At 42.9% G+C, this 72089-nt stretch overlaps 2 protein-coding genes across 2 annotated transcripts in view; one reads left to right on the top strand and one right to left on the bottom strand.

Moving 5' to 3' along the window:
* The window catches only part of LOC310872451 (ADP-ribosylation factor-like protein 15), a 175650-nt gene extending 153270 nt beyond the window's left edge, over positions 1-22380 (bottom strand). The window contains exon 1 of the mRNA XM_083784346.1: positions 22026-22380. Coding sequence (XP_083640472.1) covers positions 22026-22037 — 12 coding nt within the window. The 5' untranslated portion in view covers positions 22038-22380. The remainder of the gene's footprint in view (positions 1-22025) is intronic.
* A 13235-nt stretch (positions 22381-35615) lies between these two features.
* snx18a (sorting nexin 18a) lies at positions 35616-52095 on the top strand. The gene is made up of 2 exons (XM_083785028.1): positions 35616-37430; positions 50632-52095. The coding sequence occupies exons 1-2, from the start codon at positions 35918-35920 to the stop codon at positions 50883-50885; spliced, it is 1767 nt and encodes a 588-aa protein (XP_083641154.1). The 5' UTR covers positions 35616-35917; the 3' UTR covers positions 50886-52095.
* Positions 52096-72089: the final 19994 nt, after the last annotated feature.

The following is a 72089-nucleotide window of genomic DNA, read 5'->3' as shown; positions in this document are numbered from 1 at the left end:
TGTATTTCTGGCCTCTGATATTTCATGTTTTCAACAGGAAACAAATATTTGGGTTAACAAATTGAATTGGAAAATCACAGGGAACACATCAATGTAGGCCCACATCATTGCTAGATTGTGTGCACCACTCTCCATATCAAAGGACAATATTAATTCAACAAGAAATCTCTGTGTCGACAAGCCAATCACGTCTTCCAGAATCCCTACAGCAGCCTTACATTGTATTTGTAATCACTCAATATAAGCCTCTGCAAATATTTGTACTGGGCATGAATTTAAGGCTCAGTCAAATTCGACCTGAGGCTCTCTCTCCCTCTCTCTTTCTCTCCCTGTAATTATCTGAATAAAGCGGGCCACAATACCAAAACAAAATCTTAGAAGTCATAAAATCAAAGTCATCGTATGGCAACAAAGCTCTCAAAATAAAAGCACATAAACAAATGTATACGAAGTGGATTCTGCCAATAATATATTTCCATACCATACTGAAATAAACTGAGTCCAAAGGCTTCCTCAAAAAACAACAAAAGAAACTGCAGTTGTCAGTATACCGTTGTCCAACAATGGGTTAAACATGCCAGACCATCAGAATAGGGAAATATAGGCAGAAGCCAGACTCTGATCCTCCAGGGTCCAGAGGTTCCCAAAGTGTGGTGTGTGCACCCCCTGTGGTGCACGCTGCACCACAGGGCGCTGCTGCTGCTACCTACAATAGGCCCTGCGGTAAGCCCCGCCCGCTCGCTCAGCTGCCTCGATACCGTTGTTAAGCAGGACAAACATCAGCGAACCTCCATTGAGGACCGTGTTATGTCGGCGTTTTTCCGAAGAGGAATAGAAGCATTCATATCAACAACATTCATACTATAATAACGCCATGGTGAAACGTTGCTGTTGGGCGTCCTGCAACAGTGCTTAATAAGTACCCAGAACGTTTGGGGCATTTCTTTTTATTCCTTTCCCCGTGGGTGCGCACATCATGCACATGTCAATGTTTACATTCTGGAGGTGGAGGACGCGGCGGTCACTCATTCACCCTCCCTGCTACTAAATCATACTATTAACGTCAACTTTTACTAAACAATGTTTAAATCAATCGTCTAATAAACAACTAACAACTTACCTTGGAGCAAATGGTGTGCTTTGTAACTTTCTAATCTCCACGCTCAGTTGCTTGTGTTGGTCGGACGGCAGCCACAGGCTCCAGCCTCCAGTCACGTTCCCTCCCACTGCGGTTCAGAAAAAGAACGCTGCTTACCATTTTCTGCACATTGTATCCAAAAAGTGAAGGTCCGCTAATGGTCTAAACTATTTTGAATTTAGGAACGGCAAATAAAATAGTTTAGACCATTAGCGGACCTTCACTTTTTGCATGCAGAAGGGGGTAAGCAGTTCTTTTTTTTTCTGAACCGCAGTGGGAGGGGAGTGACTGGAGCCTGTGGTTGAAGACAGTTATGTGGCTGCCGTCCAACACAAGCAACTAGAAAGTTACAAAGCACACCATTTGCTCCAAGGTATGTTGTTTGTTGTTTATTAGACGATTGATTTAACCATTGTTTAGTAAAGGTTGACGTTAATACTAGTATGATAGTAGCAGGGAGGGTGAACGAGTGACGCCACCGCCGCTTCCTCCTCTAGAATGTAAACATTGTGCGCACCCACGGGAAAGGAATAAAAATAAATGCCCCAAACGTTCTGGGTGCCTATGAAGCACTGTTGCAGGACGCCCAACAGCAACGTTTCACCATGGCGTTATTATAGTATGAATGTTGTTGATATGAATGCTTCTATTCCTCTTCGGAAAAACGCCGACATAACACGGTCCTCAATGGAGGTTCGCTGATGTTTGTCCTGCTTAACAACGGTATCGAGGCAGCTGAGCGAGCGGGCGGGGCTTACCGCAGGGCCTATTCTAGAGGGGGGAAACACTGTGTGCATCACTGAAACCAAAAAAATCAGTTTGTTTGTGGTTAGATTGTATTTCATTACCTCGTACAAGGTTTCTTTGACTAGACTATGCATGCACCTCCTGGTACCACAGCACCTCAAAGGCCCTTAAAACTAGGCTCCAGACTTCCCAAAACAAACTGGTCAGGCTCCTACTTGGCCTCACCCCCCGAACCCACCTCACCCCTGCCCACTTTGACAGGCTGGAATGGCTTAGGGTCGACGGTCGAGTACAGCATCTTGCAATGGGTCTGGTCCACAAGATTCGATACACCACCAAGATACCCATGTACCTGTCTAGATACTTCCTTAATGTTAACGAAGTCCACACCCACAACACCAGAGGGAGTGCAACCAACCATGTACAACCCAGATTCGGCACAAACAAGGGACTAAATTATTTTCGCTCCTATGCCACCAAAATGTGGAACAGTCATTAAGACATGCTAATCCCTTGACTCCTTCAAAACCGCTCTCAAAGGGCACCTACGGACGGCTGCAATTCGAAACTGGCCCCCGTAAAATCTGAATCCCCCCACCGCCCCCCCCCCCCTTTTTCCCCTCACTGTATATGTTTCTTTTCCCTTTTTCCCTCCTTTAGGATGAATTCCTGTTCTGTTCTTTGACTATATAGAAGTGTCTATATTTTGTACGTCTCTAAATGTTTTGATGAATTGAACAAGGTGGACCCTCTTGTAAACAAGTATAATGCTTAATTGGGTCGTCCACTCACAGTTAACAGTCGTTGTATTGAGTTTGTGCTTGAAATGTACTGTACTGTACTGTTAATAAATATTTCAATCAATCAATCAATACAATGGGAATGATTAACTGGTTCGTTTCGTGCACACGCCCGCGACTCACCAGTCCTGGATTCTGTTTAGTTTGCTTTTTTTACGCTTGCGTTGTCGCGCCCCTCTTGAGCAGACCTGGAGCAGACCTGTCGTTGGTCCAGGCAACGCCTGCGTTCATCACTGCCCGTTGCGAGCTCCGGCTATTTATCAGAGCACGATACAGTGCAGCTGTCAGAATGACCAAGCAGGTAGCACTTAACACGACCATGCTAACTGGCAGAACACCTGTCCACATAATCGTTGCCGTTGTATACGTCCAATTCCAAAACAGTTACTTTTGATATTGCACTTATTTTAATTGTTTGACTTTGTTGTCTTTGTTGTCTAATTTTAACATATTCTCTTGTTGTATAAAACCCACTGACTGGGCCCGGGCATCTTTTACCCGGACGGGCCCAACACAACAGGCCGGCAGATACTCCGCCCCATCGAGGCACACACAAACACACCAGGCCTTAATAAGACCACATTTTCTGGATAATATCCATTTGTGTTTTGAAGCTTTGAGTAAAATGTAAGCCTACATTACTCGGAGATGCTCACAAGAGCTAAACATCTACCGCAAGTCAAGTCTTTGGTCAAGAGTCCAAGACAAGTCAAGTCTCTTGCAGTTATATAAGGAGCGTTCAATCATCTGATGAAAGCAAACCGCCGTGCTTAGAACACTGCATACAGTAGCAATAACTATGGAATTGTTAATACATTATCATCACTCCTAGACCAAATTTGTTGCCAATACTGTCGGTCAACAAATGTTGTTGAAATCATCACTCTCACTTGCATGCACATACTATATGCTAAAAAGTCGTTTTAGACTCCTCTGAAGAAGGCTCTGCCGAAATGCATCAGTGTTCGAAAATTGCATCTGAGCCAGTCTTGCATCTTTAATCTTTTTGGAGTTGACCTTTTCCATTTCATTGGTTTATGAGTTAACAGATTTGGCCACTTTTGCTTCCAAAAGACCTCCCGGTCCTGGGGGCTTGACTGTGTCACTGAGACATTCCTATTGCATGTTGTCTTTCAACATCACAGTAAAGTCAAGTTACGCAATTGTCAAGCAGAGCAACACCAAAACCACACGGGGTGCAGGCGTTTATCCGACATACCAAGAGTTCGACAGACATTAGATGTCGGGAGCGCCTCCCGACATTCGTTGCCAGTTACAAATCACCCGTGGCTCCCGACATGCGTTGCCAGCTACAAATCACCTGTGGCCGGTTACAAATAATAACCTGTAGATCCCGACATGCGTTGCCAGCTACAAATCACCTGTGGCAGGTTACAAATAATAACCTGTGGATCCCGACATGCGTTGCTGTTTAAAAATCACCCGTGGCCGGTTACAAATCACCCGCCACACGATCACAACATTTCGATCTGTTGCACAATATTCACTGTATCCATTCGTAACTGCATTCTCTTCATATAGGCTGTACAACAAAAACACAGACCATAGGAGCTACAACATTTTTAAGTCGAAGGCACCACAGTCATCGAGCAACAAGCACCATCTCTCTTCTACAGTACACCTATAATCTTCCTGTTATAACTGTACATCAACTGTAGGTCAAGCACAATGGAAATCTGCATTCAAAACGTCATGGGCCATTCATGTCTATAATAGGGATCCTTTCATAAACATCTTCCCCTCACTGTAGTGACTGAATATTAATACAAATATAATACACGTTTATAATTTGGTCCCTTCTTCTTGGGGTACTTCTTCTGTCACTGTAAATTTGCACAGATCATGTGAATTTGTCCTCTGCACTTACCCATCTCATAACTAGGCCTATATTAGGAGCAGTGAGCACTATTAGTACACAGCACTCAGTGAGCAGTCAAGTGTCTTGGCCAGAGACACTTCGACACTAACCAGGGACCTTTGCCAAGGCGGCATCTCTACCCTATTCTTCTCAAAGTGGGATCCGAGGAGCCCCAGGGGTCCTTGGGGTGGAACCGTACCGTACCGGGGGTCCCCAGCAAAATGTGTTCATCATGTCACAATAATTTTAACCACTTTATACTTTGGCAATCAAAAAATAGATACAAGCTCATAGCATGTCATGTAATGTCGCACCAAGAGCTTGTATTTTGTTTTTATCGTGAAAATTCGTGCAAAACTTTGAATATATATTGATTTCTTTTTTTAAGCGAACATTTTCAACTCAAATATTTGCTCCTGGAGGTCCCTGGCACGAACTATTGTTGAAATGGGGCTCGCCGCATACACTATTACATATTTTTGGAGTCATATCCCAGGTCCGTATATATACGCAGCACTCTATATAATGGTTGAGTCGTACGGAAGCTTTTAACATTGGTCCGGTTCCTATAGCAACGCCCCACCGTTCCAACTATGGGATTGAAAATATATTCACAGTGCAAAGCAGTTGAAAGGAGGATTTTCAAGCCTCCATAAATCGGATTCTAGGATCGCTGTCCTTGGTGGATTTTCTGCCATCCACATCCAAATTTGTGCCTTTGTATCGCGACGCTGCCGCCATGTAAAAGCTTCTGACGAAAGGTAAAGAGTGTGTGCGTGTTCCAATGATACTAGAGTGGGTGTAGCGAGTGGGTGTAGCGAGTGTGTGAGCGGCGGGCAAACTCAGACTTTTTAAAGTGAACCCGTATGCTGGCACTGGGAACTGGGGTTTATGCCAACAGCTAGCGGTAGAGATAGAGTTAAGGAACGCTCCTTAGAGACTTCAATATAAATAGAATGTATTTGTATTCTTGAATGCTCATAAAGTGCTCTGTGCTCAAAGTGAGGTAAAAATTTGAAAATGTTTTGGTCCTGGGACCTTCATCAACGCTATATGACTGCAGTATATCATTTTGGGGGTCCTTGACATGAAAAAGTTTGAGAACTCCGCTACAGCCACCCCAAATTAGGACTGATATGAGACAAGATATCGTCTGGGATTTTTTTGTATTCTTTTCTGAACATAAGCTCTATTTTATACTTTCAAGACTTGTGTGTCAAGACATTTTTTACGATAACGTAACAAATTGTTACGTTAATTGTTACTAAGAATGTTAATATCAAGGTATTTGGTAAAAAAACATTATAATTGACTTTGTCCATATCACCCAGCCCACTCAACTGAAAACAAGCGTACTCTCATCCACCGAGTCAACGACAAAGCAACAGTGCACACCATTATTTTTGTGTTAAAAACACAAAACCTTCACATACATGTACAGTACACTCACAACAACACTCACACCTTCTGGCAGGGCAGGCAGGCATACTGGTGTTTCCTTACCGTGTAGAGCCCAATCCTGCACAAGGCAAGGGAGAGCTGCATGTGCTCCGACATTGTGCTCGGCGACAAGCGTTACCCCCGGCAACAAACAAGCCAAGCTAGCCTAGAGTAATTGAATGGGAGGAGGAGGAGGATAGGGGTAGGGGGGTGGAGCACAACAACATAAGACCAGCCCCCACCCGCACGCCGTTATTAACATCAAATAGTCACAATCCAGTTTTCTTTAATTTGAGAGGTTTGTATTTTTGGGGGGGGGAGGGGTGCAATTCATGAAAAGAGGGTTCAGCAGACAGAGAAGACCACAAGATCATTTTATATAAGGATCGACAGAGACAGTGAGAGTTTGAATTTGTGCGTGTGTGTGTGTGTGTGTGTGTGTGTGCGTGCGTGCATTCATGCGTATGAGGGAGAAATAGCAAAGGAGAGAGAGAAAGAGAGAGAGGGAGAGATTACATGTTCTACAGTTCTGAGGATTCAGAATAACACAGCAAATTGGATTAGTCACCATCTCTCTCACACATACGATACATACGCATACACACAATACGTATCTGCGTGCGTATGTGCAAACGTACACAGTGACACTCTACGCCGCGGCTACGGACAAAAACACGTGCGTCAAAACAAATGTTGCTTCCTAATTGATAATACAACAGGAGGAATGATCAAATCATCTCATGCTGGATTTTGTGGGTCTGTAGTTGCACAACCCCTCAACTACTTTTGCAACCGCTATATTAATGGCAAGAATTATCTACAGAACTAACCCTTTAAAAGGTAACAGTGCAGTAGGTCTAGTCGTCTACTTGGTACAGATAGTAGTTATTATAGGTTGTTGTATTCCCATTGGCTTATCGCAACAGTTTACAAATCTTGCTGCTGTGTCCGTACGTATTTCTCCCAATAGGTATGTGAGTTTTTTAAAACATCCTTAATTGACGGGGAATATTCTATATGGACATACGCGTATAGTCCAGGTGTGTGTGTATGTGTGTGTGTTCGTCCCTATAATAAATAACAGCCAGCCACCATCTGCTGCCTCGCAAAACACACACACACACACACACACACACACACACACACACACACACACACACACACACACACACACACACACACACACACACACACACACACACACACACACACACACACACACACACACACACACACACACACACACACACACACACACACACACACACAGGCTACAGACTGTTGCTTGATATGCGCTTCTTAATATTTACCACGGTACATTGTGTCAGAAGTTCAGAACTGATCTATAAGCTGACAACGCGTCTCATCGGGCACTTGGTCTTGTACATCGTATTGTTATCTGCACGACACCATCGTGCGACGAAAGCTAAACCTTATACATGCAGGCTTGAACTTGCATGTACAGTAGCCTGCCTACAGTATAGGCTACAGGGGGATAAATTGGTCGTTTATATATTGATTGCACAGTTTTGCGATATCATTGCAGCTGGTAGGCTACAGTGTACGTCTCTCATCAATGCAAACGACAAAAGCCGTTCGTAGTTTCATCACGGTTGCTTGCAATGCCAGGCCTACCAGTTTAAAAGCATCCTTATAGTTGGTGGTGATACATTCTCTATGGACATTATAGCAACAATAGCGTATTTTAGTAGTCTCCCCTCGTCCGTTCCAAGGTGTTTTGCATGTTTTTTTTTCTTCTTGTCCAACTGTTCGAAAGCGATATAATGCGAGTTCAATGCTTTCTATCTTTTCCGCAAGTGTTTCCATGCCCCATTTGCGCATTTCACTTTTTCGATATAGCCCCAAATATCCGTCACCTTCAAGCGAAAAAGTGTTTTTGCGAAAAATGGAGACTTTTTGAAGCATTTTGAGGTGATTCCATCCAGGAGATTTTGAGCAAGGCTTTGTGGAAACACACCTACTGTTGCACTAGAATGCTCCAGACAGGCACACATCATTGCATTATCTAGCCAGCCCAAGAAGGGAGAACTGAGGAACCATTTAGACCCAGCTGACAATCGATATACCACGAAAAACCGGTTAAAAGCAGGAGGATTCAAATTTTTCCACTTGCCAGGAATGTTGTGCGGAGAAGATTTCACACTACAGCTTGAGGCTATATACACTTTTAGACAAAGGACAACCTTATCAGCTGTGACAAACTGGCCCAAATGCACGATATGGAATCTCAATTTACAGTGCATGCAAACTAACGATTACCAAGACAAAGGGTAGGCCAATGTTGATTCAAGTTGGAAGAACAACATTTGTGAGGCATTTCATTGCATCTCCAAGGTTTTTTGCAAGAAGCTTGTCTACAGTTACGATAAAAATAGCTAATGCTATCTACATAGCTTGAAGATCTGCTATTTTCGGAGGATAGATTAAAAGAAGGCGACTACAGTAGTACCAAAGAGGTGTTGGCGAGCAGTATCAAAGATGATAGGGCTGAATGAAAAACTAACAGTATCGCATGCCATCCTGTAGGTTTGCCAGGCTACCAGCTGTGCTCACATGCTGCCAAGAACACTATAGCAGTGAGATGCTGATCTGTTGCAGCCCACTGTGTGCCCTTGAACACACTGTGTAACCTGAAAGTCCTCAAACCTTTACTTAACATATAATCGAGCATTATCGTCTATGTCGTGCAGAAACCTTGTATCTCCATGTTTCATAATTACCTATTTTATACTTGGTTGTATGACAGTGTCAGGTAAAAGTGGCGAAAAATAGCTCATCTACAAGCTCACAATGTGTTGCATTGTGACTGTGAGCTTGTAGATTGGCTATTGGCTATTTTCTCTATTTTTGAAGATTTGAGGAAAAATGGTGAACATTTTTGAAGAATTTCGACCGAAGTAGGAAGGCCAAGTTGAAAGTGTTTGTCTGTCTGTGGGTTTTATAAATATTCAACTGCGTAATAAATATTTAAGAACTTGTGTTGTGACTAAACAATAACTACAAAATCCTGTTATTTTTCCATTTCCTGTTTTGGACATAAGGTTTCCACCTGACTGCGGCAATATATCCTCTGATTAAAAGGTTGTTGGATAAACATAATTATGCATTAATGCATCTATAAATTATTTTAAGAGGTGTTGTTACATATTATATTATATGTATTATAATGTACATCAGCTGAACAAAATGTTAAGACTACAAAAAAGCATCCAGGAAATACACTAAACTAGGCTAAACTCTATGGGCCCTAATTTCGGCAGTGTCTTACCCAGGGCCATTAGCCACTGCTCAAAATTACGGGTAGGGCAGCTTGCAGTGTCCCATGGTATTTTGTAGGGGTGCAACGGTTCACTTAGCCCACGGATTGGTTCGTACCACGGTATGGGGGCCACGGTTTCGCTTCGGTTCCGATACAGAAAAAAAATAATAATAATAATAATAAGATAAATAGCAATCAATGTTTTTTATATTATTATAATAAAAAATGTCCCCTATCCAGACACACTCCAGTATTTTCTGCCTTATGTTGCCATATATTGTGCCTTTCAATATTATACTCAAGGGGAAAAAGTCACCCTATGCACTCACACACGCGCAGTGGCAGGGAAGAGAAAGGGAGAGGGAGGGGTCAGTGTTAATCTCTGCATAAGTATTCATGGATATGCTCATAATGCTTACAAGAAGAGTTCCTATACAGCCTTATCCGCTATCTATTATGCAGACTCCGAAATTTGCGCCTGGAGGTGTGGCTGTGGGCGGCGTGTTGGCACGCTTTTCCCAAAATTGTTATTTTGGCCACACACATTTGGGAAAGCGCATAGTGGATTATAAATTGGCTAATTTGGGCCCTGTCCAGAGCCTGGGCAGGAGCCCCGTCCAGAGCCTGTCAGAGGCTTTTCTGATGGTTCTGGACAACTGGCTATCCGATGGACTCGACACCGGACTCTGCGGTGGTATGGAACGTGTGTGTCAAATTTGAAGTCGGTGGGGCGAACGGTTTTGAGATACGTGGATTACAGACGTCCATACAGTACATACTTAAAGAAACTTAGTGCATTAGATTGTCTATTCAAAGAAGTTATTTTAATTGTGCCATGCATTGTGCGATACCATTTGCTTGTTCAGTGTTCATGCATCCAATGCACAGAAAATGTATCTTGTAAGTCACAAGGGCAGGATGTTCCATTCTAACGGTGCTTCGAAATGAACTTGTGGCACCCAGCCAGGCAGCCACCCACCTCGCCCAGCACATGAGGGAGGTTCCCTGCCAGCAAAGTGTTTTGCACTCTGATCTTGCCTTTGCCATAAGGATTAAATTATTAAGGGGGATTATGTAATAATTGATTTGTGACAGGCCTACTGAATGCAGTATCGATGGTCAACACGGAAGGCGTACGACATGCTCACCAGATTCTGCTAAATGCTCTTGCTCTTCAGTATGACATCTCATTTGGGTAAAGGACATTACCATTCACAGTTAGTGGGGGCTAATTTAGCCAATGATGGAATTGAAGAGATGGGCGGTGATCATTTCAAAGTGGGTGAGGATACACCCCGATGTTTTAATGATCAAGACACACCAGTGAGCTGCCCCTCTACTGGTGTCAGTCCACTCACACACAAGCCCAGCATGACCATGAGAGCATCTTTCCTTTTTTTATATATTTTTGGGGGTTTTTTGCCTTTATTTATAGTCTAAGTGGAGACAGACAGGAAACGAGAGAGATGGGGATGGGGAGTGAAAGTCCGTCAGGAACTGGACTCAAACCTGCAATGCGCTGTCAGGCTGGACTGCTAGGACTGCTAGGTCGGCCCGGACCGAGATCATCTTTCCAGGTGGCAGTCTGCTTCTCAAACTGGTCATCAGAGACACTGGCTACGTTTACATGGACAGTTAAATCCCCTTTTCATTCAGAATAAAAGTTAAATCCTATTAAAAGTTGTCATGTAAACACCTACAAAAACTTAAATCGAAATGAAAACTTAGATCTGATGTAACTGACGGGTTTATTCCATTTTTAAATCCTATTGAAACAATTGTGGACTCATGTAAACACTCATTCAGATTTAAGTTCATTCTGGTCTTTCTGTGCATGCTTGTTTCCATGTAAATTGGTATGGCTATATTATGCTCTTGTTTTGCGATTAATTATAAGAAACTAGACATGTTTAATTTCACATCTCTGAGAGCAACCTCTCATAGGCTACAGGATACATCAAATATAAAGTAATATGGCATAAAAGTGTTTTTTTATTATTATTTTTAGAATAGAAGTAAAAGTATTGGAAATTGGAAATACTCAAGTAAAGTAGAAATACCTCAAATTTTTACTTAAGTAGAGTACTAAAGTAAATGTACTTTCCACCACTGGACGTAAACATATCCGCCCCGCCCCCTATCCAATCAGAAGCCTTCCCAGCCCCAAACCTGATGTGGAATGAAATAATGGGATTTAAAAGTATTGTCCATGTAAACACTCATTCGGAATGACCATTTCCCATGTAAACACGCAGCAAAAAACATACTTCTGAATTAATTAATTCTGAAGTTTTCATTCTGAATGAAAAAGCCCTCATGTAACCGCAGCCAGTGTTATATAAGCGGCCTGCTCACTCCTCATGCATTGAAGGAAGCATAAGTTCAGTTCGGGGCTCTCCCCTGGTTGGAAGCGGGAGAGTAGCGCCCAGGATTACAGTTTAGGCATTGGCACCTGGTGAAAAATGGGTTACAAAATCGTGGGATAATTATTTTTAGAAAATAGAATCCATCATGGTGCGGATAGACAAGGGACCTTCTCTAAGGCATCGAGCACAATGTATCTTCAATCAGTTACTGGGTTAGATATGATAAACAAACATACCGCACATGGCCAGCAAGGAAGTACTTCATGAGACAGACGGTGACAAGTTAATGTTACCGTGTCGCCCTGCACATTCAAACGGGTGGATGTGAATCGTAGAAAGAAGTGAGCCAGTAGGATGGTAGTCTCTCAAGACAGACTGTTGCCTCGAGGAACAACAGGGGCCGCTGTTTTCCCGAATATTTGACAATGGCATTCTCAGATTGGTAGGATGGAGATGTACTGTCTTTGGCCCAGTTGACAGTCAGAAACCACTTCAAATACCCGCTTCGGATGTTATCAGACCAAGCAATGAAGCAATATGGACATTTCCTACTTTCCTACAGCACAGTACAGTAGCGTGCCTCGCTAATTATTAGACCCACACTTCACACAGTCCAAATTAACACAGCGGCAAAAGCTGACAACATCATTAGTAGGCTATGTAGGAAATGTCGTCCCAAACTCTTCTCCCTTCTGGCTCCAAAACTATGGAATGCACTTCACATTACAGTCAGAACTGCAGCATCACTCCCAACCTTCCGCCGTAGTCTGAAAACCCACCTTTTCAGACTCCATCATAGCATGTAGCACTTACCCTACCCCCTTAGATAGCACTTTTTGTAGACTTAGATAGCATTGATACAGATACAGACTTATAGCATTATATAGATATTCCACTATTACGTTCTTAGCTTACGCATGTTTCATGATAACTACTTTATTGTATGTGATTGCCATGCTTTTTGTTCTTGCTTAATGTAAGTCGCTAAATTGTATATAACATACAACCCACCGGATGCATAAAATTACATTATATTATATAACTGGCTAGTTTCAGCATACCCCCAAGGTCTCATGTGAGGTGAATAGTGTACATGTCAACCAGTGACCATATCTGCTGCCTGCTTGGAATCCTGATTGGTTGGTTGAAAAGGTGTCAAGAGAGATCTTGACCTGACCTTTTTTAGCATAGGCCTAACACTGATCGGCGATTAAAAATAAATCTGAAATAGACACTACGGCCTGGGCCGCCGGCGTGGTGGTCCGGGCACCCTAGGCTGCAATGGCAGCCTGAAAATGTGTCACAGGTTCGAATTCCGATCTATCAATAAAAGGCATAAAAGCCCAAAAACAAATCTTAGGGGGAAAAAAAGGAAATGGACTCTACAACTATGCCCCCGCCCAGGTCCCCATATGAATCCCCCCTATGTTCAGAGATTCCCCCACAAATGCAGTACAACACCTTCAGCAGTAGGTTGTCTCAGCTTTGAACGTCTGCCTCAAATGAATCTGCTACACTGTAGGAGCCAAAGCGTGCTTAGCCCATAGTTATTTTCACTCGGTTGGTGATGGTTGTGGGCACCGCATTGGCGCTTCATTATTGGTGGGAGCACCTCTGTGGGTGGCCACCAGCAGGTTACAAATGCAGGTATCTACCAGCTCACTCTAAAGGCTCATATACATACTCCAGTTTTTGGTGATAGGTTTTTCACTGCGGTGTAGTTTTTAAAGGGTTGGAAAACTCAGTCAGTCGCGGTGATGATCAGCTATCACCTCAGACACATCTCTCTGTTTTTACTATCAGACAAGTCTTTTTCACTCTGGAGCTATTACCCCGTTCACTGATTGGTCTAGAAGTTGGGTAAACCACAGGGAGGCGGGGTCAATCCTTAAGGACATCACCACGAGTATGATGGCCTCAACTCTTATCACCGTTTTAGGTGATAAGCTATCACCTAAAATGGTGATAACCTATCACCAAAAACTGGAGTATGTATGAGCCTTAAGGCTGCTTGAACTTGGAGGCAGGGTGAGCTGGGAGCGATACAATTTGTTGAACGCGCTAGCACTTTAATTGGACATTTTGATTCATCATCACGCTTGGTTTGCTCACCGTTTGATTGTTAGATTCTTTGCAGATATTTATTACATATATATTTATTGGAAATTGTATTGTGATATTTGGTGCACTGAACTATAGTAAACATTTTGAACTTGAGCTCGTTTGGATACGAATCATTTTATCATTTATTGTTTGCGCATCATTACAGTTTGCCGGTTCAATAATGTAATGGAAATTAATATCAGCCACTACAAGCACTATCCCCACAATACCAAAATTGAGGTATTCGGTCAAACTATGGGGATTTAATTTTGTCCTTATCCTTCATTTATTATAAAGGCTAACCTTTATACTACTATAGTGAAACCAGTATGTAAGGTCAGCCTATAACTTTGCCTATAAAATATAATAAGATATGTCATTAAATTAAAGTAGTCATATGGGGGTTCCTTTGAGCCCGGCTCAACAGTATACTGAATATCTCCAATGAGGTCTGTACATGTCATGTGCAAAGGGAAAAGTTGCGTAAGACTAAAGAAAATGCCTACAGCAAGTGTGAAATTGCCTCCTCTACAACAGAGCACTTAATGCAGATGGAAGCGGTCTAGTTCACATGAATGGGACGAGTGGGACTTTAAGTGTCTGTACAGGACATCAACAATGCTTACAAAAAAGTGGCCTATGGCGCTACACATTGACACATATACTGGGCAGCATAGCAGAGTGGGTAATGTTTGGTACAAAGGTCACAGGTGTCCCTGAGAAAGACACAACTCCCCTGCGCACTCTCATTATGATCATCTGAGCAGCCATCAGCTGGGTGAAGCTGAAACTAAAATTTCCAGCTGGATTGATAAACATCTACCTCTCTCCTCTAAAAAACATAACGGAAGAATTTTCCTGCACAGTCAAATCTATCGCCTGCAAAGTGTTAATTCAACTCCAAAGAGAGTACAAATGGAACCAAATGGGCCCCTAGCCCTAACCACGGAACCATGGAATTCCAAACGGCTGCAACCGTCTTGGCCCTTTGGTGTGGTTTGGGCCATTGAATTCCATGCATTGAATCACTAGGGTCAATGTGGATCAACGTGGGTCAACGTGTAACAAGACATATCACACCGCAGGGACAACACTAAAACCGTATGACCCTTTGGTGTGGTTAGGGCTTAACGGTCCATCGGTCCCTTTAGTTCCATTTATACTGAGTCTCATCTGAATTAAATACACAAAGGATTTGACTATGTGGCCTTGTCATGCCTGATTGTAAATACAGTCTCATAAACATATTGGAAGTACAGTAGCTGACTGACAATACATATTTTGTCAAATCTGTTGATATTTGCAACAGATTAGGGTTAGGGTTAGGAGTCCTCTACATGGCACACATGGTAATTTGGTAAGGCTGTATCATGGCAACAGCAAGCAAAATTCCTCCCTGGGGCAGCTGTTTTGTGAGTTATGTTTTTATTACACTACACAGTCACTGTCACTGACCATGCAACAGTGTGCATCTGCAAGGTGATCCTGTTCCCAAGTGGAACCAAAGCCACTGTATGCTCAATGTCAATCATGCTGACGACATAGGCCGTCGAACAGGCATAATCACTTTAGTATATTGCTGTTAATTTGCTACTATTTTTTTGCACTTTATGTATTTGATATTGATGTGTTGTTATCTGACTAAGTATGCTGGAGTTTGTATGGAAATATTGTCTTACACCTGCTAAGTGATGTCTCTTTACTTACTTGTCTAAGGCCCAGCTGTGTGTGTGTGTGTGTGTGTGTGTGTGTGTGTGTGTGTGTGTGTGTGTGTGTGTGTGTGTGTGTGTGTGTGTGTGCGTGCGTGCGTGCGTGCATGCGTGCGTGCGTGCGTGCGTGCGTGCGCAACACAGAATGTGATTATTTGATTGGCTGAGCAGGGAATGTGATAATGTATATATGATGTATCATCGATGATTAGAGCGCCCCTCACTCACTGTGATCGTTTTCATTTTTTTAGCACTTTATGTAATTGATATTGATGTCTTGTTATCTGACTTTTTCTTGTTTCCTTCTATATTCTTATGAGTATGTTGGAGTTTGTATGGAAATATTTTCTTACACCGATAAACTTGTCACTTATTTATGTGGTAAATGTACAGCATCTTCATGCCAAGTAAACATGCTATACTGACAAAGAAAAGCAATACAGAATAGCAAATAATAAGCATTAACACAGTCAACCCTTGCCTGTGAAGAACACAGCAGCAGGAACCTTGGTCAAACTTGAGTTTTCAAAATTGCAGCCATAGTTGGAGCCTGTGCTTTCTTTGTGCCAGGTCTCCAGTGCTGCACAGCAGGAGAGGAGGCCCAGCACCTATTGAGAGCCTGACCTTTGAGGACAGCCGAGTACTCGGCCCCGACAGGCCACAGTTACAGCTGTGCTTTTTTTCCCCCACCTCGGACATAGAAATGTGTCTCAGAAAATAGCTTAAATCGCTCAAGCTTGAAATCCTTTGTAAATGCACCCCACCACCAAACCTGCCCTCATGGCCTCATCCTCAACAAATCTAATCACAGACATTACATAATAATAATAACAACAACAACAACAACAATATAGCTGCAAGCAGCTATAAGGCGGGACCAAGAAGGTAGGCAATAAGCAATAACAACAATATGCAAAATAAGCCATAGAAACATGGAAGACTGAACTTGAGAAAAATAAGACAATGAACTTGTGCAGGGTTCTTGAATACTCATACGCTGAGTTGACGGTGCCTGGATTTGAACCAATGACCTTGTGGTCCAAAGGTGAGAGCTCAACCGACACAATCGGTTGTCTTATTGTAAACAGCAAAATCATTTAGTGTTTTTGATGACAATTATGTTGTCCTGGTGTTGGGGATATCTTTATCCATTACTAGTGTTTTGCTGTAAAGTTTTTCACGTACAAACTTCTCTTCAACTGGGATTTCAGATAATGGTTCATAGATTGTGTGTAGAACGTTTCACGCAAATTGCACACAAAAAACAGGCAGAAAATCAGGTATAAGCGTTTCTTAAACTGCTCAAAGTGGCGGAAAATCTGAGGGCGGAACTTACTGGTCAAAGTGACAGATGTGTTCCCCATGAGTCAAGGAACATGTGGAAACAAGTGCCATGACTTTTGTCCAAACGAGGCATGAGGTATGCCTGTTTCATTTTCAAAAAATTGCCATAGACCCCCCCCCCCCCTTTGACCAATTGGAGTAAGACTGGTTTCAGTGCTATTTGGCATGACCCTCTACCATACTGTAAAGTTGCATAAGCATATGACGCTGCATGTATGTATTAGGGGCAGAAGAAGAATTTTCACAAAACAGCCATTTTCATTGGCTCATAGTACAAACTTTCACTTAAAATAATTTACTACGATTTTTTTTGTCCGTGTAGAAGTTTTCGTGGATTTTGATCAAAGATCCTGGATATGTGTATCAAAGTATTATTGCCGAAGATCAAACAGTTCATGAGCTATGCATGGTCAAAGTTTGTATTTTCAATTGAGTGCTATAGCGCCACCGTTTGGCCAATGGTCGTGGGCTTCGCATCATCACCGTTTGGCACACCCCCGCGTTTCGCGAAAACCGACTGCACGGTTCAGCCAGAACTGATATTTTTGGCAGGAGAAAGAAAAAACAATAAGGGACCAAAGTCCCTTCAGGACTTCTTGGTCCCTTAAATAATAATAATAATAAGACTAGTTCAGGGTTTCACCGGTGGCCAACAGGACAATATGAATGAAAAGCAGCCATATATCTTTTCTTGTCTTATTAAGGAGTCAAGGAGAGAGATAAGAGGGAGAGATTTCGTTTAGAACTTATGAGGGTGCTCATTTTTACGATAATGATGAATATTTTCAGTTCCAACATATTTCCAACTTTGCATAAACATCTAACTGAAGCAAAGTAACTCTCAAACTAGGAAGACGTATGGGGCCCCTTTTCATGCAATCTGTGTGGAAACGGTAAGACCTAAGAATTTTACAACACAAACTGATTTATTGAGAATGAACTAAGCAATATACCGTGTCAGACATTATTTAAATCTGTGTGAATTGTGACCAAACTAGCCTATATGTTTTGCAAATAACTGAAAACCGTACTGCTCCTCATGTGAACACAGCCAATGACCTAATTATGGAAAAGTTCAAAGTTCCATGTTTGTGTTGTGAGGTTCATTATAAACAAGCTGATAACACTGGGTGGGCGAACTCCTTCACATTTCAGTCTTACAGTCCCTTTGTAATGTGACACCTACAATATGTAATTATAGTACTTACTGACTGACCACAGGAAAAACGTGCATAGGCCTAATGTACGTTGTAACAGTTGCACTATGCAAGTTGGAAGTACATAATTACTGATTCCCATTGGTATGCAAGTTGCACAGTGCTGAGAGTGGACATCGCACTCCTCATGTGCAATGCATCTTGTATCTTTGTCTCCACCAGGCCGAAGGCATGGGGGGAGAGTATGTTTTGCACTCCGTCCGTCCGTGTGTGTGTGTGTGTGTGTGTGTCCTTCCTTCCTTCCTTCCTTCCGTCCGTCCGTTATCAGCTAATCTCCGGCACCGTTGGCCCGATCCATGCCAAACTTTGCACACACACTCCCTGGATGCCAACGACGAACAAATATTCCTCAACAGCCTGTTATAGCGCCACCATGAGGCCGATTTAGGCAAAACACATTTCTGTAGATTACTCGTACACATTTTATCCATACATCACACAATTCGGTATACACTATCTCCATAGTCAAACACTCAAACACACTACCCGTCAAAGCTCACACGATTGGTCCGTTTCGAAAAAATGCCACAAACAGGGCTCCAGACTAACTTTTTCACAGGTAGCACTGGTGCCACCTAACTTTTCAGTTGGTAGCGCCACCACAAATTAGGTAGCACCAACTTTTATTTGTATAGCGCTGCAGCGCTGTATTAATACATGACCTTATCACCAAGGCTAGCAAAGGTTTTCTTGGCTGGCTTCTTTCTAAATGCCTTAAATTAAGCACATAACATGTTATATTTCTCACTCACACACATTCTATAGGAAATTATTATAATGAATAAACCTATAGTGCATTTTTCCATATCGTTATTATCATTTGGCTACTGTATATGAAACAGAAATGAGACACACCCCTTACCTTCTGCATGGGCATGTTCAACCTAATGGCCAAAAAGGATATTTAAAACTGAGGTGCCCACGTGCCCACTCTTCCTGCACCCTTTTGCAATGTGAAATGCCACCGAATTCATAATCCTTGCCCACTTTCCTCCTGTCTTTTCTTTATATGGAATGAACATGTGAAAGCTGATGTGCTTTTATTGTGAAGGGGAAAGTTTCTAAACGTCTCAGCCTGCATATTTCCATGTGCTGATCTACAAGCTCACAACGTGTGGTGGACGCGACGCGTTGTGAGCTTGTAAATCTGCTATTTTCAGCATGCAACACCACGTCGTACGACGAAGAATATACCAGGTTTCACGTGGGAGATGTATTTTGTTCGAGGCGATCATGTATGTAGCCTGGCCTGCATACAGTCTATGGCCTGCACACAGCGCTACTCGATGCAAAATAACAAGCTATTGGAAGCTATTTTTCAACAACAAGTTTACCGTGTTTGGGGTCGGGGACGAGGCGCAGTCCCCGATATGTTGTCTGCTGTCTCCGTGGATTCAGCGACAGCAATGCACAGCATGCATCATCATAGTTGTAAAATGTGTGCTAAGTGTGCGCTCCAGGGAAACTTAGCCGATGCTGAAATCAGTTTCGTTTTTTTCGGGGTTGATCAGTGAGCGCGCCGCCGCTGTTGAACTCACGCGTGTCGTGTGCAGACCGGTGCAGACAGACAGGCAGAGAGAGAGAGAGAGGAGGCGCGGAATGAGCGAGAATAAAGTAATATTTTATTATCGCGCTAATGCCCGTGCTTCATGGTTGAGGCTGGGAGTGAAAGCAATAAGTAGCACCGGTGCGACCTCGTTCAAATTTAACTCGCACATTAAGAAATTAAGTCGCATATGCGACCTAATAGGTCGCACGCTGGAGCCCTGGCCACAAATCACAAACACAATGAGCAATTTCCGTGAAATTATACACGCACATTTCCACTAGGCCGAGGACGACATGCCACAAATTTCCCCCCCAAATCAGCCTCACGGTGGCGCTATAACAGGCCAATTCCTGTTTTTAGCTATAACTGCATTGATCTGTATACAACTTATGTATGCGCACTCCCTAGAGGCCATGGAAAAATATTGTCCCTGCATCCCTCCACATCTGCCGATTATAGCGCTACCATGAGCCCAATTTCTGTAAAAGACATTGCTTATGTTAGTCGCACAGATTTCATCCAAATCTCACGCAAATCGGTCCACATTATCTCTGTAGTCATGTGATCAAGACGAGTCTGTTGGATTTCTCAGATTCTACACTGATTGGCTTACACACTATCTCTATAGTCATGTGTTCAAGACGGATCTGTCCGATATATCATTTTCCATCCTAATTGGCTTTCAAGGTTTGCAGGATTGGCCCGTTTTGAACAAAAAGCCTCAAATCATCCAATTGCCATCCAAGGCAAGAAGAAATGGCACCCTTTTCACATTGGCCTATTATAGCGCCACCAGGAGGCCACAACCTGACCTGCCCTGGTGGAGACCTGTGCCCGATGGGTTAGTTTATCTAGTTTGCATCTGCCAGTGTGAATGCAGCAATGTAGCAAACTCTGTGTACCTACCGGCTAAAAGCATCTAATTCCACTGTCCGCTCTGCACAATGTGCATTTCATTCTAGGCAGGCATGACTGTAGCTACACAGGATAATATCAACATATTCTTTCAAAGAATATGCATTATTATTAATTATCCATTTTGAAACAAACACAAATTGGTACAAAATATGGTACAACATAGTCATACCCACTATATCAGTCAATCAATATCAGACTATCTCTATTCTCTACCAAGTTTATTTATGGTCAGCTACTGATATTTACAAATACAGCAACAGGAAATAGACTTAGAATGTTTATGTTGTCAAGTGTGAAATGGTCTATAGCTGCCACTTCCTCTCTATTGTTGCACTGTTCAAGCAGCGCCATTCCCATCCCTAGAATGTGGGCAAAGGCCCAAGGCTATGCTCTCCCAGATCAACTGCCTGTAACACATCTACACAGTAAAATCCCCACAGTTAATTTTACACTAATAGTGTACAAATGGATATGAACACTGAGGATGTAACTGTGAGTAGCTAGAACTGGGGGGGGGGGATCTAAATCTCATAACATGAGATTTGGAAATATGAGCTAAGCCTGTTGAAGCACTGATAACAAGTTTAGTGGCCAAGCCAACCCCATTAGCTACTGCACTGTATAACATCATGTAAAATCAAAGTTGTCTGTCCTATAGCAAATTGAAAAATAAATAACAACAATAATAATACGATGATGAAGCTGCAACCTTTCAGGGCACATTATTTCAAATGTGTGGTTAAATCACTAAAATGTCATGTTTCAGATGTATTGTTGTTCAGCCCCTGAAACGTTTTTGTTGGGATGTGCCCAACACTCTAGCCTATTTCTAATCTTTCAGATGCAACACACAGGGGATGAAATTCAGCCAGGCATTAAACCTAATTCCAAGTCTTTACTTACACACTAAAATATGTAGTAAGTAAAAATGTGGTAGCTATCTACCACAGTTCAACCACAGTTCATTGCATGAACTGCTCAGTGCATGAACTGTGGTATAACAGGAGTCAACTTATATGTGTCAGTGTTGAAAATGCGTGTCAATGTTGACTTTAGAACAACAACCTGCTTTATTATTGCTGACTTTGCAAGATGGTGAAAATGTAGGCTACCAAACAATGAGGCTCATTCTCTCCCATGGTTTCCCCAAGTTATTTACCAGCAGAACACGTGTAGTTTTTTGGTCCTGCTGTGATGCATTAACAAATAATTGCTATTGCACCTCAAATGTGTGAATGGCTGGAGGGAGTCCATCTTATTTGGTTTAAATTAATTAAGCAATGATTTAGCCTCCAATCTCTAAGAAAATTAGCTTATTAATTTGGTGAATATAGGAGTTTGTTCGATACAGAGAAATGATGTCTCCTTTTGGGATATCACTTTTAATTTGTGGGTGCTTCATACCTGAGTGTATCAGACTGAAGTTAACTGTTAATTAATACATGCATACAGGGATTTATTTTTAATAAAGCATCGTTCCCACCTGCACTGTGCATGTGAAACCAAAACAATAAAGAACTAGAACATTTACTTACCAGATAATCCATGTACTACCGTTACTTCCCAGTCACGCTGCACGAATTGGTGTTTATAGTAAATCCTGATGTTTGTTTCTTCTACGACAGCAACATGTAATGGATATGGATATGATATGGAACCATATACACTTCGCTTTGTATTCCCCGCCTTAAGGCACAGCCAAGAAGAGAATAGAACCAGTGTATTATTATCCGCAGAAAAACACTTGCTTTGGGGGGGAAAAAAACCTTTTAATTTGGACCTCGGCTTCGCGGCAACATCGAGTGTTTTAATACTTAGATTAAGGATATAGATGAAGGAGTCCCCTTCGTGCGTGTGTTTTCATGGAGAAAGATCCCTGTACGATCCTGTCGCCCACCACCCCGGCTGTTCACTTGGTTTGGTTTGATGATCACAAATTCACAATCACACACAACACAAGCGCTCGGTTGAGAGGAAACTAGTGAAGCTGACGTCACTCGTATGTGGTGGCCGTACGACCGTGCCGCCCCCCCCCCCCCCCCCCGGAAATTGATCTACAAGCTCAAAACTGATCTACAAGCTCACCGCGCGCCGCGCCAGCGACACGCGGTGAGCTTGTAGATCGGTCATGTTTGACGCGCGACACCGTGGTACGAACGAGCTCTAGAGATCTGGACCGACCGACCATGGCCGTGGTCTTTTAAACGTAAGGAGTCACGTGACCAAACACATGGTTCCCTATTTTCATTCTGTAAAGGAAACGCAGCCACTTAATGTTGGGGCTGTGTGGGAGGGAGCCACTGTGAGGCCATTCCTGTTTTTGTTTTTGTTGTCTGTTGGTGTCAGTGAAATAAAACGTGCCTCGTAAAAGAAAATAAATCAAAAGCCATCATTTTATGACTTTATTTCTGAGAGAATTGCATTTTCATGGAATTATTTTTGTCAGATGAGATTATGACAGCTGTCAGCTCGTTTACTTTTCATCGAATACCATTTCCATATCCAGACCAGAGGGAATGACATTCAATACACATATTTATTTTATTTATTTTATTTATTTTATTTATTTTATTTATTTTATTTATTTTATTTATTTTATTTATTTTATTTATTTTATTTATTTTATTTATTTTATTTATTTTATTTATTTTATTTATGTATTTATTTTGTGGCTACTATAAACTGTCTCTATTAGGCCTACAATCAAACTACATTGATGTACAGCCATACCATGCCAAGCTCTTCTGCATTCCGTCCAGCTGGAAGGGGGAAACCAACTGGACTTTCACATGGATTTACATTCCCCTAAACCTGTTAATGTTTATTTATTATAATAATTATTCAGAATTCAATAATGAACATTATTTACCTGAGTATGAGTTAGACTGGAGTCAACACGAGTAACATGAATTCTTAAATTGATTATTATTTCCATTAATCAAGGCCTATAACAGCCATCCATCCATCTTCAACCGCTTATCCGCAGTCGGGTCGCGGGGGAAACAGCTCCAGTAGAGAGCTTCAAACTTCCCTCTCCAGATCACCATTAGTAACATCATCCTGGGGGATCCCGAGTCCCTCTCGCGTGACTGAACTTCTCAAGATTGTTCGGTAGACCGAGAGCTTTGCCTTCTAGCTCAGCTCTCCTTTCGTCACAACAGTGCGGTACAGTACAGCAACTGCAATACCGCCCCATGCTGATCCGATTCTCCAGAACAAGACTCACTTAAACTCCTTCTTCTTCTCAATCCCTACATGGACTGCACAATCCATTGGTTTCCTGCTGAGAACCATGGCCTCAGATTTGGAGATGCTGATCCTCATCCCAGCCGCCGTACACTCAACCGGTCATCTGCAAAGAGCAACCCTAGCCCACCGAACCGCATAACCTCTCCACCACAACTTTGCCTCGAGATCCTGTCCATGAAAATCACAAACAGCATATAGGTGACAAAACTGACAATGCACAGCCCTGGCGGAGGCCAACCGCCCAAACCCCCACCGGAAAACAAATCCGACTTACTGCACAGTACCCGGACACAGGTACAGAGATTGGATGGCCCTCAACAAGGTCCCCCTCACCCTATACTCCCGCAGCACCTCCCGGGAACCTATACCGGGAGACCCAGTCATATGCCTTCTCCAAATGTATCATCCCCTGTATCGCTTCTTTAACCTCATGCCATCTGGACAAAGATGCAGAACCTTGCCATGGAAAAAGGTCCGTTTTAGTTCCCTCAGCCATTGCGGCATTAAACAAACTGCCCCGCCGATAGGATGGTTCTGTACACAGTGGGGACCTCATGTTTTTGTATTGTTGTTATGTGCTCTGTGTTGTTTGTGATGTGGGTGTTGAACAGACTGTGAAGACAAATATCCTTCGGGACAATAAAGATTATTATTATTAAATCCTATTATAACATGTTGTATGCAAAAGTAACACTTTACTATCCTCGAAATAATCATCAATTTACATCAAGTTACAAATTAATTGCTTATAACCTTATTATTTGCTATGTCAAATTATTCCATACAAGACCTTTAAATCCGGGACTAAAGTTATGCTCTATAGTATAGCCTTGCGTAGCCAGGCGAGGCTATAGTGTAGTCTATGCAATGCTCTATATATAGCACTGTAGACATTTTCTCAAACCTTAGCCATTATCACATTTCACAAAATGTGATAATGGCTTGAACTGTGAACTATCCTTATCTTGGGCTTGGCTCTCCAACACTTATTGAAGGTTGTATACCTATGATGTTAGGCCTTGTAGCTTTGCAAACATCACTGTCAGAACATTTCTAATGCCTTATAGAGGCCACAGGTCTTTAGATTCTATCCACAAAAAGCTGCATTAGAGTTTCAGTGCCAAGCAAAACAGCACCAGATTATCGTTACTATCATGACAGGCTTGACAGCTTATACATTCAGTCCAGGCAAACCAATAATGTATGCCCACTCTTGTCATAATTAATAAGGGGGTATAATATGCAGACTCTGAAGTAGTCCATGCTCTCCAGAGATCACACTCCTGTTCAATATTTCATGTGTGAGTGAGTTGCCCTCTGCTCAAGTCTGACGACTATGATAAATATAGAAAACATCGTAAGAAATTATGCAATCCATTTGTAATTTATGATAGTTAATGGACAGTAATGGTGTGAATGAATACCTTCCATATGTAATCACATAAATTAATTCACATATACTTGTAATGAGATAGGTGACAATTCTCAATCTCAAGCCCTATATTAAGATAGATACAGTTAAGTGAACCCGAACCTATTATTTCTCTTCAAAATTATCTAATTTGCATGTGAAAAGAGTGACCTCTGGTGGATAGCAAGTGTATATTAATGTTGGTTGGTGAGTTTGGTAGCTGCATGGTGATGTTTACATCAGGGAGGGGCGGATTACTCGCAGGGGGCCCTGGCTGGGCCAGTAATCTTAGAGGCCAGCACGTCACCCAGGATGGGCAGTTGGGTGGGTGGGCAGTTGGGCACACAAGCACAATACTCGACTTGTAAGGCATCTGTGGGTCAAAAAAGCACATCCATTTAATACAGTCTGAAAGGCCTGGGGAGCCTTACGGCCATATGATATGGTAGTCATTGGCCCCTGGGAACTGTCCCATTGGCCTGTGTTACTTTATACCTCTGGTAGGGTTAAACCACTAACAAGTTATATATTTGATTGAAATTCATATTTTGGTGATGGTGTTTCATTTTGAGGGGAGAATCATTTTAGAGAATATGGAAGTAGGGCTAATTAGGTAATAAGTATTTTTGATCCATTCTAGGACTCCATGCCATACAACTAATTAATTAGTTGAAGAAGCATTTGATTTGTCTCAATCACTGCTATCAGAACCAAGTTCATATTCATCCAAATGTATCACTACAGATGTGAAAAGCATATCAACCAAAATAACAAAAACCAATAGCCACTAGGGGGCAGTGTCTACAAGAGGAAATTGTTCATTTTAGTCCTTGCTGTTTTGGTTTTGCCTTGAAATGTATTGTAATGCTTGTGTATTCCTCCCAACTAGAATCCAAAATATGCACAATTGTATCTGATTTGATTAAATAAGACAGAAGGATCCTGAGCACTGTTAATCTTGCTGTAAATATGAATCATTATATTAGTGAACCCAGCAGAACATAATATGGCTCAACAATATCCCAATGATTCTTTGGGTTTGTGGTGATAATAATTGGGTAGAATGATTTATTGTATGTGTGGTTGTAGCTTACTATCAGTAGCCAATATATGTACAAAAATAAAATTATCTCTGGAAAACCATCAGTCACTACTGATCCTAGTCTCCTCTAGTCCACTGGAAGTGACCCCGTGGACGAACCGGGGTACCATGAGTGGGTTCAAGGGGGTCCCCAGCGAAATTAGTTAATAGCACCTTCTATTTTGATTTTATTTGGTATCTTGACCTTTTCTTGCCTCTCTTTTTTTTTTAACAAAGCTGAGAAGGTATGGTAGAGGATCACACATCTCAGAATATCTTAATATAGGTGTGAGCCTGAGGAGGACCAAACAAAGATACAGCATGGAGCCCATACTCACTAAACAAAGGTTTGTTTCATTCCCACCCATGGACCCTCACCAATTCGCTTACAGATCGGCGGTGGCTCAGGGGTAGAGTGCCTGGATGGCAACCGTAAGGTTGCCAGTTTGAACCCGGGCTCCCCCAGAGTTACTGTCGAAGTGTCCTTGAGCAAGACACTGAACCCCTAATTGCTCCCGATGTGCTAGTTGGTGCCTTGCGTTGGTGCCTTGCGCTATATAAATGCACCATTTACCATTTACAGATGACATCAGCAACACTCCACAATGCCCTCACCCGATCCTGGATAAGCGGAACTCCTATAGTTCTGTGAGAAAGCTGTTTACGGCACCACACGTCAGCATTCAACACCATGGCACCCTAAAGTCTAGCATATTGCCCATATACATGGGCAACTGCCTGCCCGGGGACCACATGTAGCCCCCCACCTTAATGTGGCACGCAGGTTAATATCAGAATACTGATATATTATTGATTTGCAAACATGAACCGCTTTAATTAGGCTACTTCAGTCTAAATTAGTAGTTTAATATAACAAAATACATACATAAATGGATGCACCTGGGACGTATCCTCAGTGATGTATCCCAAGGTCATTGGGGTTTCGGGTCTCCCAACATCATACCCCTCATTCAGGTGACCCAGCCGGGGTGATCAAGTCCCGACTTACGTCCCAGTAGCTACCCTCGATAAGTCCCATTAGGGAAAAACCAGGGCCACACAATCCGTTCCTCTTGAACTACTCTGCCGGGACTGGGAGGTACCATTCTGGCGCATGGAAGGACTAGGCTCTGTGGGTTGACTCCTGTCCGGGCCCCTCCTATGTCTCACCAGGTCCACTCCTGCTCTCACCAGGTCAGGCCCTGTGCGTTGCACCAGACTCCCAGCACCAGGCACTTTATTCAGGAATGGTGGATTCTCGAGCCACAACGGTGGTGCCGCAGGCTCCGCTTGAGGCTTGAGTGGCCCTCCAAAAGGCCTCACCGTGGGTTTGTTGGGGTTCTTCCTCACGGAAGACACAGGCTGGGGCGCCAACCCATACTGCTCCTGGGTGCCGTCTAATTTCCGGCTGCCACCCGTCTCTCCGGTGGTCACCAGACTATTCCTATGAGTCACTATAAATAGAATAACTATAACAAAATACATACATAAATGGATGCACCTGGGACGTATCCTCAGTGATGTATCCCAATGAGTAGTATTTTTTTCCTAAAGTTAACATAACAATACTTAAAGGCATTTGAAATCAAATTTAAAAACATACTACAAACTCAAAAGCAGTTTGAGCTTGTAGATCGGCTATTTTTGCTAGGACAGTAATATGCAATGTGGCCCTCTGGAGTGAGTGTGGAAATATATACTGTATAGTGGCCCTCTCCATTGTCAAAGCACCCCTGATCTAGCCCCATATACGGAACCTCTCCCTCTGCTATGGGAGATGTTCCATATGGGGCTAGGAACCCTCCAGAGTCCAGACAGTGCACCTCCAGCTTGTGCAGCTGGATCCTGGACTCCCTGTTGGGTCGACAAAAGGTGCTGAGGATTGGCCTCCTGTCCCACTGAACCATCCCCTCAGGACTGTGTTCTAAGCCTCTCGGTATCCTCTATTCTCCCTGTACTGTACACCGTCCATTACACCCATGATGACTGCATGGCCGCCACATACTGTATACCTGTTGTAGGAGCCAAAATATACATTTTGTTTGTTTATTCTATTTGTTTATTTTTTCCCACGCTTGGGTTTTCGATGTGCCACAGCCCTTACCTGGTTGATGAGCTCCTGCTGTGTGTCTGCTAATCATTTTACTTATGTCAGCTGTGTGTCTGGGCAGTGGCATTCAGTGAGAGAATGGGGGTGAGCTCTAGGCTCAATATTTTCTGTTGACCGTTTATCTTTTGATCGTTTATACCAACAGAGTACGTTTTCATTTATCAACATTTTCAATACATTCTTGGACCTTGTTTATTTGTCAATAAATCTAAAACTACAATAAGAACCTTTCTGGATTTGATTGAAACTCGTCATACAGTTCCTGCCGACAGCTCAGCCTCATAGCACTACTACTATTTGATTTGATGGGAAGAAGTAGTCTCTACAACACCTGTAAATGGTAAATGGTAAATGGTGCATTTATATAGCAACTCATGCTTCCTTCATGCCTGAGTGTCCAAGCTGCTCTTTACACCTGACCTGGTTGGACGTAGCGCGTGGAAGGAACACGTTATTCCAACCAGTTCCTTTCCCCTCCATCAGGCGCCCCGGCTGGCCAGGGGGAGGCAGTTTAGAGACCAGCATTACTGCATGTTTTTTGTAAGGGTACCTACCCTAGGGGACACGGGGAGAACATGCAAACTCCACACAGAAAGGCCCTTTCGCCAACCCCGCCTCGGGTATGGGCACTGATGACGCGGAGGAGGAAACACGCCGCCAGCACCCACAGCGCCCCGAGCGGGAATCGAACCCTGCAGGACCTTCTAGATTGATTGATTGATTGAAATATTTATTAACAGTTTGTAGAATTTACAGTACATTTTAAGCACAAACTCAATACAAAGACTGTTAACTGTGAGTGGACGACCCAATTAAGCATTACACTTGTTTACAACAGGGTCCACATTGTTCAATTCATCAAAACATTTAGAGACATACAAATAGACACTTCTATGTAGCTAAAGAACAGAACAGGAATTCATCATATAGGAAGCAAAAAGGGAAAAGATACATATACAGTGAGGGGAAATGGGGTGGGGGGGGGGGGGGATTCAGATTTTACAGAGGCCAGTTTCGAATTGCAGCCATCCGTAGGTGCCCTTTGAGAGCGGCTTTGAAGGAGTCAAGGGATTCACATGTCTTAATGACTGTTGGTAGGGCGTTCCACATTTTGGTGGCATAGGAGCGAAAATAATTTAGTCCCTTGTTTGTGCCGAATCTGGGTTGTACATGGTTTGTTGCACTCCCTCTGGTGTTGTGGGTGTGGACTTCGTTTACATTAAGGAAGTATTTAGACAGGTACATGGGTATCTTGGTGGTGTATCGAATCTTGTGGACCAGACCCATTGCAAGATGCTGTACTCTGTCGTCGACCCTAAGCCATCCCAGCCTGTCAAAGTGGGCAGGGGTGAGGTAGGTTCGGGGGGTGAGGCCAAGTAGGAGCCTGACCAGTTTGTTTTGGGAGGTCTGGAGCCTTGTTTTAAGGGCCTTTGAGGTGCTGTGGTACCAAGAGGTGGATGCATAGTCAAAGAAACCTTGTACGAGGGCTCCTGTTAAGGTCTTCAAGGTGTTTTTGCTGACCAGTGAGGAGATCCTGTAAAGGAATCTTGTTCTTTGATTGACTTTTTTGATTACGTTGGTGGCCATCTTATCACCGGAAAGATTGGCCTCCAGGATGGAACCTAGGTAGGTAATTTGATCTTTTCGTGTGATAATATTGTCACCCACTCTAACCAAGAAGCCATCTGCCTTGCTGAGATTACTATTTGATCCGAAGAGGATGGATTCAGTTTTTCCCAGGTGTAAGGATAGTTTGTTATCAGCGAGCCAGGTGCAGATTCTACCGAGTTCAGAGCTGAGGGTCTTTTCAACCTGCAGTTTGTTCCTGTCCGAGACCAGCAGTGCTGAGTCATCTGCGAACAGGAACAAGCTGCAGTCACAAGCTGAAGTCATGTCGTTAACATATATTAGGAACAGTAAAGGCCCTAGTATGCTTCCTTGTGGGACGCCACAGCTCACTGGGAGGGGAGGGGACAGTGTTCCGTTCACCTCCACCATCTGTTCTCTCCCCTCCAGGTAGGATTGCATCCAGCTCACTGATGTGCTATCAAAACCAATAGCTTTAAGCTTGTTAACCAGTATGGAGTGGTTCACGGTGTCAAAAGCCTTTTGGAGGTCCAGCTTGACCATGCCGCAGTATTTTCCAGCGTCCACCTCGTGTTTGATGTGGTCGCTCAAATAGAGGAGGCATGTGTCAGTGGAGTGGGATGTTCTGAAACCAGATTGGAACTCGTACAGCAATTTATTAGTGGCAAGATACTTTTCAACCTGTTCATAGACTATTTTTTCCATCACTTTCGAGATGGAGCTTAGAATAGAAATAGGGCGGTAGTTGCCGGGTTCTAATTTACTCCCTTTTTTGTACAAGGGGGTTACTTTGGCCAGTTTAAAATCTTGGGGGACCTGTCCCTGTTTGATGGAGAGGTTAACTATGTGGGTGATGACTGGAGCTATGGAAAAGGCTGAGTCTCTGAGAAATTTGGAGGGGATATTGTCATGGCCAGTGGCCTTGTGGGGTTGGAGGGCACTCAGTTTTTTAAGTACCTCCTCGGTTGTTACCATTGCCATTTTGAAATCATCTTTACAAACACCAAGGTTTTTGTAGAAGGCTTTGATGTGCTCTACACCAAAACGCCCAGAGTGGGAGGGCAGTTTGCTAACCAGCTTTGTTGCAATGTTTGTAAAGAAGATGTTCAGGTGGTTGGCTACATCAAGCTTGTCAGTGATGAGGGTGTTATTCGATTTGATGTTTATGTTAGTAAACCTGGTTTTTAGTTTCTGACCACAGCCTAGTTGGTTGTTTAGTAACTTCCAGAGTTCCCGAGGATTGTTTTTGATTTCCTCGGCTTTATCATTGATAAAGTTACATTTGGCAGATTTGGTCATGGCAATTACACCGTTTCTTAGCTTGTTACACTGGGTTTTTAGGTTGCACAGTTTGGTCTGGAGATTACTGTCGAAGCGCTTGGCTAGCATGGACTTGCATTTAAGAAGTTCAGAGCATTTGTTGTCTCTGGCTTTCATTGCAGTCAGTATGTCCGAATTCATCCATGGCTCCGAGCGGGTTTTGACCCTGATGGTTCTCAAAGGAGCCATGATGTTTAGTACTGATGTAAATTTGGTTTTAAAGCCAAGCCATGCTTCTTCGACTAGTGAGCTCCTGAGCACATCGGACCAATCCAGACTCTCCAGTTCTAGGTTAAAGGCCTCACTAGAGTAGGTTTTGAGGTCCCTAGATATGACTGTTTTGTGACAGTCAAACTTTAGTTTTTGTATTTTGCGGGTACAGAAAATCATAAAATGATCACTGAGCCCACATACAATAACCCCTTTCTTGGAGATTCTGGATTTGTCCGAGGTCAGAATGAGATCAATGACAGTTTGAGTAGAATCACACACTCTTGTGGGTTGGGTAATTAGCTGACTGACACCATGCAGATCACAAAACCGACTAAATGACTTAAACACAGGCGCTTCCTTATGAAGCATATCCGTATTGTAGTCGCCAATCAGGATTTTCTATACACATTCCTCCCCAGCTAGGCACCCCTCAAGTATATCATAGAACCCATTCTGATCGGGCGGTCTATAGACGGTGCCAACTAATACTGATTTAGCATTTTTGAAAATTAATTCAACCCACACAGTTTCAATTTCATCATGCTGTAAGTCAGTACTAGCTGTGAGGCGACAGCACTACCAAGTACCAACTGTAGTTGCCTGGTTTATGATAGGCCTGATCACAGATGATGATTACTTGCTGGAACTCAGAACAACATGCAGTGAAAAATATTATGTTTTTAAGTGACGCACAACTGGGGAAAGTTCTGATTGCCAAGATGCTTTCTAAACTGCCTCCCCCTGGCCAGCCGGGGCGCCTGATGGAGGGGAAAGGAACTGGTTGGAATAACGTGTTCCTTCCACGCGCTACGTCCAACCAGGGAAACTCCCCCCTGTCAGGTGTAAAGGAGCAACTTGGACACTCAAGCATGAAGGAAGCATGAGTTAAGTCCGTCTCTCTCCCCAGGTTGGCGGAGGGTGTGTAGAGCCCAGGATCACATTAGATGATTGACACAGGGGTGAAAAATGGGTTACAAAATCGTGGGATAATTTTTTTTTTTTTTTTAAAGATGCTTTTCCATGAGATTGCCTTCTTGAAATAATATGCTGAGTTCTTGAAGCCACTCGTCGCTCTCGACCCATGGGTTTAAGGAAAGGCTTCTTTGGAATGCTCCCCAAACTAATTGGTGGTTCAGGAGATATTGGAGGTTCCCCGTTCAATCCCTGCTCCTCCTGGCTGTGTGTCAAATGTCCTTGAGCAAAACACTGAACCCCTAGCCTTGCATGGTTTCCTCTGCCATCGGTATGAAAATGTGTGTGTACCGGTATGTCTATCAATGGATGAATGTGAAATAAATTGTAAAGCACTATAAACTTGAATGAACAGGGAATGAACAGGGAACAAGGAAATCATCTTTTATTCCCCAGACAAATGAAACAAACTCCAGGACTCTCTGAAACTGTATAAATTGGATAGATACATTTAGAGTCGATGCATTAAGGACTGTACCTGCTTTAGCCCTTATGTATCTAAAAATCACACCCGTGTGAACTGAGGGGCGCTCTCTTATCATCGTACATCATCATGACATAAAGTAGACACTATTTGCTCAGACACTATGACGTAAGTTTGTGTAGGACAAGGTTTGTGCAGACACACCAAAAGCTGGATTTAGGAGGGGCTAGCGCCCCTCAAAAATAGATTGTTCATTATATTGCACTTTATTACATTTTATAAACTGTATGGTTTTAGTATATGTTGTGATCATGTTGTACTGAGGGCGTCCTTACGGGGAAATTTCACCGCTGGAAGAATCTGCAGTCACTCAATGTTAATAGTTATAGTAGATTATAGATAACAGTAGCACAATTTTAATTTAAATAATGAAGTCTGTGTGTTTGACCAGGGTTTGACTGGATTGCTGAATTCCTACAATGACTATAATACTTTGGTGCTCTTCCCCTCCTTGTGGAGAGGGGTAGGCTGCGTGGAGGTGTTGTAGTCCAAGAAGGGAGTGAGACCACATTTTCATGACAAATGAAAATGTGGTCATGAACATGGCGCCATGATTAAAATATCTGAAAATTCATATTCACACACAAAAATCCCAGGAAAGTGTTTCTAAAATAAGACCTGGTTGCAAAAGGGGTGAAGTGGCCCTTTAAGAGAGCTTGCTCCCGATGGTTTTCATATATATATATATATATATATATATATATATATATATATGAAATGCATGTCCATTCAAAGACAAGCAGATGTCACCATTCTGGTCACATGCTTTACACAACAATGAGTCAACAAAACTGTACACATGCAAGAATTGCATCAGCAAAAATGACAGTTTGTGGGCTGAAAATAGGGTAAATGTGTATGTGTGCATAAATCTGGAGAACAAGGGTGAAGACTGAGGTTCTTTCTTAAATCAAACACCATCTTACCCTCTAGTCAAGTGCACCTGTTGAAGTCTGCACCTGTTAAACCTTCAACAGGTTGAACACCACCCAGACAGATTTACATTTGTAAAAGTGCTCCTCTTTCCCTACAATATATATTATCTTGTGGACCAGACCCATTGCAAGATGCTGTACTCTGTCGTCGACCCTAATTTATCCCAGCCTGTCAAAGTGGGCAGGGGTGAGGTGGGTTCGGGGGGTGAGGCCAAGTAGGAGCCTGACCAGTTTGTTTTGGGAGGTCTGGAGCCTTGTTTTAAGGGCCTTTGAGGTGCTGTGGTACAATGGCACAATTGCACAATGTTTTTGTTGACCAGTGAGGAGATCCTGTAAAGGAATCTTGTTCTTTGATTGACTTTTTTGATTAAATTTTATCACCGGAAAGATTGGCCTCCAGGATGGAACCTAGGTAGGTAATTTCATCTTTGCGTGTGATAATATTGTCACCCACTCTAACCAAGAAGCCATCTGCCTTGCTGAGATTACTATTTGAACCGAAGAGAATGGATTCAGTTTTTCCCAGGTGTAAGGATAGTTTGTTATCAGCGAGCCAGGTGCAGATTTTACCGAGTTCAGAGCTGAGGGTCATTTCAACCTGCGGTCAGTTAGTTCCTGTCCGAGACCAGCAGTGCTGAGTCATCTGCGAACAGGATCAAGTTGCAGTCACAAGCTGATGTCATGTCATGTCACATCGAAGAGGAAGGATGGATGCCTTGGATGGGGAAGGATTACATATATGGAAACCTACAGGTGAGTAGTAGAGTTGAGAGTAGAGATCCAAAGTAACCCGTTACATTTCAAAGTATTCTGACTCAACTCTGAGTATGGATTGGTTGTTTATAACTACAAAATTCGCACTAGGAAAAATATTACCCCTGTTTATGCTCCTATAATTCCTGAATTAGATAGGCTATAATTAATTATGTCAGCAGCTTGTTATGGTTATTGGTATCATTATAGTATGATGTGAACTTTGTGTGGGGAAAAAATGCAGATGATGGGACATTGAATGTTCCCAGCCTCCCCCTAAACTGAATGTAAAACCTTGCTATCTTATCTGGAATGGATAAACTACAGAGAGACAGTATTTGGTGGGGAGATGAAGGGCTTGTTTCATGCAGGCTATGAATAGCTAAGAATGTTAGTCATGTTGTGCCCAGCAAAGTTGAAAAGGAATAGTGTAGCCTATTGTTTTCCATGCAATCTATGGGCCTATTGTTTAGTATTAGTATTAGTATTAGTATTATTAGGCTATTATGTATTATGCTAGTATAGTAGTAGCCTAGTAGGCCTACTAGGTCTAATAGTAGTAACAGTATAGTAGGCTATTGTAACGATATTGTTAAACATAGCTGTGTTGTGTTTGTTCAGTATAAGGCCAGGCCTACACAAAAAATACATTTTAAGGATACAGAATAAAGAACTTAAAAGAAGTTAAATTGGAAGTGATGAAACAAAAAAATAGCTGACACAATGAATTAAGTAACTAACTAGTGAGAACTCGTTAACGCACTGGACACAGCCTACCTATTAATAAGAATATGCCTGCCTATTAACGCCGTAGTGCAACGGAGTGTATGCTATAGCCTCATTTTAAATCGGCATAATAATAATAATAATTCCACATTTCCAATCTTGCATGCCTGCATGGTGTGACAATTTCTGACAAAATGACAGCATTGTGGCTCCTCCCTCGGCTCTCCAGAATGATTACGTGTGTGGTTGTTGCTGCGCAGCGCGACACACAAGCGGTGGAGGCTGCGGAGTACAGATGGTCCTAGCAAACGTAAATAAACCCCGCTTCACGTTGGAAATCGCTGAAATCTCGGGACATAATGTGCACGACAGGAATCGCGTACGTTTTCTATAAAATAAAATAAAACGTCATCTGAAGCAGGGACGCGTTGACAGAGGTTTCTGGTGTGTTGTAATTTAAATTGTGCCTTGTTAAGTTTGTAGAAGGAGTTCCAGTATAGTTTTGGTTTGGTGGGCTGACTGACTGGCTGGCCTGCCTGCAGCTAGCCGCTTCTCTTCGGCGCTACCGCTCCAAGCTGTGATTATTATGGCGCTGCGGGCTAAAGCACTGTACGACTTCACCTCCGAAAACCCGGGGGAGATATCTGTGAAAGAGAACGAGGTTGTGACTTTGTACAGTGAACAGGACATCGAAGGCTGGCTTGAGGGTTCAAACGGCAAAGGGGAGAGGGGGCTTTTCCCTGCGTCCTACGTGGAGATTCTGAGGAGCGACGCCGTCTCCACGTTCAACAACAACAGCAACACATCAGGAGATTCTTATCAGGACTCACGGTATGCCAATGTCCCGAGCGTAGGTGTTGACGCGTCGTTCAAAACACAGAACAAAGTTGAGAACTTCTCCAAAGCATCGGCACCTGTCTTCACTACTTTCCCTCCTCCGGCGCAGCAGCCACAGAACACTTATCACCAGACCAGCCAAGGAAGCGACGATGACTGGGATGATGACTGGGATGACAGCTCCACTGTTGCCGATGAGCCAGGTACTGTGGGGGGGAGCTATCAAGATTTTGAAGGCAATGGAGCATCCACATACAGGGTGTCAATAGCCTCAATGGCAAGAGGAGGTAATGCACAGCAAGCAAAGAGTTCCGCCACGGTCAGTAGAAACTTGAATAGGTTTTCAACCTTTGTGAAGTCAGGAGGTGAAGCATTTGTGCTGGGGGAAGCAGCTGGTTTTGTGAAGGACGGGGACAAGATATGTGTGGTGATGGGCCAATATGGCCCTGAGTGGCAGGAGAACCCGTATCCATTTGCCTGCACAATCGATGACCCTACTAAGCAGACCAAGTTCAAGGGCATGAAAAGCTACATCTCGTACAAGCTGACACCCACGCACACGCAGACCCAGGTGAACAGGCGGTATAAGCACTTTGACTGGCTGTATGCACGGCTCGTGGAGAAATTCCCTGTTATCTCGGTCCCCCACATCCCAGAGAAGCAGGCCGCCGGGCGCTTTGAGGAAGACTTCATTTCTAAGAGGAGGAAGGGCCTCATACGGTGGATGGACCACATGACCAGCCACCCTGTCCTGGCCAGGTGTGACGTGTTCCAGCACTTCCTCATGTGCAGCAGCACGGACGAGAAGGCATGGAAGCTGGGCAAGAGGAAGGCCGAGAAGGATGAGATGGTGGGGGCTAATTTCTTCCTCACCATCAGCACCCCCGCTGCCCCACTCGACCTCCAGGAGGTGGAGAGCAAAATCGATGGCTTCAAGACCTTCACCAAGAGGATGGATGACAGCGCGTTGCAGCTCAACGCCACTGTCAACGAGTTTGCCCGCAAGCAGATCACCGGTTTCAAGAAAGAGTACCAGAAAGTGGGGCAGTCGTTCAAGGTCCTAAGCCAAGCCTTTGAGATGGACCAGCAGGCATACTCTGCTGGTCTCAACCAAGCCATCTCCTTCACTGGAGAGGCATACGAGGCCATCGGAGAGTGCTTCGCTGAGCAACCAAGACAGGATCTCGACCCAATCATGGATTTGTTAGCGCTTTACCAAGGCCACTTGGCAAACTACCCAGACATCATCCATGTCCAGAAAGGTAAAGTCTACCATGAAGACACACTGTACATCCACTCTCCATTAAATCATTTTATTTTATGTAGCCTATTTATTTTATGAACCCATATGTATGTTTGTTATTTGTTGTGTTTCATACATCAGTAGAACAAACAGGCTGCTGTTATAGTATAACTTACTGAACAACTATGACTAGGAATCTTTGATCTCTTGATTTGCTATATGTTGGATAGTTTTAACACCAAAAGACGACGAGGTGCTTGTAGATCCAGATACATTTTATTTAAAAAAACAAAAAAAGAGCCATAGAGCCACATCATCCAAAACTAAAAGACACCAACACTGAAAAATGCTTGAATCATGTTAAATAAGTACATTCGCATGTGGAATCATACATCTTTGTACTTTGTAAATACAAGGAAGTGTTGGCAAATTAACAAATAAGTGACTTTTCTCACACGAGTCACGGCGTGCAACCGTAGGCTAGTTGTCTGTGTTAGACTGGTGTAGTTGTCTGTCAGACAATACAGACATATCGACACTGGATGCCAGTCATCACCATCAGAGCCAGCAGAACTTTGCAATACAAATGAGGAATGTTTGCATTGGGAAACAGACCCACGTGTACTCCCCTAGTTACACTTCACTACTGAATCATGTGGGCGGCAACCAATACAGCTGACATGTTATGTTTGATTTTCCATAGCCGATGACCTTTTACCAATGCCAGGAAAATGGAGAATGCTATGTCTATCACAAAGTGACCTCCTGTAAAACATTTGTTCTTCATTAAGGTTTGTGGCTGACCTATTCTACCGTTTCTCCACAGCCAAGTCAATGTTAGGCCGTCTCTGCTGTCCTCCCCAAGAAGAACAATGATTGTTCTTGTTGTGTGGCAAAATATCACTCCACTCCAGTCAGTGCCAGGGATGCAGTGTAGTGGTTACTGTTTAGAGCATACCGTTTACAGTACATAAGAATGTAACACATTTGTGTGCTTTTTGAAAGACAAAGTTATGGCCTTTTAGAGTGAAGCTTGCATGCCAAGCTGAACCAAAGTAGACACTGTAAACACCAATTAGTCTTAAAGCTTTACTTGGTGAATGCAGACTGGGCACTCATTACTTTCTTTCTTTTAAACCCTCGCTGCCTGATATACACTGTAACTAATTTGTCAATAACTACATGAAAATTAGTCCTATCTGAGTGTGACACATTGGCATTGTGTGCAGGCTAATTGTACGCTGACTAGATTACATCTGATTAAATCTAATCTGCTCATCTCAGTTCTCGACCATCCTATTGGACTCAGAGTTTCTGATCAGGATGAGAAGCATTTATATTATTTTACTAGGTAAACAGAATTTGAATATAGCCTCCAAAACATTGCATACTGTATTTGAAATTGTAATATGATAGTGATACATCAGTAGACTGATTATCAAATTTTTGTTCATCTAATAAATTATTCATGCAACTCGTTGCACCCCTAGTCATTCCCCACACTGCCTGTCATTTAAAAGTTGTGGAAATGCTTGAATTAGGTTTGGTTCCCCTCAAACAGTAGGCATATTCAGTGCCCAAATCAAGCAATTGTTTGAAAACAGGATAGGCGTTGTTGTGGGGTTGTAACACAAGTGGCTTTAGTCACGAAAGGCTGTTTGCACGTCAAACAAGTTGGCAAATACACAACATCACGTGATAAGCCTAGACTAATTGCAATGATAAAGTCTGGTTTGATTGTACAAAGACAAAACAAATCCTTGCTGTGAGCAGAAAGGCAGCATACTGCCTTCACTGTCTAACACTTTGGTTATTTTTCAACTGTGGTGCCAAGCTGTTGCCATCTGATTTAAGCTTGAACACTTAAAACCTCCTGTTGGGAGTGAATCGCCTGAGCGAGGAGACGGAGGCCTTTTTCACGCTGTAACTAGTACAGGAAGAGCCACAGCAGGATTCTGTAGCAGGTTAAAAAGAGAACAATATGTCAACTATTATTCTATTCTTTTGATTATCTCTGTCTGCTGTAATGCATTTAGGTTCTAATGTTTCCTTTTTCACAGTTTACATGCACCTTGCTGATTTTCTTATAGCAATGGTGGGGGGAAATATGACCACATTAGTTTTGTTTAGTCTGCGGTTTGTATGTCTGTACCAGGACAACTAAATTGAAGCTCATGAACGTTTTTGTTTTGTTTTATGTGAAAACTATATATTCAGATATTAATCATTGCTATAGAGTGTTTTTTGAGATTTTGTTTTAGGATTTTGTGCCTATATTGAGTTACGGTGAAGATTGACAGGAAAGAGGGAGGGAGAGACGGGGAGAGACACGCAGCAAAGATCGTCATAAACGGGACTCGAACACGCGCCGCGTTGTCAGGCCAGAGCCTATATGTAGCATGCGCCTGAACCACTAGGCCAGCAGACGCCCCAGCTATATGTTTATTCAGTAACAGGTGCCTCTCCTGCTTTTTAGTATTCTGTATCCTGTATGAGTTCTCTGCTGATTGCATGAAATTGGTATCTTGATTCCCGAACTGAAAATGTATGGCTGTTTGTTTACTCAGCTGGAAAGAGGTGGAGAAACAAACTAGTAATGATTTGTATCAGAATATAGAGCAACACTTATTTTAACACAAAAATATCACTTACAGCATAGGGAATCGCTTACTTTTTCTTTATTGTTCTTGTAAGGACTCTCGGGTAAAGATCGCTTTTATATGGCCAAAGGTGGTGTTTTGTTTTCCATATTTGTCCAAACACAACAGTAGCTCTTAATTTACTATTCACAAATATATTTACTGTTCACAACTCGTCACAACACAAGTTTGTAGATTTTCTGCAAAAGATATTTAGTCTAGAAGTAGACTACAGCAGAGTGAAAATAAGGGGGGGCTATAGAGCCCTTGGGAAATAGGTCAGCTAAGTACAGTATAGGGTTTAAGTGGTTAAAAGCCTTTTTGATTTATGCTTATACAGTATGTGAGTCAAACAGCCTACAGGCTACTAGGCAGTGTTACAATTCAATAACCCTACAGACACAGTTTGTTGATGTTGGGCCGTCTGAAGTCCAATTATGTTTTCCACTCTGCCTTAGAGATCTTAAAGAAACCTCCCGTGCTCCAAACCCACTAATAGTCAATTGAATTGCTTTTAATTAGCAGGAAAGTACATGAAAGAATAGGAGCTTCTAATGAAACTATAAAAGCTGACAGCCTACAGTTCACCGACTCGTCATTGTGGTGAGACAAACAATAGTGGCTGGGAGTTGAAAATCTGCTCTGCTGACTGGTATACCTGCGTTTGCACATGGACTGTTGTGCCAGACATTCAGTCTGCTTTTCTATCTTCCGCTCTTTCTCTCACCCCTGTCCTCACGTTCTCTCTCTATTTAATTTATATAATTATTTCACCTAAAGCAACAAACCCTTTTAGATCATTTTTAATGGATGTGTAAATGTTGTTCTTTGACATTGCAAACAAAATTAGCTACCCTTATAATATTGACCACAAACCTCTAAACCCTGCTTAACAAATGTCCCTTTCAGTGCTCAGGGTTCAATCTGAAGCTAATACCATTGTTTGAGGTTTATTGGTGCACTGAGGCAGCTCAGTAGAGGAACCACTGGCTACTGTGGCTAGCTAGGCAACATCCTAGTTCTCATTAGACCAAAGTAGAGACTTCCGTAACATTACATAAGTGGCACATGACAATTTAACTTCCCCAAGGAATCACCGTAAAAACAAATACTCCCTCTAGCATTGGAGTGTTCATCCTAACTCTCCAATCATGTGAAATGAACCAGCATAACTAGGAATTAAAGAGCTACAATATAAGTGCTTTTCCTTGTGTGATGTAGGGCTGCTGTTCCCTTGCTGAAGCCTTTAAGACCAAACATATCGGTGCAATCGTTATCAGTCGTATCAGAATCTGACTATTTTTAGGATCCTATATCTATCCAGTACGCAGCACACAGGTCACAGACAGACCGGTTTCTATTTATCCTCACTGAAGTGACCAGTGAAATGTGAGCCTCCCAGAAGGGAGACATTGGACGTCACTCTATTGATTGCCACCTCTACTGGGACACCCATTAGTGTGCAGGCTGGTCAGGCCGCTCGTAACTCATAATATTATTGCCGACATATCTGGCATTTAAACCCCCCCAACATCTTGCACTTAATTTGGTGCCTTTTAAATATCTTAATTTAGCTTTGCAGCGTAAATGGCATTATAGGTCACATTGTTTACTCATGTTTTCAATCTCTAGAGAAAGGGTACAGTTTTCAGATCTTGAGGTTAGTGATATGCTGTGGTTTTGGTCGATGGTCATAGTAACTCAATGTTTCTGGGAGGGTGAAAACTTAAAATTTAAATTCCCTTACTTGACGTTAACTTGTGGGAACAGGACATTTCAAAGTGTGACCACATAAGCTAACATATGCTTTGATAGCACATTTAAAATACTGTTCACGGCACATTTCTTTTTGTAAACACAGCCTTTACCAATCAAATGGTCTCCCCACCTTCTAGTTCTAATGCTGCCAATGTAATGCTTCCTATGGGGACACTTCTGCTGACCTCAGACGACAGCGTGTTATCAGGGCTGTGGTCGTGGTTCATACGTCACTAAATGGCGAGTTGTATTTTGATTCAAACTAAAGCCCTATTCGCACGGGAGTATTACCAAAGGACCCCAGGTAATATGGAATAATCACGGAGGACGTCTGTAAAAGACAGTGTTACAGTAGGTTTTCTTGCAAAGTCAGCATTCAGTGAAGGGCATTAAATGTTCAGTCTCTGCCAAGCGGTTTGATATAGTATATATACAGTAGCACTGGTTCTCAACGGGTTTCAGTGGGTCCCCACTCCCCAGGTAAATGATTGATATGTACCTGTAGCAAGAAACTAAATTGACTTTTTATACTCTTTATGGAACCAAATAGGACCATTTGGTTCCATTTGTAGTCTCAAACACTGTATGTTGGTTGTGGTTTTTCATTTTGTTTTTGCTCTGGGGGCACCGTCTCCTTTTTTGTGTAGAAACCAAGCCCCCCAGTAAGGCTATCCATATTTGAAGCTGCCACTACCTACTGGCGAAATGTGGAATTGCAGCACTTTCATGGAGGTGGACGGACGTTCATAAGGTCCGGGGCTAGGCTAGGCTAAACTTCCGCTCGCTCGAGCCATTGAGTTATATTTATACTTCCGGCAGTCTTCCGGGTGCTTCAAAGCGCCACTGAGCAACTTCTATTCTATTGAAATGAATAGCGGGTATTTTTTTTACTGTTACTACTGTATACTAGTTTCCATATTATCGGCGAATTGACACGAAGAAATTCGAAATGGCTTTTTTATAATTAGTCCAATGAACTAATTAATGATGAACTAATTCATGATTTGTCCAATTAACCACTTAACCCTGTGTTATACGTAACAATGGCGGCGTATAAACATAGTGAAAATAGACAATCTTATAGATCTGCTATTTTCATACACACACAAAAGTGTATTAATCGTAATGGAGGAAAAGATGTTGTCATATTGCCCAGCCCTGGGTCACAGGCTAGCAGAGGCTCAGCGTTGTGTAACCACTAACCAGTGATTACGTAAGAGCTGTGCTGGCAGCGACGTCCTGCCACCGGCGTGCATTCATCCAGGAACGCTTTCCTCTGGGGGCATGTCACCAGGGGGGGACCTATTTATTTAACCCATTACCACCTGAGACCCATTCGGCAAGTGCCTTCTAAAACACACACACACACACACACGTGCGCGTAATTGCGAATGCCCACTCACGCATTGTGAAGAGCTGCGGCTAAGGTGGCATTTTTTTGTCGAAGCCTGCGTGCTGCTGCTGGGTATTATGCCCGGAGAAAAGCAGATCTACAATCTCACACTTTTTCACATCGTGTCGCGTTGCGAGCTTGTAGAGCAGACACCGGTATGCAACCAAGTAAAGTATAAAATCACACGTTTGTGTTTACACACTTTTGTCTTCAATGTTTGTGTTTCCACAAACCCTCAAAGCTGGACATAGGAGGCCCTCAAAAATAGCACATCTACAAGCTCTGCAATCTATTGTGAATTTGTAGATGAGATTTGGTGTAGAGGGAAAAAAGGAGTAGGTCAAGTATAGAGGCCTGGTGGAACCCCGGCCAACAGGTTTGAGTACCGTAGTTATGGTAGTGAAAGGCTTTGGGAATCAAACCAAAAAGGTCTTTGGACAGCTGTGTTTGTTCCCAATGTTTCTGCCTATTACCCTATTATCTGTGTGTCCTTTTCTGCCTCTGTTGTGCATTAGAGGAATTTCACAGATCTAGGTTTAACTGCAGCAGAGGAAGATACTGCCAGACTATGCAGATTTTCAGAAGATGGGGTGGGGGTGAAGTGTGTCTTTTAGAGAACGTCGGCATGTTTCTCTTGCTTTGTGTACTATTGTGTAGTGTACAGTACTAGTGTGTACTGTGTAGTAGTCCATCTATAGCCTGACAACGTTTTGTGCAGCCCAAAGACGAAAATCAGAAGGCATTTGGTTGAACTTAGCTGGGATGCTTTGATGAATTCCAAAAGCTCAGTTTCCAGGATTAAAGAAAAATGTGCCACATTTAATAAAAATAAAACAGGCTCAGATTCCAGGATAAAGTTTTGTTCTTTGAAAATGTGCCGGCAGTGCCGCTTAAAAAGGGAGGGAGGCAGAGAGAGAGTACAATTCCAGGTCAGCACTTCTAAGAAGTGGTGAGGCGACACTTGACAGGAAGCAAGCTCTCTGAATCATACTTTTGACAAGGTGTTAGTCGCAGTGACTGTTGACTGACACAGAGTCCCATGGTGCGGAAGTGCAGGACATTCTGAAGGACCTGCCTGCTTGAAGAATAGCTACAAACTCATCCTTTTAGCCTTATGTCTTACTTATGCTGTTTACATTTCAGACTAATAAAGTATAAAAAAAAAACGCCCTCCTCCCCAGAGCTTACTCTCGGTTAGGTTATAGTTCCAAAAGCCTCATCTGTGTTTGTTTTCATCAGTTTTGAATGGAGGCAAATAGGTAGCCCTTGTGTCAACACTCCATGTTTGTGTAAATGTTGCCAGATGTTGATATATGTTAATACATGACCTCGTTTACAGCCAGGGAAGTAGCATACAGCCCACAGGACATATTTGGGCCGTGTCAGTGAATAGCAATAGTGATGCTTGTTGTACATTTTATCAGCATTTTGGCAATCATCTTCATGTTTGTCCATTGTGATTGTGATACAAAGAACATCGCAAAAACAATAATAATTGCAGCACTGTTTCTTGGAGATTCAAAATAACAAAAGTTATTTTTTATGAAAGGGAAATTAAGTTGTTCAAGACGCTGACAGCCTGCTAAAGAGCAGTTCCGGCCCAAATCAAATCATATATAAGAGAAAACATTTGATCAAACCACCATTATAATTTTGCCTATTTGCATACAAATTTGCATTCAACTCTTTTAAATCATTTTCACCAATTTCCTCTCTTTTTCAGTAAGAAAATATCTGCAATATTCTAAGATCGACCCTACCTACAGTTATAATATTTAAGAAATCAAACATTGTAAGGTAGATTCTCCGCAGTCCAATGTTCTTATTCAACACAATGCAAAAGGATCCCATGCCATGTTGTATAACAGGTTTCTTTCAGTACAGTAGTGCAGTAAGAATTGCAGTGGCGTGTGATGGATACGTGTACGTGTGAATGTGTTTCACCTCCTACACCACAATAAACCGACAAAGCATGAGGTTCATCCTGTTGCAATGTGAAAAGCCACTGGGTTAAACATCTTCTCTAGCACTCGCCAAATGTTATGGGGCGCGTGCTATAGCTCATGGGTGCAATAGTCAGTCTACTAAGCGGAGCCCCCACAGTGTTTGCTAATAATGATTTGAATGAGGTGAAAAAGATTGGAATACATTTAGAAAAGAAAAAACTTAGAGAGAATAATATGACCCACATGGATGAGTCAATCACACTGAACATTATGGTACACCTCCTACTGGCTTCCTCTTGGTGTGTGCTACAATTGTTCTGAATCAGATGTGGTCAAGTGTGTCAAAAAGTGTGTCAGACAGCAGTAATGCACGTAGCAGACAGGCAGGACATTCAGTACAAAGACGAGGTTAAAAATGGATCATAAAGTAATGCAGCGTTCACACCAAGGAAGAAGCAGCTTTTTGTTTTACTTGCTTCCACGACGTGCTGGCTATGTAATTGTATTTCTTTCCGTAAAAATGGTATGCTTTTGCCAAAACAACATTAACGTGACATACACGGCCCGTTATTTAAAATATATATATAATTTAATTCGATCTCGGTGCTTCAGCTGTGCTCGGAGGGTTTCGGTCGTGGGGGAGAGCAGAGTGCCCCCCGAGATGATAGACGAGGGAGGATCGAGACCGGTCCGTCGTCTCATTCGGTTATTTACAAGCATGTTTACCAAGATTATATTGTTTATACATATAAATAGGTATTTCTGCTCTACAGCCGCTATTTTACATTTTACACTTAAAAATGCGCGCCTGCTCAGACTGCCTATTTTCGGTCTCGTCTCAAGGCCAGTCCAGGCCACTTGACTGACGGGTACCTTGTACACGCCCACTTTCTGAAAGAAAAGCAGCTTCAAAATCATTTTGGCTTGCTTTATTTTTCTAGCTTCTGGCGGTGTGAACACGGCTTAAAAATGCTAAGCAACTGCTTGGTGTAAATAAACTCTTGGTTTCTGCAATAATGTGGTCCAGGTTGAGGACCGGGGGCAGAGTAGCTAGGAGAAGGCCTTGTCTTTTACAAACTTCAGTACTACGGACTGAGACTGATGGTGATGAAGCCCTGCGACCATAGGCTATCATTTATTTAATGATCTGCGGGCAGCAGTCCCAGGCGTGATTTAGAAATTAAAAGATACCAGTGTATGTTTCTGTGCATGGCTTATGCCTGAGAATACAAGGATAGGAATAGGATAGTGCAGGTGTGTGAGAGGTTTTACAACCAGTTGTGAATCTGAGGGCTAGACGGTGTCCAACAAATGCAGACGCATGCTTATACAGCACATTCCCCAAATACGAGAGAGGCAAGAAGGTGACAGCCACAAGGCGTTTCCTAGAATTTAAAGAAAGAACAGCTGGTAAAACAGCTTCTTCATGGTAAGACTATGGCCTCAAGCTGTGTTTTTGCTGGAACATTGCCAGGTAAAAAATAATTATCTTGTACATTGCCAGCAAAGGCAGGGAAAAGTCATTCATGGCTCCTTAAGTGACGGAAGATTTGTGTTACTGGTACAGTCCGCACAATAATCTATAAGCATGCAGGAATATGCATTTGGATGATAAAATATATAATAGAACTAGAAACAAAATTTCAATAATTTTTTCTGTGTGCCTGAAGCTTGCCAAGACTGTGCAGCATTTGAGCCACGGACCACCATTTGATGACATTTAGCCTCTCAGAAGGGTCCATTTGGTTACATGTGAGCCAGGTCTCCCCATTGACTTTCAATGGGGTATTTTGACTTAGTTTATTGCGCATTACGTTGCCACCAACATTCTAATTCTAACATGCTAATATGCTAAAATGCTATCATGCTAATGCTATCATGCTAATGCTAACATGCTAATGCTAACATGCTAATGCTATCATGCTAATGCTAACATGCTAATGCTATCATGCTAACATGCTAATGCTAACATGATAACATGCTAATGCTAACATGCTAATGCTAAGATGCTAACATGCTAATGCTAAGATGTCTGAGCTGTAAGGGTCCATTTGGTTTCGTTCAGGGGGGCGGCCCGGTTCCGGTGAGCCGCCCCGCTTCTGAAACGGTTGAGAAATGACAGAGTTACGTGTTTCCCCGATTTTTTTCATTGACTTTCAATGTGTGTGTGCGTGCAGCCGTGCACATTTGTGCATGTGCGTGCGTGTGCGTTCGTGTGTGCGCGTGTGTGAGAGGTGGTCAACTTGACCTTGAATCATTAACAAAGTATCATTTTCAGCTGAGCTGAGTCTATACGAATGCAACCACTAATGAAAGTTTAAAGCACACTGACTCAGTGAGAGAACGTATGTCCGAACAAATTGCTCTATCGCAAAAAGTAAAAGTCGAATGCGATTTTTGTTTTCGCCGTGAGAGACCCGAGACATTAAGGTACGCCGTGTGCGATCGTGGTATTGGTAAGATGAAAAATGTGGTTATAAGAGCGAGTTAAGAAATTGTGTTTGTGATGAAAAAATTGCTGACTCATTCAGGCAGTTAACATGTAGTTTCATGACACATTATGATGGTACACCTGTCGCTTTCAGGGCTGTAGTTCACGTACCGTATGTATCTGGGCTGTGGTTGTGACATTGCGTGAAAGAGGACGAGTGTGGCTACAAAATTACCGAAACCCATGCGTGTAAAGTTAATATTTTGCCTGTGAGGACGATTTGTTCGGAGAATTTCGCTACAGTCTTCACATTGGCTTCTCCCTCTGACCCGCTCTCTCTCTCTGGCCGTGCGACACTGTGAGTCGAGATTTTTGCTCAGACCACACACACTTTGAACTGCGATAGCGGGCAAACCGTGCAACGTATTCGAATTCCATCTGAACCACAACAAAGTCGATGGCCTCAAGAAAACACACTTGACGTCTTATCCACAGCACTAGAAAAACTTAAATCATGCCAACGTCCCTGATAACTGTTATTTTCTCCTTTTTAATTTGATTTATCCAATTGTAAAATATCTGTCTCGCCTTATTTACTATTATTATTATTATTATTATTATTACTATTATTACTATTATGATAATTTTTTATGTATTGTAACCCTGTATCTGTTTTGCTGTTCAACCTGTGGGGTGGGAGGGTGGGGTGGGGGAAACCCCCTTCTTCTTTCTTTTAACAAAAAATAAAATAAAAAACTTGATCACAAAAAAAACAAAGTCGATGGCCTCGTGTGCTGTTTGAGGTTTAAATCGTGTTTCTACGTAACAGTATGCCAGAGCAATGTGGCTCCAAAGTAACGTGTCGTTTTCTGTTTTTACCCGCGTTTCCCCATTGACTTTGCATGGGGCATTTTTCTCGTAGTTTATTGCGAATTACGTCGGCACGGTAACCCGAAACGGAAAGATAAGCACAAGCACACCATTCCCGGCCGAGCCGCACGTTTCGATGTATATATTGTGGGGCTTTGGTAAACCGTGCGGCCGGCCATAGACGTCAAAGTTTCGTGTCTTGATTACGATTACGATTAAGTATGTGTTGCGGATTTCAACCTGTGTTTCTGCCATTGCATGGCAGGCACCCAGAACAAACGGAAACAAATATCCATTTGCAGGCTGACAGACCAGCTAATTTAAATTCAATATGCCCCAGCTTGTGGCCTTGTGGCATGCCTTTGGTGACATTCGAAACCAGTGACACCTGTGACAACAGTGACACCTCGAAACCAGTATCAAACCAGTGTCAAACTGACAACCAACCTGAGGTCTTTTAAACAGCAGACAAGGGCATGTCTATTGGAAAAGGTTCCCCTATACCTATAGAGCAGGGGTTCCCAAACTTTTTTGGACCAGGTACCCCTTTTGGGGTAGATATTTTTCCAGGTACCCTCTCATCGTTGCAACACAGATAACAATATATTTACAACCACAAGCAGTGTTTCCTGCAGGAAAAAGCTTTGGCATGGTGCTGGGCGCAGGCCGCAGGGGGGCCTTCTTGCGTCGAACATTTTGATTAATTAATTAATTTGATTCAATAATTAATTAATAAGATTAATACATTAAGATTGATTTGTATTATTGCTCTTGTATTGCTATTGGATACACTGGGGGGACACTGGGCAGGCACTGGGGAGGCACTGGGGAGACACTGGGGAGGCACTGGGGAGGCACACTGGGGAGGCACTGGGGAGGCACACTGGGGAGGCACTGGGGAGGCACTCGGGAGGCACTCAGGGGGACACTGGGGAGGCACTCAGGGGAACACTGGGGAGGCACTGGGGAGGCACTGAGGGGACACTGGGGAGGCACTGGGAAGGCACTGAGGGGACACTGGGGAGGCACTGGGAAGGCACTGAAGGGACACTGGGGAGGCACTGGGGAGACACTGGGGAGCATGGGGAGGCACTCAGGGGGACACTGGGGAAGCACTCAGGGGGACACTGGGGAGGCACTCAGGGGGACACTGGGGAGGCACTCGGGAGACACTGGGGAGGCACTCAGGGGGACACTGGGAAGGCACTGGGAAGGCACTGAGGGGACACTGGGGAGGCACTCAGGGGGACACTGGGGAGGCACTCAGGGGGACACTGGGGAGGCACTGGGGAAGCACTGAGGGGACACTGGGGAGGCACTGGGAAGGCACTGGGGAGGCACTGGGGAGAAACTGCAGCCACTGGGGAGACATTGGGGAGGCACTGCGGAGACACTGGGGAGGCACTCAGGGGGACACTGGGGAGGCACTCAGGGGACACTGGGGAGCCACTGGGCAGTCACTGGGGAGGCACCATGGCAGACACTGGGGAGGCACTGGGCAGACACTGCAGGGCAGACACTGGGGTGGCACTTGGGAAGGCACTGGGGAGGTACTGGACATTTCATATCACACACACACCATGATTCACTAGCCCCCTCAAAAGAAATAAAATAATAATTTCCAAAAACAAACTGGCGGGCTGAAAATAGCAATTAAAGAAACCTACGAGTAGTTTCCCTTTGTTAATTCCAATGAATTTGGTAGACACAGGCAAAATCCCCTTAAATGGTGACGTCTTTGTTTTTTTTTATCGTTTATGTAATCTAATCTATCTCTGGATATGTTTAGATCCCGCCCCCACTCTCTCTCTCACACACACACACACACACACACACTCTCTCTCTTTAACTGTGCTCACAGATGCGGTTCTCACGACTCATGCCAAGCACCTTGGCAGTATTTTAGTCAAGTTCAGAGTTTAAACCATGCTAACTTGCTGTTAATTGTAGCCATGCCCTGAGTTGTATCAGCAAAGGTGAGCACCGGTGTTCAAAGTGGAGCCCAATGGGGGACGATTGGAAAGAAGAGTAAAATGAAAATAAATAGATCAATAAATCAATAAATGATTTCAAAGTTTAATCAAGGTGTCATACTTTCACATCCAGAGGCTATGGCTATTTCGTGGAGACGTTTTGAACACCTGACGTGAATAACCCCCGCAACGTGTGTTGTCCCTCAACAGGAGCTCTGACCAAGGTGAAGGAGAGCCAGAAGCACGTGGAGGAGGGCAAGATGGACGCACCTCAGGCTGACGGCATCAACGAGCGCTGCAACATCATCTCGTTCGCCACACTGGCCGAGATCCAGCACTTCCACCAGGTCCGCGTGCGCGACTTCAAGACCCAGATGCAGCAGTACCTACAGCAGCAGATCTGCTTCTTCCAAAACATCACAGGGAGGCTGGAGGAGGCCCTGCAGAAATACGACGATGCTTAATGGATGCCGACAACGACGGCAATCTGTTTGGATTGGACTTTAGTGACCAATGGCTGTGCGCCTCCCTCAGACAGCCAGCGGAGCTTTGGCAGACTATAATAGCCAACGTTGCACATCGCTGATGGCTGCCACCACCTGGCCTGCTGTGAGAGAGACACGGAGATAACACTCCAATAACATTGACAATTTTAACCAAAACCCAGGGTTGTGTTTGTTGGAGAATGGTAACACGAAGAGGCTTTGTTCTTGCTCTCAACATAAGCCAATTTATGAATACTTAACGCTGAGGCGATGGAAAGGATTGTACGGCTTCAACTTTTCACTGGTCAATGGCGGGGAATGGATGGTGACAAAACACTGTTCCTCACATGGTCTAATGAGTAGCTGAATCAGTGTCACAACCAGCGAGAGAATTATCCATCCAATGCTGCTTCTACTTCCAATGTAAGATATTCACAGAAGGTATATTGTGTTCTTTAGCCTCATTGTGCCGTTATCACTTTGATTTTTTTTTTTTTTTTTTTCTGTAACAGACTTTTTTTTTTCTAAGTCACTTCCAGCACCACTGGACCCACTGCCTTCTGGAAACACTTGACGCTTCCCTAGTCTCCAGACACGAAGAAGAATATGTTTACAGTCTCCTAGCCGAGCAGCCATTGTCATGTTGTGCCTTCTGATAATGTCTCTCTGTCACTCTCTGGTCATTTTGTGTTTACATGTATATTATATAATATATAGATTATATACATATATACACACATTCTCTTATTTACTCTGATAGAGGTGCTCAGATCAGTTTTATTTTATTGATCCCAATCACGATTGATTTTCAGAGGTCACGATCATGAGAGGCTTATTTATACATGATTGCGTGCCGGTGCCACTGAAGATATGTGATCTAGGAGCTCACAAAGCGTCACAGCACGATGCGTTGTGAGATTGACTATTTTCAATGTGCAACACTGCCGCGCAACCAAGTATAAATCGAGCCTCACCTGCTTTGACAATAGGACACATTACTGCCACTTCCAGACAGAAACTTCAAGTGACAAATCTTCAGGTTATCAGGTTTAGTTTTTGTGACTGCTTTCATGCAGTCGTATCTATTTTAATAGCACAGTGACAGACAGTTAAGTCAAACTGCACTGCTGATTTTAACCTTTGTGCTGGTGGCTTCGGATTAGAGTAATAAAAATCCTCCTTCACAGAACGCGGTTGGTTGTGTTTCATTGTCCTATATTTGAATATTTCATTAATGATCAAATCTTTGTAAAAGGCCCAGTCTGATTGTAGATCCTAGATAAAACGGTGGCGCCATCATTGCTCTTCTACTGGTGCCGTAAGCGTTTAATTAGATTGAAGACAAAGGTCTGGTTTCAAATTGTATTATGGTGGATCTGAAAATCATACAGTATTTTCCATCAGTAAAGCCTATTTACTGTAAACCTCGTCACACGATATGTCACTTGATGAGAATAACGGATTTTCAATTTAACCTATCCCGTTGTTAGTTCCAATTCCATTATTGTCAGGGATGATACCATTGTTTGACGATGTATAAGTTAGGCATCCTTTAAAGATAAGTTGTATGGTTCCATTTATAAGTTCCAAAGCTGAAGGTCTGCAGGTACTGTAGGCTACATAGATTATTTGTTTTTAGACAGGTCATTTTTGTCAAGTAAACTGGTAGGAATATTTAAACATTGGACAGGAACTTAGTGTTTAGGCTAGCATTCTAATTCAATAGGCATTGTCTCCAGATTTGTTTGAAAACCCCTTCAAAAGCTTCTCAGAGACTGATATGATGTGGTGTACATATAAGCAAACAAACTCTAGTGTCCCTAACATTCTGTAACAATACCAATACAAGCTCACAATGCCTTGGAAGCTTGTCTAGCGCCTATTCTTGACCAAGAGTATATGGCAAAGAGTGAAAAAAGGAACGAACCATGTATAGAGCCGTGGGGGATGCCGGTAAACCAAGTAGGCCTACAGTATATCGTTAAATAAGTAGCTAGGCTGAGGAGAGCGAAAACTGGTTCCACTGCTGCACATCCCCAGTGAACTACTGTGCTGTGTCAGTGGTTCACTCCTTCCTCCTAGACGCCAGTCCCACAGAGCTGCTGACGGCCCAGTCTGGAGAGCCAGCTGGGACATCTGGCCACCGTTAAAGTTGAATGACAACATCATACGTGCACTGAATAGGACATGGTCACTGATGGTTAGGAAAGTACTTGTTTTGGGGTTGTTGTTCTTAGTTGCTAACCTCTACTAGCGGACACATGTAAGGTAACCAATGCATTTTCATTAAATTGTTTCCATCACTTGACATTGTTTATAGTGGAAGACAAGTGTCTAATACGGTAATAATAGATAATAAACTATTCATAGGGCACCTTTCATGACATAAAAATGCAGTGCAAAGTGCTTTACAAAACAAATAAAGAAAGGCAAAAAGGTAAAACAGCATTAAAATCCAAGCAAAAATCTATTTTAAGAGAAGACAGTGTAATCGTCAAAACAGCAAATGGTGCATTTATTCAAAGCACTTTACATAGATTGTGCATTACATTCACCCATTCATACATACATTCATACACCGATGGACGGAGGAAACCATGCAAGGCACCAACCTGCTCATCGGGAGCAATTAGGGGTTCAGAGACATGCTCAAGGACACTTCGACACTAACTCTGGGGGAGCCCGGAATCGAACTGGGAACCTCACTGTTTCCCATCCGGCCACACTACCCCTGAGCCACGCGGCAGCTGATTCACATTACATATGCTATCAGTGCATTAAATGGACGTTATCAAGACATTGGAATATGGCCAATTTGTCCATACTGACGTTTTCAGCGATGGCGCTCGGCTGTGTTCACTTGGAGTGCACACAGGGCGGTGCACTGGTGCAGACATGTCGGGGGCATGGAAAGTAGGGGGGACTAATTTTTACTACTCTGCCTATCGGTACGCAATCGGAACGGCGCTGAGTCGGCTCTGGCGGCCGTCGCAACGCTCGGCGACTTGCTTTGCGGTGCCTCGCGTGGCTCAAGGCCACCAGAGAGTAGAGACGGCGCGCCTCCGTCATGGTCACGGACGGTCATGGTCACAAAAAGCAAGCGCTCCCTGATGGGTCAGTTTCGCTTCCGCGTTTTCTAGTATGTCTGATTATCACATAATTGGCTCTATTCCAAAGTCCTGATCACGGACATATTCTTGATTATCGGCTTGAAGCGGGTGCAGCGTTTAACTTCCTGTTTCACCGGTTCACCTGTTTGCTTTTGGTACAAACATTTTTTCAAGAGAAAAACTTTGACTTTAATGCCGTGATTCGTGAAAGTGAAAATAGCCGATCTATCATCCCGTCCCAACCCCCCAGAAAATCCAGCCCTGAATGAACTTCAAAGTCTTAATGGATACTGACTGACAGCTTCTTCACATGAGATGAGAAAGGAAGCGTGCCTGTTTTGGTTGGACGAGAGACCATGTTTAAAGGATGTGTGGGGGTGGTGGAGGAGAACATAGCAAAGTACATTTTATTTGAGTAATATAAGGAATAATGTACGTACTGTGTACTACTACAGTATATTTAACAGATCTTTTTTATTTATTTTTTTTTTTTCTCCAAAAACCTCCCCTTGCACTGCAGCCACCTTCACTTCTGTCATTGATGTATTCCATTGAAGGCATGTTGCATTATTTATTATTTTGTTGCTTCTAATATTTAAATTCTGTTGAGGTCGCCTATTCAGGTAATTTCCTTTAGCTCAACTACTGATACTCATTTAAACAAGAGAGATGAATACTGAAAGACAGATAAGCGGATTGTGAGACGCTCACAGATGTAGATGTAAACTAAATGCATACCATGAACGTGTAAGCACTCTAGTCTAAATGATTTATGAATTGGTTAATGGGTTGTTCGCCTAAGGACTGCATATTCCGTTTAATTCCTACACTTTCTTGTCATGTTGAAACTGAGCCGCCTTTGCAGTATGCACTCTATTCCTCTATCTCGTTTTATTCTCTCTCCTCACAGTTTATTCTTTACATTAGCTCAACAGTCAAAGACATGTCCCCTCAGGCCTCATGTCAGTGTTGACATGAAGTGCTGTCGATCCTGCCTCAGGAAATGGGTGCCCCTGTTCTTACACTGTTGCACTTCCAGGCCTCACAGCTTGGTCCTTTTAAATGAATAAAATTGATACATGTGGCGCAATGGCTTGACATCCGGTGCCATTGGTGGAGAATTCTTGTGCACACACATACACACCGGGAACTCCAGGTCATTTATATATAATGCAGTGGTTCTCAACTTTGTATGTCAAGAACCCCCAAATTAATATATCTCTGCTGTCGGGAAGAAACCACCTTACTCCAAAATGTTCATTTTTCAGGAAATGAAAATAAATAAATAAAATTAAAATCAGGAAATGAAGAAAACCTTAAATTTTGAAAACAAAGCAATACTGCCCCATCAAAGTAATTAGTAAGGATTTATAAGTAATTAATACAATTTCAAATTTCAAAACATAGTCAGAAAACTGTCAGATAAATACATGCATAAGGCACAGACTCACTTGACATTTACGAACTAACAAGATAACACTGCAAACACAGGGCTTAAATAGACAGGATAATAAGGCACAAGTGAACTCAACTGACAAGCAACACTGGGATAGGCTGGGGGACTAAGAGGACACAGGTGGAAACACTGACAAATCACAAGGTTAGACAAGGCAGGTAAACAGTAACTAGGCTTTTGATTGATTGATTATTTTATTAGACAATATCAAATGCAAAACAGTACATGGTACAGTCAAAGTCCAAAAGGATAACACCGAAAAAAGACCTTGCGGTCTTGTTTCCATTCGGGTCCCAATGCATTCATTCACAATACAATGATGACAGTAATCGAGATACCTCAAAAAACATGAAAATTATTTACAGGTGTAAGTACTAAATCTAAATACCAAATAAATCACTCGGAGGGGGGGGGGGTATAGGGAGGTTGGGCAGTCATCTTCTCTCCTTTTGACCCGCTTTGTTTGTTTGGGGGGGGGGGGGCATTCCACACCTGAGTGGCAGTGCTGTGGAAAGTTAATTTACCCATATTTGTTCTATATGTGGGTGGCACCAGATCATTATTTATACTCCCTCTAGTGTTGTGGCTCAGTGGCTGTGAGAATTGCTCACCTTTGTGAGGTAATCGGTTAAGTAAATGGGGACTGAGGGCACAGAGGGCAGGGCTGAATTTACAATTTTGAAAGTCAGCCCCATTTTTAACTGCTTGTCTTCTACCCGGAGCCATCCTATGCCATCAAAATGTGTTGCATAAAGGTGGGTCATGGGCTCTAGGCCTAGGAGGAGTCGAATTAGGCAGACAGGAGAGAGAGACGGGTGACAGCCGGAATGTAGACGGCACCCGTGTGAGCAGTATGGCGCCCCAGCCTGTGTCCTCCATGAGTAGGAAGCCCACAAACCCTCGGTGAGGCCTTTAGGAGGGCCATTCAAGCAGCAGCGGAGCCCGCAGCACCACCTTCTCACTCGGGTGGAGTCTGTGGAACCTGCCTACCACTCCTGAATGAAGTGTCTGGTGCTGGGAGTCTGGTGCAATGCACAGGTCCTGGGCCTGGTGAGAGCAGGAGTGGACCTGGTGAGACGTACAGTAGGAGGAGCCCGGACGGGAGTCAACCCACAGAGCCTAGTCCTTCCATGCGCCAGAAGCGTACCTCTCAGACCTGGCAGAGTAGTTCCAACGGATTGTCTGGCCCTGGTTTTGCCCTAGTGGGACGGATTGAGGGTAGCTACTGGGACGTAAGTCGGGATTTGATCACCCCGGCTGGGTCGCCTGAGTGAGGGGTATAATGTTCGAGAGACCCGAAACCCCGATGACCTTGGGATACATCACTGAGGATACGTCCCAGGTGCATCCATGTGATGTTTTTGTTATAAGATTTTTTTTTTAAAGAGGCAACAACAGAGTAACAGAAAACCAAACAGAACAGGAACACATGACAAATACAGAACATGAAATGAGAGAAACATATCTTAATACGTCCAAAACCTAAATAAGGACAGTCAAAGTCTGCGGACCGTGACAATAGATTGGCTATTTTCAAATAGAATTAAAGTGTTTAAAAACAGATTTCGATTTATTAACTGATTGTGCTGGCACTGCTGGGGACCACCTGGAACTGCCCCAAGGGCCCCTGGGGGACAGTGGGGACACCGTACCATAACGCATTTTAATGTATGTAAACATGCAAGCAAGATTACGGTACTCATAATGGAGTGACACATGGGAAATAATTTATATTGATCCGGGCATGAATATTTTGGAGTGATAGGGATGAAACCCTCCAAAGGGATAGATGTAAAGTCTGTCAGACGGAAGACCTACTGTACGAGTGCGTTATGAGTCTGACAGTAATTCTTTCCAGATGTGGCCAGTGAGCAAGATGACAGCAAGGGGCAGGAGAGAGAACCGCCTCTGTATTTTAGGCATTACAGACTCTAGGCCCTGCACCGTAGGCCTGGTCCTCCTTGTGCCAAAAATACAACCCCCCCCCCCCCCCCCGCCCCTCCTCAACAGCTGTTACTTTCATTAATTGATCTGGCAGTTTGCGGGGTCACCATGCCAAATCTGACAAAAGCACATTTCTTTTCACTCCATGTCTTTGCCCTTCCGGTGCGTTTTCTCTTGTAGTTCTTCTTTTCCATTATCAAAGCTTATCTGTTCATCACCGTCATTTATTGCCGATGGCTCAGGCAAAATGTTGTGGTTGTTGTTGTGAGAATGATTTGCTTTGCAACCTTAAGCCTGAATACTTAGTCATGCGATTAGGTTGCGTGCCCAAAATTGCAGATCTACAGGCTCACAACGCGTTGCATCCACAACACATTGTGAGCTTGTAGATCAGCGACAGCTACAGTATTCCCTGAGCATGAGACCGCCGTAAGCATAAATGAGGCATTACATTGACACTGAGAATTCATTGTACTGCATAACTTCCATAATGGCTGAATCAATGTCTCGAGATCCTTCTAGATTAAGCTACATTTCTGCTCCACCCTCCAACATCCCACAGTGGTTCCTCTGTGAATAACATTCGAGGGGGGAAAAACTACATGTGGGACTCTGACTGACTCCTCTTCGTGTACGTAAATGTGACTTTTTGTATCTCGCTGTGTTAGGAGGTCATTATTCATCTTGATAACTCCTGCCTGACACACAAGGCGCAAGCTTGTTGCTCACAGCAGGAACGCTCGAAGTAACCCGTTTTTCTCCATTTACAATCGCTCAACCTTTTGTTGTGTTGACTGCTTGACTGTGTCAATATATAAGTGCTGCTGCAATCATTTTGCCCACAAAATAAACCAGTAACCATAAATCAGTATCATTTCCCTGTCAAGACGTCTTGCACTTGCATGACTTTGCACAGAACTGCCATTGTGATAGCTCGACCCCGTTTCCTGTTATTGACCTCCAGTCGATTAAGGCCTCCCAAATCTCACGTTATAATGGCAGGAAATGTCCTCGGGGAGCACACAAAAGATTTCATCCCTCATATTTCTTCATGTATTATTCCTATATTGAAAAGGGAAGTGTAAAGCCAAACACAGGATTTCTGTTGAAAGGAAGTGGTTTGTTTTAAATGGCAATACCCTATAGCAGACTGAGGTGTTAAACCAAGTGCAGTCAACCACATGGCATGTCCGTGCTGTAACATGTCCGTTCCCACATCTTGAGAAGCAAGAGGTGCCAAATATGGTACTGGTACAATATGAAATATGAAATTTAAGCTGATAAATGGGTTCTCCTCATTGGATGAAATTACTAAAGAGCTGGCAAGACAATATCAGAATATAGAGTTTTAACCTTTTAACAAGAAAACGTGTTTTAAATAAGAAAATCACACCCATGTGAAGTGAGGGCCGGGTGCTCTTATCAGCCAATCCGAATTTCTGTCTTCACCTTCATCTTCAATGTTTGTGTCACGCAATGTTTGTGTTTACACAAAGAAAAAAAATCTCATTTATACTACATTTAAGGGAGGGGGATCAAACTGTCTCACAAGTTCATGCTCATGGAATGCAAGGTGTTTGCCTATACTCAGCATATTGATCCCAGAGAGGAATTTCAGTTAGATCTGTTACCAATTACAGCCGGGCCACTGCTGGCCTTTGATCGTGGACATTAACAAAGTACATTTACTTGAGCACTGTATTTGAGTAAGCTATCTGACTGTACTTCCACTCTGCTCCATTTCAAAGACAAAAATTGTACTTTTGACACCCCTACATTTAGGTAGGGACCCAAAATTACAAAAAATAAACTATGAATTAATAAACCACAGCCTATTTCAAGAATAGTCAAAATAGCCAATCTTGAAATTCACAATGCGTGAGCTTGTAGATTTTCTATTTTCACTATTTTAGAGAATGTGTGAACATTTCTGGGGTTTTGGTGGAAAATGTCACCAAATTTGGTACACAAGTGCTTCAGAACCTACTCTCTCAGAAAAGTACGTTGTCCACTTGAAAAAACTAAATGGCCACCATTTTTCAAGATGGCCGCCAAATGAAAAGGGCCTTTTGTGTCGGTTCTGGACAACCGTGGGTCCGACCGACTCGAGACCGGGCACTGCACTCCCTGTGGGTGTGTGGAACGTGTGTGTCGAATTTGAAGTTGGTGGGGCGAACGGTTCTCGGGTTATGTGGATTACAGATGTACAGACACACACACAGACTTGAATATATGTCAATGGGCAATGCCCATTGGGGTTTTTTTAGATGATGGGTAAGAAGAGAGAGATGTGATGTCAGGTGGTGTGGGCTAAGAAGTGGTCAGGGCTATTTGAGATGTACAGTAAGTGCAAAGAGAGATGGTGAGGGAGGGAGAAAATTATTTGTACCAATTGACCAGAGAGTAGACAGTAGTGTAACAGGTTAAGGTGAGTATAGAGATGGAAATGTTCTAGCAAGAGAAGCCAATGTATTGAGAATATGGGACATAGTATGGGTCAGGACATATTTGTGACAGAAGGCTACCAGTGAGAGGGAAGATGTATACGATGGTAGTGAGACCAGCCATGCCGTGCGGTTGGAAACGGTGGCACTGATGAAAAGGAGGCACAGCTGGAGGTGGCAGAATTAAGGATGCTATGGTTCTCATTAGGAGTGAAAAGGAAGGACATTATCAGAAATTACTGAATTTGAGGATCAGCCCAGGTTAGAAGGTTTGGGGATAAAGCAAGAGAGGTGAGGTTGAGATGGTTTAGACATGTGAAAAGGAGGGATGAGGGTACATTGGGAGAAGGATGCTGAAGATGTAGCTGCCAGGTAAAAGGATGGCCAAAGACGAGGTTTAAGGATGCTGTGAGAGATGACATGAAGGTGGCAGGTCACAGAGGAAGATGCAGAAAACAAAACCAAATGGGGTCCATGTGTGGTCCAGCCCTATGGAATGTAAAATGTGCTTGAAAAGTATTTAAAATATATAGTTTTGATGCTCATCCTAGATCCTACTACTATAGGGGATGCAAAGCAATATGTCCGTTTATCCGTCCGACTTCTCCTACCAAATCACTCCGTTAGCACACATCTCTCTATGCACAAAAAATTATGCATGCCACAGAAATCCATCTGTACTACATTGCATCCATGTCATATTTACTGTACAAATATTGCTTTTGTATGACATACTGTTATTGCACAACATTTCACTGTGACACAAATTACATTACAATTTCCACATTAACCGACCCCTCCCCTTTTCCCTGCACGTGCACACACACACACACACACACACACACACACACACACTACTGTACAGTACACTATAGTATGTTACAGTACAGTATGGTAAAGTACAGTACGGTACAGTAACGTGCGGTACGGCATGGTACAGTATGATACCATAAAGTATGGTACAGTACAGTATGATGCCGTACAGTACAGTACAGTACAGTACAGTATGGTACCATGCAGTACGGTACAGTATGGTACAGTACAGTACAGTACAGTATGGTACAGTATGGTACAGTATGATACCATACAGTAAGGTACAGTACGGTACAGTATGGTACCATGCAGTATGGTACAGTACGGTACAGTATGGTACAGTACAGTACGGTACAGTATGGTACAGTATGATACCATACAGTAAGGTACAGTACGGTACAGTATGGTACAGTACGGTACAGTATGGTACCATGCAGTATGGTACAGTACAGTACAGTACAGTACAGTACAGTACAGTACAGTACAGTACAGTACAGTACAGTACAGTACAGTACAGTACAGTACAGTACAGTACGGTACTGTACAGTACAGTACAGTACAGTACAGTATGGTACAGTATGATGCCCTACAGTGCCGTACAGTATTATACAGTAGTATGGTACAGTACATCACAAAAGTATAGCCAAATATATGCTGAAATGCAAAACCAGTCTAATTTTGGTGGCCATCTTGAAATATCACCGCCATATTGGATTTTTGGATGGCTCGGTTTAAAAAGTTAAAGAGTTGACCAAAGGAATGTGAAGCGGCAAATGTCACGCTTGTATCACCAAGCGAACAACCGTTCCAATGATCTGCTAATTGCACAAATTCTGTGTGTGTGTACGTCTGTAATCCACGTAACTCGAGAACCGTTCGCCCCACCGACTTCAAATTCGACACACACGTTCCACACACCCACAGGGAGTGCAGTGCCCGGTCTCGAGTCGGTCGGACCCACGGTTGTCCAGAACCGCCACAAAAGGCCTTTTTCATTTGGCGGCCATCTTGAAAAATGGTGTCCATTTGTTTTTTCAAGTGGACAACGTACTTTTCTGAGAGAGTAGGTTCCGAAGCACTTGTGTGCCAATTTTGGTGCTTGTACCATAAAGTGAACGATTCTCATGAAATATTGACTTAATATCCTCCACTAATAGTCAAGCTACACAGCTAAAGAGCTACGATATGTATGAGCTACAGAGGTATAGCTACACAGGTACAGAGCTACACAGCTAAAGAGCTACAGAGGTATAGAGCTACACAGCTAAAGAGCTACAGAGGTATAGAGCTACACAGGTACAGAGCTACACAGCTAAAGAGCTACATATAGACCTGTATAGAGCTACAGAGGTATAGAGCTATACACAGGTACAGAGCTACACAGCTAAAGAGCTACATGTAGGTATAGAGCTACAGAGGTACAGAGCTACAGAGGTAGAGCTACACAGCTAAAGAGCTGATACAGAGGTACATATAGAGCTACGAGCTACAGAGGCTTCCGGGTGAATGAACTTTCATTCTTTGGGGGTAAATCCCAGAACTACACCCACAGATTCACATTACAGTTCAAGTGGCACGAGGGTATACAAATCCCTTTGTTTGTGTGTGTGTTAGCCGCAATTTGCAACTCTAGATTTTTTTACAATGGGTTGAATCTAGAGTTGCAACAAGCTCCATCCACTTCCTATTCATCTTTTTTTGGTTTGTGATCTGCTTGTCTTAAATGACGTTAAACTCACCAACATTGCAGCTGCACTCCAAGCTTGAATTATCTTCTTTCAATCTGCCAAGCTTGTTTTTCATAAAAATCCCCCCTAGACATGTTATGAGCTACTTTCTGTCCAAAATATTCCAAGAGTGACATTTCCGAGCCGCCATTTTGTATTTTTGCAACGTGCCGTAAAACAAGACGTGAGGGGGAGCGCTTGTTTAATAGAAGGCTGTGTGTGATGGGGCGTCGCACTGTGTCTGCCTCTTCTTTGGGTGTCTTACCTGCGCAGGTAAGATTCTATTAAACAAGCGCTCCCCCTCACGTCTTGTTTTACGGCACGTTGCAAAAATACAAAAATGGCGGCTCGGAAATGTCACTCTTGGAATATTTTGGACAGAAAGTAGCTCATAACATGTCTACGGGGGACTTTTATGAAAAACAAGCTCGCCAGATTGAAAGAGGATAATTCAAGCTTGGACTGCAGCTGCAATGTTGGTGAGTTTAACGTAATTTAAGACAAGCAGATCACAAACCAAAAAAGATGAATAGGAAGTGGATGGAGCTTGTTGCAACTCTAGATTCAACCCATTGTAAAAAAATCTAGAGTTGCAAATTGCGGCTATGTGTGTATGTAAGTATGTGTGTGTGTGTGTGTGTGTGTGTGTGTGTGTGTGTGTGTGTGTGTGTTGTGTTGTGTGTGTCTGTGTGTGTGTGTCTGTGTGTCTGTCTGTCTGTCTGTCTGTATGTCCTGTTTTTTCAGTAGCTAACTACTAGCTATGTGATTTTTCTTTTTTAGGTTGATTTCATTTTTATATCGCAATGTTGCCTCTCAAACTGAAAATACCTTGCTGTTCTTTGTTCATCCTGCACAAGGCCGCAGACAGCCCCCACCCTCCATCCTCAATTCCGGCGTTTAAATCCATGTAGGCTACTGTGTAATGGGAACCACTCTCCTCACCCTTGCCACAAAGGACTCTTCCCATTACTGCTACCACTGTTCCACTTGTTAGCAATGTGGAACTGTCTGTGCCACTGCTTATCAGGCCCCTTTTCCACCAAAATAACTTTTGTTCTAGAACTGGTTCCGTTCTTCTCTTTGGTTCCCTGCACTTCAAGTCAAGAAGAAGTATTTTTTTAGTTCCAGTTTCCAAATCAACTTTTTAGGGATTTTGGGTTTTCATTTGGTTCAAAATTAGGCTGGGTTTTTTCCCAGCCTAATTTTGAACCAAAAACAGAACAGGTTCAAGCCCTGTGGAAAAGTGGCCTCAACGACTTTGCCAGAGGCTTGACAAAATTAAAGGTATATTCAGTGATTTCACTTAATTCAAATATCACTTATTTTTTTGTTTTGTTGTGATAATCCTCCCTACTATAGAGTGTGCTGGCCATATAAGGAGTTCCTCCCTGTCCCCAGTTAACCCCTGGGGGTCAAAAAACCTTAGGTTTCGTTTTTGACTCTCTATCCTGATTGGACGAAAGGCTGGGTCCCACAGCCAAAAACGAAACCTAAGGTTTTTTGAGTGAAATCACTGAATATACCTTTAAACAGAAACCTCATTAAAATAAAGCGATAAAGAGACAGTGGATATCCTGGCATAAGCTCCCATCCGATTCACTAAGGAAATTTACACCCAGGTGTAAATAAATTAAGTGACTAATCATGACGTGAGCTTGCAGACCACCTATTCTCTGCATTCGACTCTGTTGTAGGCCTATAACAAAGTTAATCAATCACAGCAGCCAGAACCAGTGCTCGTGGAACAGGTAGATGATGTGATAATAGTTATGTGTCACCTAACCACCAGATTGCCTTACCAACCCAGCCCAGTGTTTAACTGGCCTAAACACTATTCCGCCAGCCTCTTCCCTCACATTTAATGTACGTCCAATCCTTGTTCCATTGTATGAATTTGTTCTCCCAAACCTACTGTTCTCACAAACAGTTCTTGGAAGCTTGACAAGTGCCACGGTCCACAAGCCAAAACAAGTGGGTCGGCGGCAGCTCCCATGAGGTCATCTGTTGACCCAAGCAGAGTGGTTCGAAATGATGGAAGCGGCAGTATTGCCCACCGCCCATTCCCAGAGTGCCACCACCCAGAACAAGACGCGGAAGAGTTTAACGCCACACCCCAGGTTATAAAACAAGTGCTTGGTATAATCACCAAGTGAGTCTATTAGCTAACACACATTTGACTTTTGGTTTAATTGAAGAAATTACGTGGGAGTTTGTTAGTTTACTAGTAAGAGTTGAACTAGCAGAATTGCATGCTGCGAGGATGTTGTCATTGGGTTTGACGTATGGGTGGGTTGAGAGCAACATCCTGCTACACCCCAGAGTCAGTGTTTTTGGAATCATAATAGAATGATCTACCCTGTTCGTCCCGCTACGCTTACTTATAAATGTTTTATCTACAGCCACTGGGTTATGTTCTATCTGAGCAGGACTGCACTTTGCAAATGATTGTCTTCATAACTGAACTATTTCCTTTTTTAAATATCAACTGGATTGGGGGAACAACCTATTAATCATTTTACCCCTACTGTAACTAATGGATTGACATTTGTGTGTGGTGCTGTCAAAAGGACAAATAAAGATAATGCACTCTTCCTGGAAGCACCTCACTCAAAAGCCAATTTCTGTTCTCTTTCTTGATTATACGGTACATACATTAAAGGTCCAGATCCAGATCATTGATTACGAACAGAAGACCAATGGTCATGTTCTTCTAATCCCTTTGTACACAATCATCTGTTTGTAAAGTTAGATTGTTTTGTTAGTCTTTTATTTACAAAAAGTAAACCTTCCAGACTTCCAGTGATGCTGTGGTTTTTATTCAACCAGTTAATTCTATAGGGACTTGTGTGTATATTCTCCCTCTCTGGAAGTGTGGGGGGTGGGTATAGGGGGGTCAGCGTCTGTGGCTGTACCTGGCAGCAGGTTCTGCTTCTGGAATGTGGGAGCACGAAGCATTCTGTAGCCTGGGTTTTTGTTTTTATAGCCCTCACACAGGAAACTCTCTCTGGCAGGGCCTCATTCATGTTGCCTGAAAAATGCTGACTGCCCCCCTCCCCTCCGCGTCCACTGGCTGCTTTCCAAGACACACCCACACACAAACACCCATTTTTTTGTCTTTGTATTCGGGAGCGTGTGTGGGTTCTCCCATCCCCCCTACCAGATTTGGGACAGTTTTGTGTACAGCTCTGATTACAATAAACAACCAGGGAAGAAGAGTCCACTTCCCTCTTTGTAACATAATGAGTGGGGTTTAATGACATTCCCTTAATGACATTAGTCATAATAGTTATGTCCATTTGGTGACCGTTTCTTGTTTTAGAAATAAACTTTGTGTGGTCAGAAGGTAAAGAACGGCTAAACTATCAAATCTAAACGGGCAAGTTGTATTTTCTAGCCAGTTTGAAAGACATTTCACAATATGTGGAGATTATGGACTGAAGAACATCTCTTCAAGAGAGTCAGGTGCATACTTGTCATTAACTTGAAATGAACATTCATGATACATGTCTACTTAGGATTTAGGGCTTAAACTCATAAAACAGAAATGAAACGGGTCAAAACAACATAACTGTCTTGCCTATAAATGTGTTTGTTTGTCATTTCTGTATAGAAATACTGTGGCCAGATACAGGAGCCTAAACATCTGCTTCACCGGCTCAGTCACATGACTTGCAGATCTCTGGAGTTTTTTTTTTAACATTGCAAAGAGCCGACTGTAAACTCATGTGAACCTGCTGTCATTTCCTCAGCAGTGAGTCAAGCGCTCATGGACTGGGCACTTGTCCAGGCCTTGTTGGTCGCCGTGGCTCAGGTGCTGCTGTATAGCCTGTTACTGTATGTTTGTGCACTTGTGTAAAGCTCACATAAGACCCTAGCTCTGGTCAATGGGTCATTGAGACTACCCTGAGCAAACCCAACGCACGGAAAAGTCAGATTTGCTTGTATTGGGGGTCTGGGGGTCGGGGTTTGTCCCGTCTCTGGGTAGAAGACTGCTGGCTACACTACACAATGCCATCATAAACGTCTTCACGTGTATGTCAGTTTTGCTGTACCAGCATGGCAGGCTTTATTTTGCTGTTGCATATAGTCTTTGTGGCAGAGAATGCACTTTGAATGACCTGAATGATTCAAAACGGGTAACACTTTACTTGAGAGGGCCTTAACCAATAATATATTATAAATAAAAGGACATTCACAGTTCTTCTATGCCTAGGATGAGTGCTCATAGCAGGTAGCAAGGAGGGTTGATCTCTGGTGGTCGTTTTGAAGCTGGCCCAATTAGCAGCTGGAAAACAATACAGGCATGGTATGGTACAACAACCAAAAGGTTTATTTATTCACCAAAGAACCATAGAAAGCACCATAGAAGACAGGGAAGCACCATAGAACAACCCAGTCTGATATTCACTGGAAGACTTTTATACTAGATGGAGGCAATTAGTCTTCTGGACATATCAAAAACATGCAAATACATAACCGCCATGAACTTCACAAGTTCACAGGTACGTAATGGTTCCTTCTTTACAATGATTCCTTATCCACTCTACTACACCATAAATATCCTCCCAAAAGCACATCAAAACCCCGCTCTGCCATTCTATACTATGGTCCAGTCCAATCACACAAATTACACAACAGCAACAGATAAATGTTAACTTAAGCATTCAATCAATCAAACATAACATTATATATATTGCACTTTACCTCTAGCTATTCACCAATCATGTGTTGGGCTGAGAGACCAATTCAGCTAGACATGAAACAAATTGAAATATTCTGTAAAGTCTCAATAAATACTTGTATTTGTTAGAGCTTATTTGTTATTATGCTGTGCAAAAGTGCAAATATGCGGTGCAAATATCAATCAATTGAGGGTACAATATAGATGTGGTACCGGAGGACTGACCCTCCTCGCTACTCATATGATATGAACACTCATCCAGGGCAGAGAAGTTGTAATTATGTTATTGTAAGCCTGAGATATTTCTGTACGTTATGCTAAATTCAGCAGGAATGTCTCAAAAGGAGAAAGAAGACGGCTTGGCACTCGATCATGTTATATCTACTGTAGTTCAGCTTTGCAATCACGCTGAAAAGGCCGTATGTGGGTCGAAACGCCCATATTGGAATGGCTGCTGGGAAGAAGAGCTCCCAAAAGGACCAGAGGGCAGGTCATCTTTTTGAAGATATTGTTCCTGCCGGAACCGTGCAGTGTGAACGCGATAAATGTGAACTGTCAACTGACGAGTGCTCGAATCTTTGTTTCAAGTTAAGCCTTGCAATATAACATCAATTTTACGTTTCTAAATGTTTTTGCATGTAGAGTAGACAATCAATGTAGCCTACAACAAAGTACAACCTAGTCACAGTCTAAAAGTCACTGTAAATTAAACCAACAAAAACATATATGTATTAGGGTGCAATGACTGTTCCAAGAATCTACTGTAACTTAGGGTGTAACATGTGGAACCGTATCATACTGTCTGTTTACCCTGTCCGTTTGTGGCCAAAATCCTGCCTCTCTGTAATGTAATTAAAGATAAATTTTAATGTGAAGGGTTGTCATTGTTCATGCGCAACATTCCAGACTGCTAGTGTCATCAAGCAGTGTCAGAGTGTGTGACTATCTCCAGACAACCACATTTAGGAACTTTACAACCCTGATGTCAGCAGTTTCTCCCTTCCTCAGTTTCCTCTACAGGACATAACTGAGCTTTGTGTGTGTGTGTGTGTGTGTTAAGTATAATGTCAGTGGCTAGTTCAGGAATGATGTTTCAATATAATATATGATATATGATTCAGCAGTTGTGATAATGATAAATCACAAGACAAAATGTGACTTGAGCAAAATGAGCACAGTGATGGATGCATAGTGCATACTATGTTTTTCTTTTTTTTTAGATTGCACCTAAATGATGAACCTTTAACTATTTAGTGACCCTGGGTTTTTGAGCCAGTAGACCACAGAGTTTTGGAAGGCCCAGATATGCTTTGCATTCCCTACATTCAGTTCCACTCCAGACTATCCAAGCCTATGGTAATCTAACACAGCATTCCTGAATGAATGACGTCACATTTTGGCATTGTACTGAAAGACTTTACAGAAGCTTGTTTAAATTCTTTGACGTCAGTGACGTTCTGAGTAGCTTGAAAAACATTTTCAGCCATGGTGTGAGACGAGGGCATAATATGGCATTTGTTTTCAAGTTCACGTTAAAAACGACAGAAGATCAGAAACAGGGCCTAGGGGTGTCCATTTTCAAAGGGGGCCATAATACAATTCAGGTATGAAGCTGCGGGCCGTATACAATTCGTCCCAGGGCTGCATTTGGCCCATGGACCGCACTTTGGACACCCCTGGGGCCACAATCAGCCTACCCTATCGGTATAGGGTTTCATGTCCCCAGTACTCTGTTGGTTGGTAGGGGACATTTGAACTACACTGTGACATTGAACACCTGTAAATGTAAGTATGTTGATGGGATCTAATCCTTTTTTACACTACACAAAGACAGTAAATCTCGCAGTGTGCCAAACAGGTCAAACAGGCCATGTGCCCCAGGCAACATTGTTTTCAGACATTTCCTAGAATGTGAACTGGCTTGTTGAAATTGGTGCACGTCATCATAATCCAGTTTCACTGTACTGTGATTTACAGTTCAGCCTTCATAAATAAGAACTCATATAGACAATCTGCTATTGCATATTTACAACATGCTGTGTGCCATGGTGTTAACACTCAAAAACAACATGTACAGTATGTGTTGCTACTCTTGTATCTTTGTCTAAGGACCTTCAGTTTAGTATGACAAAGTGTAATTTGTATTGTGATGTATGACAGTGTCATTTGCTCAAAATAACTACATAACATCAGATCAGTTATTATTTTCATGAATTGTATGAGAGAGCTAGTCTCTTTGATCCCCTAAAAACAGATTATCTTCAGACCATCTCCCACAGGCCCCTTTCCATGGACTATAGTTCAGAGTATTGTATGCCATCAGTGAAATTCCAGCGCTGCCTCAACCCGATACCACTATCATTATCATTTAATCTTTCTAGTAGAGCTGCTGAAAGGGTCTGCTGAACTGAACAGACGTCAGGAGAAAAATGCAGGTTATTACAGCGAGAAGTTCATCTCACTGTGCCTTAGGACAGATATCCAACGTGTCGATTGTGGAGGCCAATTGGTGTAATTACTCTTATTATACCAGGTCACATGCTGGCTTCTGGCACTGGTATCAGCAAATGAAGTGCTACAGCAAATGAAAAGTACTTTGAGTTGCATTCTTCTATCGTATGAACGGTGCTATAAAGACCGTAGGCTACTATATGGAAGTAACATCCTCACAAAATATGGCACAGCAACTCGCATGACATCGGGTAGAGTAAAAAGAATGTGAAATACACGTTCAAATAAAATCCATGTAGCTCAAACTCAGAAGTCAGGATAATTGTGGAAATTGATAATGTACTTATGTTGTCCAGCTGTTTCCTCTACTGAAAGAATGTTGATAAGATGAACTTGTGTAACCCCATGAAGCTCTTCTGGTCCCTGTGGCTTAACACCAGTGTGCTTGGTTTGCAGTTCAGCTGTGACACAATTACGTACTATTCCAATTAGCCCAATATTTACTGTGAAGGGGAGCATTCAGCTCACCACGTGTGGCTGTTTGTGCTCTCGAAAGATGCTTTTCTATTTTAGTTAAAGTGGGGGCTTGTGGTGATGTTTGGGGGGGGGGGGGGGTCTATAAATCTGCTATAGTTCACCTTGCATCACATACCAGATACTTTAGCAAATGCTCCACAACAACACAAGTACCAACAACAAAACATCGGTTCAACTGCTACAGTGCAGCTTATTCAGATTCTTCTTACTATCTTGATTATTGGTTGGTGGTGTCAATACTAATACATGGAGTCTGGATTCATGTTGCGGATCTCACACAAGAATAGCATGGACTTTATATACAAAATAAGACCAAAACACACACACACAGCCTCTCTCTCTCCTTCTCTCACACACGCGCGCGCACACACACAGAGTCTGTCTGTCGGTCTGTCTCTCACACACGCGCGCGCACACACACACACAGAGTCTGTCTGTCGGTCTGTCTCTCACACACTCGCGCGCGCGCACGCACGCACACACACACACACACACACACACACACACACACACAAAGTCAGAAAACTATCCCCATTAGCCCATAACTAGCTCTGATCCATAGCTCTAATGCAGACATAAGGAACAGAGCTAGTCCATAACCAGCCACCCCTGGTAGTCTTCTATATTTTTATCGATTTAATATTTATTTATACATTTACCCTGGCATCCAAATTGTCAAAATCTTTTCCATTTTCGATTCCCTTTTCTAAAATAGCACTGCAACACATTTAATAATAATAAAAAAGCTTATAGATCAGCAAGTTTATGTCACTCATACAATGAATGAAGTACATATGTAGGGCTTTAAGAAACAGCATGTGTACAAAATGCCGACACATGCCGTCTACTGGTGTGTCAGATTCCAGTAACTGTGATAGGCTTGATTTTGTCCATCATAGTCATGAGACTCATGAGTCATCAGTGATGACTCAGCACTCATCTCTTTAAGTTTTTTCCCCCTAATAAAATTACTTATCTGATTTTTACTTCAACGGCTGTGAGATGTTCAAAGATTGTTTTGTGCAAAGACAAAGATAAAGAAATCATTGTATTAAGGGAAACCAAAAGAATGTGATAATGGTAATTATTTCTTTGCCAATTGGACCCATCCTCCACTGCTTCTTTTGTTGCCGTAAGAACAGGCTACAATTACAGTGCATCTTCCCAGTGAATTGCAAAGATTTTTAGATAGGCCGTTTCTAAACCAACTACTGTACTGTAACAATGTACAATGTGTATCTTACTTTTAATAATTTTCTGACAGAAAAACAATAAAGTTGGCAGGAGTGGAAAGAATACTGTTATGTGGTCTACAAATAATAAAACACAGTTAAGTGATTTATTACAAATCTATGGTATTAATAAATATGACACTTCAGTGACATAGGAGGTTACATCATATTGACAAAATATGCAGGATGTACACTGTAGACTGATTTAAGCAGTTACACCTGGCCTGAAGCAAAATAATTAGACTTGAACTGGGTGTGACTACATACAGGTTGTGCATCAAGTTAATCGATGTTATGCAGGGTAAATCAGGCCATCAGGTAGCCCCTTTCGGAACCCTACAGTAGTTGACCTTTTCTGAAGTTTGGACGAAGGTAACCCTAGGGTCCCTAATCGGTTATTCCACTCTCCATGGGATGCAGATGTACATACCCTCCATTCACGGAGAGCGGTGCACCGCGTTGGTGAGATGTTTCAAAGATGCATAACGCGGCTATAGGAGACAAAGGAAACGTGGGCGAAATCGCATTAACCGCCGATGCCGTTAAGTATTTTCTTTTTAAGTTTTGGCTTCTCCGAAATTCTCTTACTCACTTCCCATGTCCCGTCTCCCACAACACAACAGCATTATAAACATGCTGCATGAACGCGGTCGGTCAATCAGAGGCAGTAACTAGGATGTGCAGCTAGCCAGTCGCCGCTCGCCCATGGAGTGTGGAATAACCGATTAGGGACCCTAGAGTTAACTTCGTCCAAACTTCAGAAAAGGTAAAAAAAAGGGTTCCAAAAG

This window comes from Protomyctophum parallelum (assembly GCF_964188405.1).
Source record: "Protomyctophum parallelum genome assembly, chromosome: 15".
Lineage (NCBI taxonomy): Eukaryota > Metazoa > Chordata > Actinopteri > Myctophiformes > Myctophidae > Protomyctophum > Protomyctophum parallelum.
Note: the sequence above shows the minus strand (reverse complement) of the source record. Positions and strands in the feature narration are given on the sequence as shown.

Excerpts from the sequence above, each read along its gene's own strand:
- snx18a (XM_083785028.1), top strand. The coding sequence starts at position 35,918 with ATGGCGCTGCGGGCTAAAGCACTGTACGACTTCACCTCCGAAAACCCG. Across the intron at positions 37,431-50,631 it reads CATCATCCATGTCCAGAAAG|GAGCTCTGACCAAGGTGAAG; the intron begins GTAAAGTCTACC and ends GTCCCTCAACAG.